This window comes from Mycetomoellerius zeteki, unplaced genomic scaffold (assembly GCF_001594055.1).
Source record: "Mycetomoellerius zeteki isolate Tzet28-1 unplaced genomic scaffold, Tzet1.0 scaffold407, whole genome shotgun sequence".
Taxonomy (NCBI): Eukaryota; Metazoa; Arthropoda; class Insecta; order Hymenoptera; family Formicidae; genus Mycetomoellerius; species Mycetomoellerius zeteki.
The window spans coordinates 418,881-490,969 of NW_017257400.1; the positions used below are offsets into that span (position 1 = coordinate 418,881).

The 72,089-nt window shown below is 31.5% G+C and overlaps 5 protein-coding genes across 8 annotated transcripts in view; 3 read left to right on the forward strand and 2 right to left on the reverse strand.

Annotated features, from left to right (window-relative positions):
- The first annotated feature begins 28,998 nt into the window (after positions 1-28,998).
- Positions 28,999-36,882, forward strand: GC (gamma-glutamyl carboxylase). The gene is made up of 11 exons (XM_018453713.1): positions 28,999-29,124; positions 30,306-30,565; positions 32,086-32,407; positions 32,834-33,016; positions 33,720-33,883; positions 34,034-34,264; positions 34,330-34,592; positions 34,909-35,109; positions 35,227-35,462; positions 36,089-36,400; positions 36,666-36,882. The coding sequence occupies exons 2-11, from the start codon at positions 30,322-30,324 to the stop codon at positions 36,823-36,825; spliced, it is 2,316 nt and encodes a 771-aa protein (XP_018309215.1). The 5' UTR covers positions 28,999-29,124; positions 30,306-30,321; the 3' UTR covers positions 36,826-36,882.
- A 1,316-nt stretch (positions 36,883-38,198) lies between these two features.
- On the reverse strand, positions 38,199-46,693 carry LOC108726242 (nardilysin-like). Its single transcript, XM_018453693.1, is given in 16 exon segments — positions 38,199-38,285; positions 38,287-38,318; positions 38,515-39,010; positions 39,186-39,564; positions 39,731-39,870; positions 40,705-40,855; positions 41,591-42,106; positions 42,266-42,621; positions 42,715-42,906; positions 42,997-43,187; positions 43,252-43,444; positions 43,891-44,001; positions 44,352-44,451; positions 44,651-44,738; positions 46,275-46,412; positions 46,549-46,693. Coding segments are annotated over 16 exon segments (3,315 nt in total).
- A 5,092-nt stretch (positions 46,694-51,785) lies between these two features.
- Positions 51,786-57,247, forward strand: LOC108726246 (optineurin). Of its 3 annotated transcripts, none has more exons than XM_018453700.1 (7): positions 51,786-51,858; positions 53,083-53,406; positions 53,487-53,777; positions 54,332-54,709; positions 54,791-55,573; positions 55,732-55,923; positions 57,149-57,247. In XM_018453700.1, the coding sequence occupies exons 2-7, from the start codon at positions 53,176-53,178 to the stop codon at positions 57,245-57,247; spliced, it is 1,974 nt and encodes a 657-aa protein (XP_018309202.1). In that variant the 5' UTR covers positions 51,786-51,858; positions 53,083-53,175. The 3 variants fall into 3 exon arrangements, with proteins under 3 accessions (XP_018309202.1, XP_018309199.1, XP_018309200.1); XM_018453697.1 differs by lacking the exon at positions 57,149-57,247 and adding an exon at positions 56,007-56,306; XM_018453698.1 differs by lacking the exons at positions 51,786-51,858; positions 57,149-57,247 and adding exons at positions 52,495-52,691; positions 56,007-56,306.
- Positions 57,248-62,957: 5,710 nt separating this feature from the next.
- On the forward strand, positions 62,958-66,536 carry LOC108726256 (glycine-rich cell wall structural protein-like). Of its 2 annotated transcripts, XM_018453716.1 has the most exons (4): positions 62,958-63,032; positions 63,976-64,109; positions 66,200-66,258; positions 66,289-66,536. In XM_018453716.1, the coding sequence occupies exons 1-4, from the start codon at positions 62,994-62,996 to the stop codon at positions 66,366-66,368; spliced, it is 312 nt and encodes a 103-aa protein (XP_018309218.1). In that variant the 5' UTR covers positions 62,958-62,993; the 3' UTR covers positions 66,369-66,536. The 2 variants fall into 2 exon arrangements, with proteins under 2 accessions (XP_018309218.1, XP_018309217.1); XM_018453715.1 differs by having other exon boundaries at positions 66,200-66,536.
- Positions 66,537-70,856: 4,320 nt separating this feature from the next.
- rno (rhinoceros) overlaps positions 70,857-72,089 on the reverse strand; it is a 14,683-nt gene continuing 13,450 nt past the window's right edge. The window contains 1 exon segment of the mRNA XM_018453734.1: positions 70,857-72,089. This exon segment is cut by the window's right edge and continues 2,822 nt beyond it. The gene's annotated coding sequence lies outside the window, so the exon portion shown is untranslated.

Below are 72,089 nucleotides of genomic sequence, written 5' to 3' on the forward strand. Positions count from 1 at the left end.
AATTAACGAATAATGGATTTCTTACATTTTAAATACTATACTATCTGCGTTCCTTTTGTTCTAGTCAGCAATATTTTTAGTTGATCTCGAACGCTCGATCTCATTTTTGTTCAGCATATCTTAAGGTATATTTATATATGAGCTTTTAAGTTAAAAAAAAATATATATATATATGAAATGCCAACCAGTGCTCTTATTTTAATACGCAACTGCTGATTCAGGGAATATATTGTATATAATTTATATCTGATCAATAAAAACATATTTTATCTAAACTTCGTGTCGAGCCACTTTTTCTATCTATATATACGTATTAATTACATCTAAACATTTACATCTTATTAATAATTATAATATATTTATGTATAAATTTTAAAGTAAAATATAAAAAGTTATAATTTTAGTTTCATGAATATAATTTGATCTATAGAAAAATGTGTAACGCTGTTTATATATTGTTTTCATATTTTACTATTTATGTTATTATTTTTTATTATTTTATAAAAGATTGAAATTAGGATACTTATAGAAGTCGCAATTTATAAGCCCTATTCTCCCAACGAAATGCTCTGATCCACTTTATAGGAATGGAATAATGGCTTGAAAATGGCACGTGCCAAGACACGCGTCCTGCACTGAAACCACTGCAGAGCAGATGTATCACAGATCGTGTCTGAAGTTAAATCCACCCATGTAATCCGTGAGATTACATATAAAACATGACAATGATTCGACGAATCAATGTGAGTATTGAATAACCAATTTTCACAATTAGCTTGGTAATCTTCAAATAAGTTCTCTCATTATTCTTGTGCAATTTCATAGCTTCAATTACTTTATTACATGTTCTCGTTATTTATGTTATAATATTTAGAATAAATAACGAGCGATGCATTATAAGCATAAATGAGGTGTAAAATTTATTTTAAATTATGTATATTAACAGTTTTTTTATTTTAAGAACGAAATAAAAATGCTCTATAAGTATACCGATTAAAATAAAGACATAATTAATACAATAATATACAATAGTTAATAAAGCAACATTTTTATAATAACTATATAGTTTATAATAACTATAGTATTTGTAAGCATTACAAGGTTATATATTTAATATTTCAGAATCAATGATTCAAAATTAAAGTCACAGTATCACGAACTTTTTATAAACATTTACAATAGGCAAAATATGCATACTTATAATGAACTATACTTATAATAAAATATGTTTTTGCAATAATTTTCCATGGTCGTAAGTAAATTTTATCACATTTGAATAGCATTCACTCGTTATTATGCAAAAGCATCTTGATAAAAAAAGCAATTTGCATAACGAGAGCAAGTAGGCATCCCCTTATAGCGTGACGGCCAAGTGTTAGCAAAATAAATAAGTAAAATCGATCGTTCGATCAAACAGAGTATGGGCGACGGAAGATCTGTCAAAACAGCTCTTCGGAGCGTTCAGAATGGAAGGATAATATTTTCCTGTCTAGTCCTTGAGAAAATTTCACTTCACTTGCGAGATCTATCCGTTCGTTGTAATAATATTGATTTATGATTAACTATTGCGATAGATTTTTCAATTAAAAATTACATCACGTATTTATTACTCGTTGTTATTATATCTCATTTTTATTGATTATATATTTAATCTTTTATAATTATATATTTGTTTTATTAAATTATCTTATTAAATTTTTTTAAATTATTTTAAAATAAACGAAAAAATAATGTTTTCTTCATTGATTTGAATTTTAAAAATTAAGGTCGTTAATTATTGTTTACTATTATTTTGATTATTTTTTAATTAGACAGATATTAAAGTTTAACACTTATTCAAATAAAGTTCAAAGAGCTTCCCGTATTGCTAATGCAGACGCACTGATTCATCAAAATTACTGCTGTGTGAACAATAATTTCCTATACAAGATCTATTTGCAAACAGCGTGCAAGCTGCGACGAATCCGTTAGCACGCTTGAACGTTTCCCCAAATCTCGCCAATAATAGTAATGCCTCAATGGCGCCATTATGCGGACGATATATCAATGTGTGCATAGCACATGACAGACGGCCAGCATCCATAAAGGTGTTGGATTTTGGGGGGTTCAATCAGTTTTTGCCGAGAGCTTACATCCCATTCACATACCTAGTAACTTAAAAAAAAAAAGATAATAATGTATAAACAGGCGCGACAAACAGTTCCACCACTTACTTAGTTATCTTTGTTGCAGAATGCTTTTCGAAAAATATATTGGAACTTCATCTATAAATTCTTGTTGATCGACCTGGAAATAAATTATAATTCGAAATCAGATCGGTGAGAATAAGTCAATGAAGAGAAATCCTATTTTCAGGCAAAGCAAATCTTAAATATTTTGATGTGAATTTATAACATATCTAAAAAATGAATATTTTCTTGGAAAAGAATTGGATGCACCTTTTTTTAATACTTTCTTTTGCAATACTGAATATCAAATATAAATAATAAAATTTTTTCATACCTCAGAATATTAAATTATTATATCATTAGAAGTAATCGCATTATTTTCATGTATCAATTACTTTTTCACCAAACAAATCTTTTGTCATTAATTATTTATATACGGAAAGAACAGTTTTGTTGAAATATTTAAAAATTTAGCTAGATATAGATCTGAAAATAACTTGGACCACCAAAATAATTATATATGACGCTCAAGATGGTTGCTAAAATATTAAAATTTTTTGCAACATTGCTCATCATACTTAAGCGTCCTATATAATTATTTTGATAGTCTAACAATTATTTTCAGATTTGTATCTAGCTAAATCTAAATACTCCAGCAAAACCATATTTTGGTGTAGGAATATAATTTTGATCGTTTACTCCACATTTCGCAAAAGCGAGACATTTTTCTTCCAAAATATATATCAACTTGTGAGTGCAATGACTTACGTTATTGTCCGAATATTCAAAATTTTTTGTTCTTTTTTTTTCGCGCGTCGTGAAGTCGCGGACATAGTAATTTCATTTCGATCGACCTTCCGTTGAGTCGTTTCCGTCGAGTGCACATATCGATCGTCAGAGTTGGCCCTCATTGTACTGGCGCGCTGGTCTGTACGGTGACATACTGGTGGCTGACAGAGAGACGGTGATTCCCCTCATGGAAAGAAAGAAAGCGGCACGGTAACGAAGGGAACGAAGCATGGATACCGGACCACGGTCATCAGGAGGGTGAGACGGTCTTTCCTAATTCAGGAAAACTCGTGAAATTACCTTGACCGATCGTTGAGCACTTAATCGAAGATTAATGGCCGTAGCCTTTGAAGATCGAAGCTCTATGAGCGCGATTCGTCCCCGCGTTGGAGATTTAATTCGCTTCACGAGCTGATAGACGTGTCATTCTCGACCGAAACTGCACGGATTTCAACAAATTCTGCATTGTCCAAATGATCATATTATTATAGATGTGTGATTATTAAGCGAAAAAACATATTCCAAGGAACTTATAATTGAATGAACTAAATTGTTAAAATACTAAAAACTATATTTATATAGTTTATCCTTCAATGCCACACCTAGTGGCATAAAATACTATGACTATGTTATTTCTGTCAAAGTTTGTGTTATTATAATTTATTAGTTCTTGTACTCCATTCAGATTGATTTGTCAATAACTATAAAATAGTTTATTTAACTATATATAATTTTGCATAAAACTTGTATAATTACTCTCTAAACTTTTAGAGTGAATCTCTGAAGATTAAAATCTCACACTCTTAAAAATTGATTGAAAATTGAACCACTCTTTTTCAAGACTGACTCAATTTTCATTCTTTCAAGTGAGATTTCAATTCAAAGAATTTATAGAGTATAATCTAGTATGTCTATATCATGGTGGTCTATACATAATAGCCACTATATGTCTTTTTCTTTAAATGCAGAGAGACGATTTTAATCTTTAAAAAAGAAAAATGAACGACAGGAAATCGGTTCCATAATAAATCTTAAATCATTAATGTAATGGAATCAATTTTGGATACTGCATTCATATTTTTTTTATAAAACAATCTCTTAAAAACAAGGATTTATTTTTATTGCAATGTTTTATCTCGGAATATTTGAGGCTTTGATGTACTTATTTGCAGGCGTGCAAACACTCATACGGAGGAAAATTCAGTAAGCATCATATTTCCGCATCTGTTTAGACGCGTCGTGTGCAGGGTAGCCGGTTTTCCATTGCAAGTCGGCATTTGCAGGCCTTTGTGGTAAACCACGAACAATACCAGTTACGCTACCGCGTTGTGCGATCGGCTCTGACACACTACGCTTTCTCTATTCGCGGTGATTCGCTCGTGTTAAAATATGGAAAGCCTTATTTGACCTGCCGCTGATCGACCGCTGTCTCTTATCCCCGAGATTTACGAAATTAATTAGAATGGACCACGGATTAATGTGCGCACCCTCATCTCGCATGATGCGTTGTCGAATAAATCGGAAACGCCGCGGAATGAAGCATGTATGCATTGCCGTACGTTTATGCATTAGCGTTGCTAAGATTAACGAGTCGAGATAACTAGAAAAATTAATTGCTATTTATTTTTTCTGCGGTTGAAACATTTATAGATTATTTATTAATTATGTGAATTTGGAACAGCACTTGTTATGATTCCAAAATAAAAATTTTGTTCGATATATCATGTATATTAATATCCCCTACAGCACAAAAGTTGCAGCAACAATGCTGCAATATTGCAGCATTGTTATTGCAGCGATATTGCTGCAAATTCTGTGCTGTATGGGATATTTTATATTATTATATTTGTGTGTACATATTTTATATAGTCAATTATTTTCAGAAAACAATTTCAGAAACATTAGCCGTTATTCAGAGTCATTCTATAATTATCGGTGTCGCGAAAATTGACGGTTTCGCAAAACGTCAAATCGATGACAGGGATTTGTGATGAGAAAGAGAGAAGGAAAAAAGAGGGGGAGGGCATTGCCACGCCGCATACATACGAATAAACATATTCACGTATGTGCGGGCATACGTACCCCATAGTTTGACTCCAGCGCTAGACGCACAGGGGGACAGATGTCTACGGGGGGCAGGTGTACCCCAGTGGTGCGCGTGCCAACCAACCCCCTGCCGCGCCACCCATTCAAGACTATAATTTACTTGAAGAATGCCCAACCCAGCCAGGCATTCATCCCGGAGTGACGTGGGTCGCTGCTTTAGGTTTAACAGTGAGGCTGTCGGTCGCGAGAAGCCGATCGCAGATCAGTACGATTGCCACCCGTGAATCTCGACGTCGAACATCGGCGAGACGTATCGCGTCTGTCAATAATAACGATGACATCGATGGATGCTCAACAAATTAGCGTGAATAATAAATGTCGAGGATTTAGGAAATAGATGCTGTAGGATAAAAATATAACTCAATTTGTTTAAATTTCGAGAGAACGATTTTATTAAAATATTTAAAAATTTAGACATAAATTTAAAAATAATTTTGTTAGACCATCAAAATAATTATATAGTACAAGTTGGTTGCTGGAACGCTAAAACTTTTTGCATCGTTCATTACATTATGCTTCAACGTCCTACATAATTTTGATAATTTAACAAAATTATTTTCTAGTTACATTTTTTAATACTTTAGCAAAATTGTTCTTTTTCGTATTTATATTAATATGTATTTGGCTGTTTATAGTATTGCTCAAATTTAGATAATAAATAGTACATTTTTGTAATGGCCGTTTTGGTACACTTTCTCACCCCGCTCTTTAATCACATGTAAAACCGGGATTAAGTCCGCGCCAAAGCCTCGTCGGACAAATCATTGATTTAGCATCATTGTGAAGCAAGTTCGAAGCACCATGCGTGCGTTTTATTGGGCTGGTAGGATCAAGATTATACAGGATTACACACGCGCTGAAAGTATGTTTGATCTCTCGTCTCCTATCTGCGTGAGTTTTATTCGAATCGGAGGGGCTCATAGAAAAAGACAGTCTATTTAAACTCTGCTAAAATAGGGCTTAGTAGACTCATTCAAAGAAGCAAACGTATATTTGTTTTACTTGCGCTTGACTTGACATTATGCTATCATCAATTTGAAATATCAACATTAATTAAATTGAAAGTTAATTAATGCGTATATGATGTTTATATTGTCGTGCTAATTAAAACCTTAAAATATTAAATACTTGATGGATATAAACATACAAAAAATTATATAAATTTAATTAATATCGGCATAATTAAAATTTTTAGCATTACTTATAAATAATAATAAACAAAAATCGACCAAGGAATATTCAACACAAATAAACGAAGGCTATATTTTAGTTGATTATTTATCGATCTTAAAAAATAGTTCTAAGCTGAAGCTAACAATAAGTACAATATCACAAATTAAATTGACAAACAATTTAATGATGCTGATGCTAGTTAGCATCATTAAAATTATTACATTAATTATTATCAAATATACTCTAATGGGAATATTTAATATAACTTATCTGTTCCCATAGCGGCTATTTACAGTTACACGACGAATTCTATTTGATCTGGAATTGGTCTTTAAAAGATTTATCTGTACAGATGATGGATAGAATTTCCTTTTCATGGATAATTATTGAACCGCTGAGCGGTTTTCCCTAACTGTTCAAATCATCCGCAAATAGTAACTTAATATACTAACCAAGCGCAGCCCTTCGTTTTGAAATCGCTAACTACTGCTAGCAAATTAGTAATATATCATATATCGGCTCTTTCAAAGAGGAGATTCAATAGGAAGAAGCTACTAGTTTTATTTCACGGGAATGTTGTTTTGTTGAATAGCGAAGCAACAGCTAGAAATCAACGGTCAGTTGAGCATAAAATCTGGTCGACACGTAAGTAAAATAGCATGAAGATGTTACTAAAGAAAAGAAATGTTTTAAATGCATTAATCGCAAGTTGTTTGCGTCAAGGAATTCCGGATAAAAGAAATTCGTCTAACACGCACTTATATTCAATTTTATTAAATCAAACGTTAATGTTGTTCCATATTTATTTAAGAATTCAGAATTAATTCTTAATTCAGAGTTATTCTTCTGATTCAGATGACACGTGACGTGTCATTGTCAATCTTATCAGACGGTGAAAATTAAAAATGGCGAAAGTCATTTGGTGTTGCGCGTGGAGATCTTTTTAAATATATTCAATGTTATTCCTACACTTTACACGGGTGCTGGTCCTATAAGCAGTCAAGTGGTAGTCGTAGCTCGTGCCCCACGAGAAACCCCCATCCTCGTCGCACTCGCCGCGCCGGGTACCACGAAATCCCGAATTCAGGGACTCCCTCTGCGGGGCCCCTCTCGTCATCCCCCTTCAGTCACTAGCTGGCAGCTCATTAAACACCCACAGCGCCCTTGGTCGCCCCTCGTCCTGATTTAACTATTGTTTAGCGCTCATGTGTATGTGTGTGTGTACATATATATGTGTGCATCGTAGCCACACGAAGCGAGTTCGGTGTAGACTCTTCGCAACATATATAGGGTGCTCGAGAAATTAACGTCATGAGAAGAAGAAGCTTATTGGCAGAAAGAGCTCCATGCAGCACGCATCCCTCGAATTATGCGATGGAAGAAGCGAAGAGATTTACGTATGCGAGAAAATATGAAATAAAAACATTGTAAATAAAAATTTTATTTTAAAAACGCGAATTCAAGACCTAATAAAAATAAAAATATATATCTTTTGTAGAACAATACACTCAGGGAAATGCAATCTATGGATCTGAAGCTATATAGAGTCAAGAATTTGAAAATGTATAAGAATTTAATCGCTATATTAAACGAAATTTCTCAGAATTATCCATCAAAACGTTAATTACTTCCGGATTGGACAATTCTTGAGCACCCTGTATGCGACAATGCTGATGTATGCGCGATCAGCAACATCGTCACAACCACTATGCATTCACCATCACTAGCAAAGGGATCGAACGAGCCATCTGTCCGTATTTTGGTGTCGTACATACGAATGGCAGTGGTTCTTATTTTGATGCACTTCGCGCAGTTCATGCAATAAGTTATGCGGGCGGGGTGAGAAGGCGAAATTTCGCGCCAGTCTTTCGTGTGGGTCATCCTCCAAGTCTCGAGGGAACTTCTAACGAGGTCGACAGCGATCAGTTAAATTTTGTTGGTTCAATTGCCTTTCGATTTAATTGCGACATTGTCACGCAGCCATTATTTGAATTACGAAGCGGATCCAGTGGAGACTCGAATTACGAGAGTAAAAAGATAATTAAAAAAGAGAGAGAGAGAGAGAGAGAGAGAACAGGGGACTGTAGTAAACGTAAGTTTATTCATAAGTCTGGAAATATTATATATATATTTTGGATCATATGTTTTAAATTTACATTAATATATACAACTTTTTATTCTCCATTTTTAAAATAATTTTAGTAATTAGTATACAAATAAGTAACATACCATGTTAAAATTTGCTATTTAGCTTTAAAAATGATTTTATTCCTAATGTTGTAGTGCAAAATTTTTTTCGCATTGTTGTATTATTTTTTATATTTTTAGATTATTTTTAATTTTATTTTTAATTCATTCATTTAAAGTTTATTCCTAAATTTCGTTTTAAAGCCGCGTGATGCGATAAATATTATATATATGCTCGAAATTTCTAATGCCAGGCTTTTAATCATCGTTCATTATCTACCTAAATCCTGTCATATTGAGCACCGCCGGAAATACAGAAGTGACGTGTCCCTCTCCCGGTATACACCGGCTCGAGCTTTGATTGCGATCGTTCAACCCCAGCAACGTATCTCACCCCTTTGCGCCTTTCTCGCTTCCGCCAACGCCACCCTGCACATTATTATTTCATAACAATCACACCGTGCGTGGAACAATAACTGTCTGTTATAAGCAAGCGACGCACGACGAGTTAAAAATGATCATAATTGATAACGAAAATCTAGTTGTATGTTATATGCTATCAATTTTTGCGTGATGACAGATCATCATTTGACATTAGTATTTTGTGTCGTTCATTCTTCTCACATATAATCATTATATTTTTTTATACATAACTCTTACCAAAATTTAATATTAAAACGTACACTGAAAAAAAGATTGACTACTGCAGCAAATTAAATGGTAAAATATGGTGTAGCATTTTTAATTGTCTGCAGCAGCCAATTTTTGGTTGCGTTAGCCCATCCGCAATGTCAGTATAGGATTTCGATAGGCTAACACAACCAAAAATTGATTGATACAACCAATTAAAAATGCTATGCCATATTTTACCATCTAATTTACTGCAGCGGTCAATCTTTTTTTCAATGTAGTGATTAATTACTTATTTTGAGTATTAAATTATCCAATATTAAATTGGATTTTTATAAAGAATTCTCTGGCAGTTTCAAATAATTTTAATGATAATGAAATTTGAGATGATATGAATATAAAGAAAGAAGAAAGAAAGAAAAAATAGTTATTAATTTCTTCATTCTATTATTTGTTACTAATACAGCTTCAATTTTTTATAAAGAATACAATCCATTTCAAAGTTGAACACTTCAGCACGTTTTAACTTTCTAATTACTTTCACTAAAGTAATAAGAGAAGATGGACAATTGTCCGTTGGTTTGTCCGCGCGGTTGTCCATCCGTTTATTGAATCATCTGCTAACGAGTTTAAATTTCATCCACGTCCGTCCAACGACGGTAAGCAAGAAGTTAATTAAATCGTCCGTTATCCATCTTGACTAAAGGATCGACAAAAAAGCTTTTACTCGCTTGGATGACTCTGTCCACTCTCATCACTCCTATCTGCAAGGATAAAAGATACTAATAAATCCTTTATTTTTACATACTCGTATAATTATATACGCATTTAGATATAATTATATTAAACAAAACAATTAAACAATTTTTAAATTAAAAATGGCTATAACAACGTTTCAGTTATAAATATTATATATTTATAAGTCTTTTTAAAATATGTTATTTATAAATATGATTATTGAAATCTATTTTTTTAGACACATTTTATATTTTTTAGACACATATGATAAAAGATATTTAAATTCTTCATAAATAAAAAAGCTAAATTCCATTTGGTACGAAAACTTCTTGGAATAAAGCAAGCAGATTTCAAGATTATACTTTTCAATCTCTTTTTTAACACAACTCTGCTTGAAGACTCTTATATGGATTTTATAAATCTCTCCTTTTTCACGCGAATCCGGGCTTTCTCACGCGTTTCGACGGCCGTTTAGTGCGTCCTCGAGAAGCGAGCGCTTCTGACCACTGCTTCGTGGGCCACCCCGAAATCCTGGTGAAGCGTGCGCTCCATTTCACGGTTGTTTCGTAAGAAGCAGGCCGGGCCGCGGTCCTTTGAAACCCACCACTTCGCGGCGAAGATCTGAGGCAAGCTGCCGAGAAAGGATTTTCGCGCTCTTGAGCCCTCAATTCCTCCCCTTTTCGACGGGATCCTTCGATGGGCGCGATATTCTCTCTCGATTTACCCAACTTTCGGAAATATCGATCCGGCCGGGTCCTTTTGATCTTTAGAACGTAGCCGATGCGCCACATCGAGCATGAGAAGAAGAGAGTTATGCGAGGGTGGATTTCCTTATTTTTCTGTCCGACAGTATACCTGTCGTAAGAGCTTATTAAATACCGATATCACATCCGGGTAACGGGTGAATCATCAAATGGAGATATGAAGGAAGTAGGAAACATTGTATATGTATATAGGTAGTAGATACGGAAAGTCGCCGTTATGTCCTCGAAGAATTTAAAAGGATTGAAAGAAGAGAGGTTGGACCGCTTGGATACCTGCCACTTTGCTTAACAGATGAGTTTATTTAGGACGATTTAAGGGTTCAAGAAGAACCTCTGGCATTTATTATGAAGCATTAACGTTATTCATCACTAAACTTTGTTAAATTATGCAAAGAAGTTATCTTATTGCAAGATTATTTACGAGACAGAAATATTTACATGTTTAAATTACAAAGAAACTCATACAAAGAAACTCATCTTATTTGTTAAATTGAAATCAAACGTAATGTTTCAAGATAAAAAAAAATGCTTTTATCTGTCATGATAATCTATTAAAATAATCCATTATGAATAATTTCAACAGAAATTTATATTAGGAAGAAAAAAATATCCTTCCCTTGAGCCATAATCTTTCGACATATGTCTTTATTCCGGAAACGATTGACAAGAAACGAATCGGTATCACGCTCGACATTTCAATTTTTTTATCGTATGCCGCTTCCGGAAGGTGGAAAAAAGCTTCCGTGGGACCACTTGCAGTCGGCAGACGGTTTTAACACGTTAAGGACCAAGTTACGCATTTTTCACGGTGGTACGAAGCGAGGGGGAAGCGCAGCGCCCAGGAAAATTGAAGTCACGACGACCATGTCGAATCGATTAGAATGCGGTGTACGGGGGTGCTCGTCCACCTTTGTGAACCACCGAACATGTAATTTCAAGGTACTTAAGCTGCTTAACGAGATTTTTATCCCATTTACCCATTCCTAAAAAAATAAGATCATATTAAATATTAAATGTTTTTACGTGACTTTGAAATTATTTTTAAAAAACGTGAAGATTTTTTAATTCCAATGGAGAAGTAATATAAAAGATATATTTTCAAATTAAAATTGTTTTTATAATTTAGCAAATTGTTTCTTACATTAAATTTTTAGCTTTTTTATTTTTATTTTAAAATATCTTTCTTAAAAAAAGAAGTATAATCGTATTTTTATATTCTTATTTTTAATAGAAAAATGCAACAATAATAAATGCTATATTTAAAAATGGACTTAATACTATGATATTAAAAATAGTCTAAAACTCGTATTTTTTTAATGCTTATTTATACACTTTTATATTATTCAAAATGTTCCCTTATGACAAAGATGAGATAATTTGAGTATGCACGTTATCATACGATAATCCTTTTCAGCCAATTGCCTGGAATCATGTCACACTTTACCTTCATCCTACAAACTATCGCACGCGACACGTGTCGGTCACGTGGCGGAACCAGAACTGTAATAGTGCATCTCTATACGTATATTTGCCCACAAAGTGCGTATCAATTTGATCAAGAATTACCCACAGATAATGGGTGGCTTGATAAAAAAAGACCAGACAGTGATAAAATAATAATCCGCTCATCTGCAGCTTCAAAGTGTCACGTGGCGATATGAGTGGCTTAAAAAAATGATCAAAAAAGAGAAGAATAGCATTTAAATAGAATACCGTATAGAGATGAATAGGTTATTTCGGCACTTGGAATTTCGAACAATTTGATCCATATGTCAATGGAAAGCAAATGTCATTTGGACGAAGCGCCGTTCATTTACAAAATATATTACGTATAAAATATTTTTTTATTATAAAAAATGTTATAATAATTTTAAGCTAATAGACAAGAAGTATGCTTATTAAATATGTAAACCATTATGATAAATTTCTGTATATCCTCGATTAATAAAGGAATAAATAAATGAATCATCATTCTTAAAAAATATTATTTTATTAATAATGATGCTTTCATTTTGCATTATTTATATTCTATGTATAACTTATCATACATCAGTTTTTGAAAAAACGCAAATAAAATATCTAAATTAACCCCAGAATATATACATATAAGCTCTCAGACCCAATCGAAATTTTATTTACCTACTCTGTACACAAATAAAAGAAAAAAGAGTTTTATTTTATAATTTAACAATACAAAATTTTTGGCATTACAACTAATGCAGATATATTTTTGAATCTCAGAATCTTATTTAAAATAAGAAAAAGAGAGAGTCCAAAAATATTAATCTGAACCAAAGTTATAACCTGTCAAAGTTATAGTCATAGCTGAGCATGTATTTGAAATACTTTCATTTGAAAAACAGTATTTGTAAGACAATTGTTATTTTGTATTTTGTATTCCCTAATAGCACACCGGGATACACCCTGGGGATGTTCTTAGGATGTTCAAAAGACAGACGTCTTTTGGACGTCTAAAGGACCTTCCCTGGAGGTCTGTTGTTAGCGTTTCAGCAGAGCATATGAAAATATTTTATATTTTATATTTATGGAAGCATATAAAAGTATTTTGTATTTTGTATTTCAATATTAATAATGATAGATTGAAAATATTTTGTATTTTGTATTTCAAATACTAAGATTGACAATCAATCGTATGATTTGATCACAAAGAACTTTCAATCTTCCGATTTTTAATACAAAATACGTAATATTTTCACGTGTTCCGCTGAAATAAAAAATACAAAATACAATTGTATTGCAAATACTATTTTAAATAAAAGTATTTCTAATATATGCCCAGCCCTGGTTACAGTGGATCTTTTCACACATTCATATGTGTTTTCAGAAGAACTTTTCAGAAGGTATATGTCCTAGGCTTAAACTAAACCAATTATATTGTATAAATCCTATGTAACTACATCAACTTATACAAAATACATGAAGCCTTAACTCTTTATAATTTTATCATATTATGTTTTACAATTAGCATTCTATTCTTAAAATAACAGCTTGAAATAATAAATTTCCAAACTTGTACTTATAATATTAATATTCAAATTATCTAATCAATATTATAACCTGGTATTTAATCAATTAGATACCTGGATTTAAATATTATAATATAATATAATATATATAAATTAATTATTTCAAATAATTTAAATATTATATTACTTGAATATTTATAGTATTTACAGCTGTACATACTACTAGTAAAAAACCATTTTACACCTGTGCTAGAAATGGTCCATTCAAGCCCTTATTGAAGTTTGTACTGAATTTTTAACATATTTGAGTGTTAATTTAACGCATTAAATTGATGTTCAAGATTAGTGTCAAAGTGACATAATTTATAAGTGAACAAATATTTAAATATAATGTGTTTTAAAACATAAATTCTAAGACGAATGAATAAAATACATGTTAATTTAACATATTAATTTTACTGAAAGAATATCCACAGTTTACTTACAAATTGTGTCAGTGTTACGTTTTATGTATTAATTTTTTTTACGTAATATCTTTGTGTTACTTTGTAACATATTCATCTTATCTTAAAATTAACATAAAAATTTGAGTGGACTATTTGAAACACGTAAAATGTTAAATTTAACACAAGTTTTCCGATTGTGTAATGCAAATATTGCAAAACATTATAAAATATATAAAATGATGGTTATAAGATTATTAAAAAATCCACTATTTGCGATATTAGTTAAAGCAAAATAATTAATTAAACTAAAAATTATTTGTTTCTTATAGAAAAGATGATATTTTCTTCGTCAAAAATGCTTATATGCTCGTCCAGCAATTCTAACTCATTTAAGACATCAAGACTGTTGATGTATTGTTTTCAGAAATTATTGAATTCCAGAACTCAACTGTATTCATATCTGCTGGACTTGAATCCGAATATCCATACAAATAATTAATTAAAAAGCTGAAATATAAACTTGACTAATCAATACAACACAGTCAAAATTCAAGTTACATTGCAGTAACGTATTTATAACTACATTATATAATCATGATTGCTCCTAAGAACATTGGTACAACCTTTAAATATTCAAGGTGTGTTTAGAAGTTTAAAAACATAAACATTATCACGAGAAATGGACGAAAAAACCTCACTGTACCCTATGTTCGTTATATATACGCATATTTGAGCGATTTGATAACAGATAAGAATTAATATTCATAAATTTACCATTGTCATAAATTTTTCATTGTCATCTTTTGATTCCCTTCAGGTTACAAATGTGTATCAGTCTAATAAAATGATATATTCGGATTATGGCAGATCTTGCATTTCAACTTATAATTTGCCTAATAAGTATATCACGATAATGACGTACATTGTTTTCGTATTTTTTCTTTACGAGTATATTAAGTTTTAATTCCATCTTATAATCTATGTTCGTTGTATCTAGAAAGAAAAATAATTTACAAATCTGACTATTAAGTGTTTGTGTTGTTTGAAATTTCCACAAAATTCTGTACTTAAAACGAGATATGTATATATATATTCAGACGAGAGAGAGAGAGAGAGAGAGAGAAAGAGAAAGTGAAGATTCTAAATGCAAGAAGTGCAAGAAACGCAAACAGACCTAATGAAACGTATCTTCTTCTTATTTGTCTGAAATATCAATATACCTGCAGCTGTTTCAACTACTTACAATTAGATATGATGTACTATTCCATGAAGATGATTTAAATGCATCCTATTATTATGTAATACTTTAGTACAATACTGCAATATTCAATTTTCTTGCGTATTCCTGTGCTCTGCCATAATGTCCGTACAGTATCTCAGAGTTTGAAGATCACTAAATACGACATAATGTATGCTATGTATTATATAAAAATTCTCAGAAAAGGTCGAAGTAACGTGGACTCTGTTTGAATATAAACATTAACGGTGAACCCAGCAAGAAGTGATAGGTCGATCGATATTGAATCAACATCGATTCGACGTTAAATCAGTATCGATTTAATATTTGTCGACTAATCATTTCTGGCTAGAAAATAATATTATTTCACTTGTAATTATTCAATCATCGTTGTAAAGAGTTTAGTTTATTCATCTAAAAATAAAAATTTTTCCCTCTTATATGTAACATTTGCATCGCCACAATATTAATTTATTTTAATTAAATTTATCAATTTGTGAAAAGTACACGTAAATAATATATCGCTAATTTAGAAAATGCAATGTTTGATTACAAGCAAACATTTTTTTAAATAATACTTTATTGACTATATAAGGTAGTGAGAGTATCTTGAAGATGATCCAGAGCAATTAATCATCGCTTCTTCACGCCTTCGTTGTATTTCCCACCGTTATCAACCGCGTGTCAATTGATCGCATTCACCATCGATCTTCTTTAAACGGATATCTCGAGTTAACGCGATGAACGGCCGGCGATCACGTGCGGCTTGCTGTGCATGTGAACGAAACAAGGAGGAGTGAGCGCGAACGAATGCCTTCGCCACGTGTTGGTATCACCTCACCAACCCTGAATACGGTGACACGTGTCAAACGAGCAACGTGTAAAAGTGAGCGTAATTGAGATATCATAGTCGAATGAGAGAGATTCTCGGCTAATCTCGGCGGTTTCACACCACGGCCGCGTGCACGTGCGGCCGCCACGTGTCGTCTGTTCGTCTGGCAAATTTGTTATTTGTGACACTTGGCGCGTCGATTAGAGTAATTAGCATCACTGCGACTAGAAAGCGTAACTAATATTTGAGTGAATATTCTTTAATTCTGAATTATTTATGTTTGTGTTTAACTGCATTATTATTAATTATTGCATAAGAGAATACCTTTGTTTGGAAGGACTTAATGAATTTAAAATAATAAAATAAAAAAGAACGTTAGTTAAGTATTATAGAATGATATACTTTTTTTATTCTTTATGTTATATTATGATATATAGTTTACTCAAAATAGTTTCTTCAAGATAATGATTTCATCTCTTCTTTCTACAAAAGACTATAATAATTAAAAGACTTTTATTTCTGCTTTCAATTGTGTAGAATACACAAGAACATAAATATTTTTTAGGAGTATATATATGTTCAAAATAAATCTTTTTTTAACTGAGATATTCTTGTTTTAAAATTGTGAACAGAAATGATCCGATCGATGATTCAACAATATTGTGTGATCAGATGAAACAAAATAATACGACCATGGATTGAGTGCAATTGAATGGGATCGCCAGAGGATATTGGAGCAGTCTGTCATGTTGTAAATATTTGCAGCACGTGATACGCCCGTAGCGGTTTGCAAAAGAGTTTAATTAAAACGCTCAATCTATTGAATAGTTTGTTACAACTATTTAGGCGCGTATAGATAAATAGAGATAGAGATAAAATAAAATTTGAACAATTAATCCTTTGTTCTCCATTATAAATTAAACGTTTTACTGTGTTAGTTCCAAGTGAAAATTGAAGGATTATACAATAAAAATATACTTTTTTTATTAAAAAATAAAGAATATATTGAACGTTTTATAATTATTAATATATTAATAATTTTATTGTTATTAATATTAACATATTAATTAATATGTTTTAAAAATAATTTATTACATATTTTGTTTTAAAGTTGAATTTTTTATGTACGATATCACTTGAAATTTATCCGGATAAAAAAAAATATAAATTCTTTTTTATAGAAAAGAAACAGTTTCCTTTTATATAAAATTTAGATAAAAAAATTTATATTTGTTAAATATTTAACAGAGCTTAATAACGAGATTACACAAATCAAAATGTTGATATAAAACAAATACTGAATTATATAATAAATATAAGAAATTTTAAATCTCAACTTGTTCTTTTTCTTGCTCTCTCTCTCACACACACACACACACACACACACACACACACACACACACACTTTTTTCCATTAAATAAATTATCACACAATTCATTCAAAGGTGAAACAACTGACTTTTAATTTACAAATAATTAAATACAAAAAAAGGATCATACAGTTTTATGCCGAGTCTATTACTCGATATTGAAGCTATTGAAATGAAAAATTATATCGAGTGCAGTTTGATGTTGAAATCTTAAGCGTTAAATGCCGTCTAGGAAAGCAAAGAGAAATTAATTAAAAATTATTTTTTAGATTATTTTAATAATTATCTTTCGAACCGATTTACATAGATCTCATCAATGACGTCACGTAAAAAGATTAAATGAGAAAAAAACAGAAAACACTGCAACATATGAAGGATACATAAAAAACAATTTTAAACAATCGCAGACGTAACGTCATTGTCGTAACGCTTTATATGTACGGCTTCAATCGTTTCGTGCTCAGGCTATTCACAAAAGCACCCCTGGCTCCCATGCGGATGATCATAGGCGCCCGCACTTAAATCTCATTCAGATAACGGCTCTCCTCCGCGCAAGTACAAACGAGCTCGACGATGAAATTCATGCGATTACTTTTCAAAGAGATAATCTGATCGATCGAGATTACAATAAAATATACAAACTAAGAACAGAAATTACCTCAAGATGAAAAGGCCTTATAATTGCGACAAATCACACCCTATCAATGTCGAACTAATGTTAGTATACTAATCTTCATTACAAATTAAACGTTTTACTGTGTTAGTTCCAAGTGAAAATTGAAGGAACAAAAATTTTATATATCTTTTTTATTAAAAAATACAGAATATATAACTAAATAATCTATATGTTAAAATAGTGAAAGATGAATCCAATAGCTTCCTGTTTATCCGCAAAAAAATAAAAATAGTCGAAAAAATATTTATAAATCAAAGTAAGGACCAGATATAATATATACGGTCGAATCTAGATTTTGATAACTAATGATACTTATACGAAAATTTTTTTAAATATATCCTTTATACTGTAAAAAAAATTACATGTAAAATTACAACATATATTTACGTATTGATTCACCAATAAATTATGTACAATTTTTCTTAAGATATATCATTAATATGTTGATACAAACATAAAAATACAACATATGTAATATAATATGTATATTATGCTACACAATATTGCAAAAAATTGTACATCTATATAGAAATTGTAATATATGCTATTGTTATTGTAATTTTTCGTTTAATATAAAAATATATGTATTTATAATTAGAGGTAGAAAAATTAATTTTTGCAATGTAAAGACGTTCAATTTTTATTTCCACTACAAATTGTGTAATTTTTATACATGTTATTTATGCAATTTTGTACACTCTTTTTATATAATGTAATTATATAAATTGCACACCAAATACTGTCGGACTTCAAATGCAATCATAAACTGAAGCTTAATGATGCTAGTAATAACCGTCTTAAAACTCTGTAAAGAAAAAATACAGGTTAAGAGTTAGGTCGGTAAATTCGATTTTCGTTAACGGATGAAAGAAGACCACCGGCGGTTGCATGGTCCGGAGGGAGTGAAACAAAGCGGTCACATTAAAATCTACTATGAATCTCATCGAGGTCGAGATACCTTCCGATCAGATACCTTCCGCGGCTGCCAGGTGAGCCAATTCGAGCGAGTAACGCCTTTTGACGTTAACGCCAGCCATCTCTTGTGTGCCCCGTGCACCGTAAACGTACGTCGATGCACAATGGCCAGCAGATCGTAATCTTCCGCCTCGGTCCCCAGTTACCAGCGACCATTACCATTATGTTTGTACTCGTGTACTATCACCTCGTTGTCTCATTTATCCGTCGGAGTGTCGCGTCAATGAGAAGAGGACCAGTCTTTCACATTAACAGATTCATAACTTCGATTTTTTTATCGATAATGCGACAACAAATGCAATCGATAATGAGACAATAAATAAGGAAAAAATAATATTTTTATGTTTTACTAATAATATCGTTGCGTACATAATTGGTCTAATTTTATTTATTTTTATTAAATACATCTCAATTTTTCATGTGTAAATGAAAGAAGTTCTTCCTTGGTAAACATTTCTTTTTAAATTCTTCATATAATTTTTCAGAATTTTTCAAAATTTCTATATAATCTTATATCTATTTAGAAAAAATTTCTTAAATATTTTAATAAGAAATAGAAGTGCTGAGACAATCTACGTTCTACATCTTTTTAAAGAATTCTTCATGTGAATTCTGAAAATTCTAAAATTTCTCATTCTATAATTTCTAAAGAAAATCTGAAAAAGTTTAAGATACTTTTCATAAATTTAAAAACATGACAAATTCTTAATAATAATATGAGATAATATGAGAAATTTTGTTCACCAAGTTCACATTGCAATTCACTGTTGTACAATGTAAAATAATTTGTCCGCTGTAATTTTCTCTGATGATGAGTTACGAGAAAACTACTTACGCCGAATTCCCAACGCGTGAATCATTGATTACGATAAAAATGGGATTTACCGACTCATCGCATCGCAAAATCCGAGACGGTCGGACCGATTCGGGAAGCAGGAGCTCGTTTCTGGGGAATACTCGACGAGGGAGAGGAGCCTTTTGTCCGCGTAGTTCGCGAGGATCCATCCTCTCCACATCCCGAGGGATACTTCGTGTATTATATTACCGGTCGGCCTCCTAGGAGCGATCATTATCTCTTTAGGAACTCGGGACCAGGAATATGGGCCAAATAACGTAAGAATTATCCTTTATATTAATAATGGCTATAGTATCACTACGCAAAAAATATATATTTCCAAGTAATTTATTAAACATATATCTATTATTAACACTCTGATTGTCAAACTGATTTTAGCATTTAATTTGATAAATCTAATAAATTATCTTAATACTTACTGATTTTTAAATATCTGAATATAATTTATATTTTCAATATCTTAATTACTTACAATTATTAGTAAAATTATTCTTAATTGAGTCAATAAAATCATACAGACTGATATTCATATTCTTTTCTTATTTCAAGATCATTTTAAGAAATATTTTAAAATGCAAATACGATTCTGTGATTGATTCATGACAACGTGATCTTGAATATAAGAATCGACTATAAGCTATACCGACCAAAGTGATATTAACAGTGAGACTTCCAAACTTTGCATTATCAGAAATAAGGAGTATTCCTTATATTCTGTATCTCTTAAAAATAATTATTTTACTTTCTATTGTTAATCTATTGGTAAAAAAAGATTACCATTATTTAAATCGGCCTTTTTCACGAGTCTTTTATAAAAAAAGAAACGAACATGAGTGTTGCACGTACAGTAATCATCGCAGATGCTGCCGGCCACTTGAGAACGAAGTGGTCCGGGCAGCGAGCAAGTAAAACAGTTGCCGTTGGTCGAGAAATAATATCGACGAGAAAAAAGGCCGCACGCGCCGTTGCTCTTCTATTGCGATGCTAGATAAATTACTGCGGCATAAATAGGTGCTTAAGTGCCTTGAAAAAAATTCAATCGATGAATAAATTATGTGATAATTTTTTATTATAAATAATTTTAACTTTTCTGTTATCATACTGAATTGTTTATCGATGAAAACAAATCTATTCTTTCTCACGACAATATATTTAATTATAATTCCAATAAATAATTACCTTTGATATAATATATATTTTTATTTAATATTTTATATACATATATTTATTCTTAAAATCACTATATATATAATTAATTGAAACAAAGTTCATAGCACTAAGAAATAAGAACTTCAAAATTCAAATAGCTGTAACTTCGTTAAAAATGAACGAAATTTAAATTAAAAATAAGAGTTTTTTAAAGCTTAAAATCTCTGCTTCCAAAAAGTCCCTATGTCTTTTGAGTTTCTGTAAGTTTAGTAAGTTCTCGGGTAAGTTTTACATGTAGAAAACTACGAGCTAGATAAAATGAAAAATTTTCTTATCATTTTATGAGCCTATCACTTACCTAAAAAAAATTTTCAATGTAAAAGTTTAGAATTTTCTCTGCAAAATCGTTTTTTTAAAATATTTCTAAGATTTTTTTATTACTGACAAGTTAAAAGCTCAAACTTTACTCTATCGAATAATATATAATTGTCAATTATTTTTTTATAACATATATGATACAAATGAACGCTACCACCTATTGTTCCAACTCAATATTTCACACATACGAGAAATATACTTACAATTAGTTTTAATAGAAATCCATTTACCGCGAAGATCTCAGGGATGATATTCTTTGTATCTCCCTTTTATGTCCCTTTCGTCGTAAGTCGAGGTCAAAGGAAAACACATATTCCCAAAGGATCCGATCCCCGCAGAGAAATATACCGATAAAAATCGCTACATTTTTCCTAAAAACAAGGTCCGGTGAGGCGGGACGGATCCTTTCGGTATCAATCCCCTATGTGACAATCGTCCGCGCTCCATCGAGCAAGCGGTGTCTCCTAACTGGGGGTAACCCCCGCAGTTTCGGCGGTCTAAAAACGTCCTTCCGCACGAACGCGCGCGCAGAATAGAAATCCCTCGTACGCGATAATGCGAGCATGTCAAGCTCTCCCGCTCCGACGATTATGAACTTCGTCGTTCGAAGACAAATGCTAATCAGATTCTAATCCGTTCGCCCACGTTATTTGCGAATTAATGTGCGCGCGTAAACAACGTGTGCGTCATTCGATTTGCGTCAAATCAAAATTTCAACCTTTTGATACACAAGGCTTCTCATTTTCTAATCTAAGACACTTACTTATTAATTAGAATTATAATAGAATTATATAAATACATTAAGACAAAGAACGCCCCTTGCACTAATTATATGCAAAATTATGCCTCGGTGAAATGAGTTAGTTTTCACATATAATGTAGCTTATAATGTATGTAGCGAACGAAAGATGTATAATAAACACAAGACTCAATAATGAATAATTTTTGAGTTATAATATATCAAAGATATAATACTTGTTTTTTCACTGAGCATCTTTGATACATTGGATACATTCAGTACTACGACCGCTCACTGAGCGCTCAATGAGCTCTTGTATCTGTTTGATCTATATTTTCAGTTCTAACGGAATATGCCAATAAGATGCAAGCGCTCACGGAGCGCTCAGTGAGCGGTTGTAGTACTGAATGCACCCATTATAGCTAAAAAATTATATTTTGTTGAGCCTTCATCTAATCTTATATCTTTTGTTATCACATTATATGCTACGTTATATGTGAAAACTAACTCATTTCATCAGGACTCGATTTTCCATGTAATTAGTGCGGGGTACTTTATCATGTTTCAACTGCATAATAAATGCAACTTGCATTTTTTTATTATAATTTTACACGGAATACAAATTATGACAACGAATATCGTCGATGGATTACGAAAGCGTGACAGATGACACGCTATATTTTGAAAAAGAGCGAAAACTCGGATACGAAGATCACCCTTCAGGCGATAGAAAAACTTTACTGTTGCGATTTTCAGCAGAAAAAAAATTAACGAGTTCTGTGCAAAGCTGCAGTTACGCAGCAGCTGCGACGAGCGAAGCGTGATCGAGATCACACTTCTGGAAGACTGCCCTAAGTCATGATAATCGAACAGAATATTGATCAGGTGTTTATCTGCCTACGTCTAAATCGCGTTTAGACGTAATTACAATGATGTATTCAAGGCAAAATATCAAAATAGTTTTTAACAACTAAAATTAATTGATGGAAAATTGTGCACAAAATAGTGCTATATTGCATTTTATCATCTGATTTAGCTGGTTTTTTGAAACTTTTTTACACTCATATATAAAGATTATATTAAAAAAATTTTTAATATTTCTTAAAATATTTTATTAAATGTCATTGCGCTTAAAAGCGTTTATAATCAATTTCTACGAGAAATGTTAAGATTTTCATTTATAGCATTTTATACTGCCCACTACGATTTTCCATGACAACGGAAGGGTTAACTGATTAAATCGCCGCCATTCAACGCCATCCATTATCTACCAGAGAAAACAAACTGGTCATCTCTCGTTGCTCGCATTATGTCCGGGCTGTCACGGTTGTAGAGGATTACACGTCGATTACGAGGCGTAATTTTAAACCCTCTCTCGCAGTCTGCACTCTCGCTCTCTCTCTCTCTCTCTCTGTCGTGTGCTACGCGTCGCAACCCTTTGTGGGTTACTCTATGGTTTTACAATCAGTCACCCGTGCTGTGACACGACCGATGGGTCGTCGTCTACGAAGGGGTTGCCTCGTTTCGGAAAGCGGATTACGCTCGTTTCTCTCGCGTTCCTCTTTTTAGTTTTCACTTCACGCCGAGTCGACTCTCGATACCGGCGAACTAGACGGCTGCCATTTCTCTCGTGATTGATGGGTCTTGAGTCAAACCGATCGCGTATCTTCCTTCAACAATCGAAGATTCTCTTTTCTCTCCGAACATGGTTTTGCACGTTTTTCGGCACATCGCATCGTAGTAATTTTTACTTGTCATTGTTTACGGCACAATTCACCCTTCTCCAGAAGGCGTGTCTGTCCAAAGGGTGAAGTTTGGCTTCCGAAAAACGCAATAGCAAAAAAAATGACACGCTGCGATTTTTACGAGAGACGGTGTGTCTTATTTGCGGATTTTGCATGGTTTGTAGTACAGCATTTAATTTATTCTATGATCTTAATATAAAAAAGTAATGACAAAGTCAGACACTTAGACTTATTTTCACAATATATGGTTGCCTAAAGATTAAAGGTTACCAACAGATTCATTAATGAAATTCATTCATGAATTTCTTGGTTATCTTTAATCTTTAAGTAATCATATATTATGAAATCGGGCCTTAGATATATTTGTTAAATGTGATTAATTTAAAACAATTTACATAAAAATTTAATATAATTTATCTATGTCAACATATAGTAATTTAAATTTTAATATAAATTATTAAAAAATTTAATTTTAATAAATAAATTTTATAATAATATAAAAGTTTTAATTTTAATATTTAATGATACATTTTTTATGTCAAGTTAAAATAGTTAAAAATTTAGATTTAATCAAATGTATGTGAAAAATAACATCGCAATTATTTTCGTGTCGCGATATAGAGAACGATCATATAATTTACGGATAGTTCCTAGATGAAGTTTAAGTAAATCGCTGAAAAGTTTACTTTTGGACAAGACGTAATCTCTCGATATGTTCGAGAAATACTTGATGCGGAATACTCGGGGTGGTGCTTCGAAACTTCCGTCGTCCCCCAACCTTTGCGCTCTGCAAAGGTGCCCCCGGCCTTTTTTCCAGTATGAATGATGATGTATGGATGCTGGCTCTGGGCACCGGGGGCACGGTAAAGGGTTCCATTGTTACGTCCTCCCCTGGAGAACGCGAACCCACTCTGCCCCGCAGGGGAGACCTTCGTGAAATATTACTGCCGAGCAACAAACTGCATTCTGCAGGCTGTATACTGTTAATTTTATGCCCGATTTTTTGCCCACTCCATCTAACTTCACCCCAACCCCCCCCATTACCTCGCAGCCCTCGCTTTCTTGACAGCCATCCCTCGATGTTGTTACACAAGAGTCTGTAATCCAAAGTGCCAATGATAATAAATATTCATTGAATTATTCTCAGAAACAACGTTGAAAGAAGCGTGCAAAATAATTGATCCTTATATCATTTATAGTTTCTACGAATACTGTGTGAATTGTAAAGAAATTCGATTTTGCGATGAAAAATTTCATAAAAATTCTTTTTTGTATTTACTAATAATCTAGCAATCTACTTTTAACTTTACAAATACATTAATTTATGAAAACTTTAAATACAATTATAAAAATTTAATAAAACAATTAAGAATCCAAGAACATCAAATGTAATAGAACAAAATAAAAAAGGTAAATACGAGATGCAACAAGCAGTGCAGTAAATAATTAAACCAACGATATTAAAATAAAGTTAATATATTAAAAATATTACACACATATTGTTATACAAAAATTTATGTGAGATACAATATGTGAGAAATTGCAAATTTAGAAAAAAAAAATTACAAATGCAAGAGATAAAGTTACGCTACGTATGCCCATGTTTATTATATGGCAAGTATTTTTCGATAGGCGATATCTCGGGATTCGATCGAACCCTTTGCTTGGAAGAGTTAGTAATCCGAGAAACGGGCAAATCGGGCCCCGCAATTTCGCGAGAACAATGCGAGACCGCAATTAATAGAGTCTGTAATCGGATGCACCCTGCGCTCTCTATGCAAATTCGATCGGACACGGTTTTAGAAATTCGCCTTGGCCCTTCTCGTGCGTCAACAATGCGCCGACTTCGCCGACAATGGGAAATAATAAACCGTGATAAATAGCTGAGCAAATACACGTCTGCGATTGCGATGTTCTCCGCCTCGGTTTCTCTCTTTCTCCTCGTCTGTTCTCAATTCCAGGTGCAGCCGCTCGAATTCCAAAATAAATATGCTTGACAAATACCCGGGGTGGCCCGTGCCGGAATAAATGAATACTGGTATTAATTTCTCCGTTTATGCCGAACTCAATTTGTCACCCGATGCAAGAAAACGTGAAACATTTAAGCGCGTAAGAACTCATTCTTCTTTTGCGAATCAAGAACGATATTTATGATTTGATTTGTCGTCTTTGAACGACTCAAAGTTAACAAAACAAGCGTCACAAAATTGATTAAAGTTGATAAGCGCTATTTAGATATGTATTGCACATGCCAGCTTCAAATGACCACTATAATTGATTTTTATAACGTCATAATTCTATTATTTATTATAATGCGGAATAATTATCATATAATAAATTATAATGTAATTATAGCAATTCTCTCTAAATTCTTTTATTTACAATAATAAGATTGAAAGACCGCTAATGTTAAACATAATAATTTTAAATTAAGAAGCGCCATAACGGTCAGAACGTTAAGATGTTGAACTATTGTAAATTCATTTAAATGAATTAATTTCAGAAATGATAATTGCGTGCCGATATGGTTGTCGGACTTTCAACGCAATCAAATCTGAAAATATTAATAAAATTTTTCTTTCTTTTATTTACTTTTACAATAATCAGTTCTACTTTATTACTAGTAACATTTTTTGCCTTGTTACTAATAACATTTATCTACAATAACTTTACATATTAAAAAATTAATTTACTGTATTAATCCTTTTGTTTATAAAAATACAATAGTAAAATCTTTGATATATTAGTAACATTATGATTAATGTATCTATGACCAGATTTTGGTGCCAGATTCAAGTCGGACCAGGTGACCGCGTCGGGGTAAAATCCGTCACGACACGGTGACGATTTTGGAGGACCGAAACTTGAAGAGGCAGCACTAATCAAAAGTGGTCCACGGAGACAGATTGAGGGGCGTGCTGAAATAAATCAGTCTTTTGTTTTACAGCCCTAAAACGGCCGTTGGGGATGTATATGCAGCGCGCGAAATGACATCCATTCATTAAAACGCCCCAGCTGCGAGATCGAAAAGACTCCTGGTGCCAATTCAGCAACTCCTGATAGCGCGATTAAATAATCTCGACCATTGTGACAAAGTCATTATTTATTACGTACACTTATTTATTGCTAACGTACATGCAAATTTTATTGCAGCACACTGCGCTTAATACATCAGGGCTTTAGCAATTTAAGAAGGGGCGCAATGTTGTGAAACGAAAAATAATTAATAATACTAAATAGTCGCATTTACAATAAACACACTTAAAATTTTTTCTAGGAAAAAGAATTCGAAATTTGTCGAATAAACTGTTCTTAAAACTAAAATCGAGTCATGCAAAGTTTTTTTTAATTATTTATATTGTGTGTGACTGACGGTTTAACTTTAACGTATGACTACTACAATTTTTATTCTCAACTCATTAGTTACCTTCTAACAATAAGATTCTAAAATAATATTTTTGGAATTCATAGAGAATGAGGTTCACTCGTTTTATAGTATTTTTATTAACATTTTGAATTTTTTATATATGAGAATCTAACCTTTAAATATTTATCTTTCTTCTAAAAAAACTTTTATATCTTAATTATTCAAAATAGATATTTTCTTTTCTCTACATTGTGTGTTTTTCCTTTTACATTCCACAGACAAAAAGCATAAAATAAAACCTTACAATCAACTCGTATGCCTCATTTGTTGTCTCGTTAAATATCCAGGTTCCGTTATATTATGGAACAAAATTAACGAGCAGAGAGATAACTCGAGTTGTATCTGAAGGCGCTCGGCGGGGCGAATGAGCAAACAGATTCTTAGTAAAGAAGACAGTCTGTGCACTGTGACACAGCAGCCCGTAAATACAGTACTGGCAAGATCTATCTTCGCCGCCTTTCGCCAAAATTGCCGAAATTGTTATCGCAAATTCGCGAGTGTCACGAACATTCCAATTTGAATTGTTATCGCAATCGTGCGTGCGTCGATCTTCTCGTTCGATACACATACACAAAGAGCAACTTGATTGCGATATAACAGTGGGTATAATTGTGTTACTATACGAAGAAACCTCGCATGAAAATCTGCACGATAAGACTCTGGCTAATTATCTCAGGCAGTTAACCCTGCTCCGAATATTTCTCTCGAGAAGGAAAAAAACGTCTTTATTTATTCGCTCGTTATCTCAAATTTATATAAAATATTTTAATTTTCCCCTGAGCCTCCCAGGAACATCTATCTTGAAGCTACTTGTTCAATAATTGTTCTAATGGCGAATTGTTTTTTTTTTTATCTTAATTAGAAACTATGATTAAAATGTGCCATTTAATTTAGCGAAACGATAGTTACTTAAGCGACGACTGTTGAGTGAATAATATACAAAGTAGTATAGCTACGTATAGTTCATGAGCGTAATCTACATATTGCTAATGAGATATTATGAATCATATATTCTATATATAGAAGAAACATCAACTTATATGCCACAATGCATTTAAATTAAACAAGCCACATTGAATTCAAAATTAAAATTAAAGGACATTTGGAAATAATATTTTTAAATGCGACAACAATTTTTTATTTATAGGATAAATATTTTATTCTTATTATCTCTCTTCTTCTCCTATTTAATTTTATCTATTACTAATAAAATAATAAAATAATAAAAATAATTAAAAATGATGATAAAAATTTATAATAATGTAAAATAATTAAATTAAATATTAATTTTTACGTCATTGCACTTTAAGAAAGTAGCATTTATTATAAGTTCGGAGATAATATTTAGAAATGTTGTTTGACGACTATTCTCCTGATTTTAATATAGTGCAACTATTTGACAGCTGTTATTTTCCGATTGTAGACTTCTCTTTCGATAAGATATCGATGATGTCTATCGGCGAAATCCTAGTGCATGCAGGATGAAGAAATGCCATGAAGTATAATAATTATTGCGCGGGCGCGGGTCAATAATTCGTGCCACGTTGCTTGGCGACGGTATTCCTACTCTAAGCCTCCGGAACAATCGGCGCGAAGTGCTCCTCTATTCCTTCTCCAACTGTTCAGACTCCAGGCAGAAGCCGACCAACCTACAATACGGTGCTTCCAAGACCGAAGACGAAGATCTTGTCTTCCAATTGCGGCGGCTGACCCCTTATAGTGTCATCTCTGTTCGTGAAGAGAGCGAGTTAGGTATTAGTATGATTTACATCTTTCTTCTCTCTCGTCTTTTAAAAATCTGTGCATTTGAAACCAAGTTGATTTTCTGAAGGGGACACGTGACGAGTGTTCCGAGCGAAACGTGTTCTGCATGCGCGAGAATGATTTCGATAATAGTCGCACGTGAAGTTTTCCAGAATCATGACTGCATTGTGGTTTACGAAATGAAAGTGCCAATGTAGTACATTAAATTTCTGTGATATTAATTAATTTATTAATTTAACGATGATAAAACTTTCACGTCAATTAAAGTAGCACGAAAATAAATTGAATGTTATTTAATATTATAAAATATTTAATATCATATATAATCGCTTCGACGAAAGTGTAATTTGCTCGTCGGCAGCAGCTACAATTCATTCAATCACCATACATTACAACTAGTTTCCTGTTACAAATTAACAGAAATAAGTACCTGGAAAAGTTTATTACTCTTGATATATTTCGCTCTTTAAAGAATCATTACATATCGTACACGCAATTCTTCTGTCTTCTAAATTGTCTTCTAAATTAAAGAACTTCAGCTCTTCGCAACTTATTAAATAAAATAATAATGAAATAATAACGATTAATAACAAAAATAATAACGCTATTCTTCTGTCTTCTAAATTGTCTTCTAAATTAAAGAACTTCAGCTCTCCGCAACTTATTAAATAAAATAACAATGAAATAATAACGATTAATAATGATTAATAACAAAAATAATAACAATGAAGTAATTTATACGTACATTTTTTATTTATTATTGTAATTTTATCTTCTATTTTATAAATAGTATAAAACTCAAATTATATAAAAACAATAAAGAATTCTTAATTTTCAAAAACAATAAAACGATAGAACAGGATAAATAAGAGTCGATTTTAACAAATACTAAGTATGAAGAATTATTAATATATCATTAAATTTTGTATAAATACATACATTAAAAACGCTAAAATATTAAGTATATAACTCAAAAATTAATATAAAAATTACATTAAAGAGAGAATAAAATTGAAATTTACTATTATATTTGTGAATTCGATCGTATACTTTATATTTTTTATTACAATTTTTAGCGTGCTTCTTCAGTTTTGTTAACTTCAGATAAGATTAAAAAAGCAAGATAACTTAAAATTAAAATTAATTGGAAATCTGTTACTTGCTTGCAGAACTGGAAACGGTGGTATGTGGAAGAAAAAAGATGAACCAGAAAAAAATGCATCTACATCGCCAAATGATAGGTCACATATAGAAGATTACGTGACATTCGTGTCTGAATGCTGGTCATCATTGAAATCGTGGTTTAATAACAATTTCGAAAGACTGTTTAGTTTTAAAATAAGCGATGTGTCTAGTTTTGAAAAATTCGTTCAGTTTCTATATCGCCCGACGGATCCAGCCAGTCTAGGAGTGGCCAGAGCTCTATTTGGTGAGCCAATATGATAATTATACTCTCTAAATTTGTATCAACGGATAGTCACTGATTACGCAGTGACATATTTGGCACTGGATAATCAGTAAAGTTCAATTAAAAAAGAAAGAATGTTTGAGCATTATATAATTAAAATATTGATACTTGCACGTTAATTTCAATCTTCCAATATCATATTCATTGAATTTATGCTATAAAACAAGATTAGTTAAATCACATAATAAAGATTAGCTAAGTTAGGGATTTCACTTTCATTCATTGATTACCAGTGGTATACTTAGCACTGATATCAGTGATTATTCACTGATTCAGATTTAGAGAGTACTTTTACATAATTTTTCTAATTACAAACTAAGCTTTACAAATTAATCTAACCCAGTAAACATCAACTAAAAGTAACATAACATTAATGTTATGATTTTATACTGAACAATATAAATGTAATATAATACATGTGTTATATAACAGTTACATTATTGAGTTTGAAATTATAAAAGTAATCTTAAGTTACTTTTAGCTGGTGTTTACTAGAAAGTAGCTTGAAGTCATAAACAGAAATATTTATTATATATTTACCGAAGAACTCGCAATTAAAATAATTAGATAAAATAATTATAAAAGAACAATTAATAAATTATTCAACTTTAATTAAAAAATTAAATTATATCGTAATATATTATTGACATTAAGATAGAAAGAGCATTTCACAAATCAGCACACTAGCTCATCGCTGTTATCATACAGTTTAATCCTCCTCACCGCAACATTAATAAACGGAGCGAAGAATTTGAATTGTAAGAACTAGACACGATTTAAGACCTATTAAAGCGGTCATGAGAATTAATGGCTTGAGCCAATAAAAGCACGACCGTGATTCTATATCGCCGGTAGAAAAAGTGCATTACTTATACGAGCATCTTTTTCTTAACAACGTTTGTGCAGTGCACAATCAAGCTTGATTAAATATAAAAGAGAATAAATCTAAAGGTTTAAAAGATTTTGCTATGCTAAAGTACACAAGTCTTTCTATATAATTTATAAAACTATTTAAACTACAGATGTAATTCAAATATCTTTTTTTATCTACCTGTAGGATTTCAGTAATACATCCCGAAAATTCAATGACGAGCTGCGTGATAATTATATATTTTTACATAATTTCTCCAATTATTATAATTAAGTTATTGTAGGATAAGATATACAATTTCGAACATGATACAATTGTGAACAAAATAAAATTTAAATCTAATTTTTGAGGTTCAGATTAAAGAGTACTGAAGAGTACCAAACAAGAAAAAAATCAAGCTTGAACTTCGAAAATTGGATTTAAATCTTATTTCGATCAAAATTGTACAATGTTCAAAATTGTACCACCTTATCTTAAATAGTTTAAAGTCACAAATCAAAATATTTATTATATATTTATTAAAGAATCTGCAATTAAAATAATTAAATAAAGTAATGATAAAGGAATGATTAATAAATTATTCAATTCTAATCCATTATCTTTTAATCAGGCCTGTGCATGGTGATAGACGTTGTCGAAGAGAGAGGATTCGCAGATATCGACATAAAATGGGGAGATCCATGGGACTGTCATTTCCCGTTGATCCACGGGATGAAGCCACCATCGTTGCCGTGGATGATAATGATATACACGGTGATGTGGATGGGTGCCTTCGGAATCGCGCTTGGTCTGCGCTTCAGGATCGCGTGTGCCTGCTTCGTGTTGCCTTATTGGTATATCTTTCTGTTGGAAAAGACCTACTGGAACAATCATACCTATCTCTATGGCGTCGTGGCTACTTTGTTCTGGGGAACGGAAGCGAACAAATATTTGTAAGTCAAATATCTATATAGTAAAAAAATATTTTCTAGATGTGTTAAAACCGGTTCTTGTTAAAATCTTTTTAAGTTTTTAACATACTCAAATGTAAGTGATTTAACATAATCATTATGTCATTACGTTCATCTGTTATGTTTGTGTTATTTTAACATTAGGAAATGTTAAATTAATTTTTAAAATAACACAATTTAAAAGTGAATAATTTAAAGAAAATAAATAACAAAAATAATGTATTTTTAAAACGTAAATTCTGAGATAAAAGGATATAACGTATTATTCTCTCTCTCTCTCTCTCTCTCTCTCTCTCTCTCTGTCTCTCTTTAACATATTATATAAATGTTAATTTTCCAACTGTATATATTCTCATATAATTCTGCTAATATGCATTAATCGAGATTTAATGTGTTGTAATTTTTTAGCGCGTTAGATGCAAGCAATGCAGAACGGAACGGAAAATCCGTACCATATTGGAATTACTTCATTCTGAAATTTCAATTCTTTGCGCTTTATTTCTTGGCCGGCTTAAAGAAGTCCAGCAGAGAATGGCTCGAAGGCTACTCTATGATAAATCTGTCAAGACATTGGGTGTTCCATCCATTTAAGTAAGTAGAATTCATGTTATTTGAAAAAGAACAAAGAGACAACAATTGTACAAATCGTACATTTTAGCAAACGAAAATTGCACTATTATAAAGTAAGAACAGAATTGACGATCAATTTAATTTACAATTAAAGATGAATTTGATTTGAGTTATTATTACATATTTCAGTTTTAGTTCATGGTTGCGTTTCAAATCCGATAGTAATCGGCGCTTAATTTATTTAACTGAAAGATATATGTATAGTTTATAAAATAAATTATGTTATTTACATTAGGATCTCTAATCTAATTTCATTTATTAAAAACATTGGCGGGTGCAGAAATTTGTCAAAGAGAGAGCCCTTGGCGCAAAATTTTTTTTAATATCAAATATAAAAAAATAGAATATTATAAATTATTATTTAAATTATTACATTAAAAAATATTACTTAAATGTGTAATTCATAAAACGTTTTATTTAAAATTATATTAACATAAAAAATAATATAATAGAATTTATGTTTTTTATATCTAAGAACTTTTTAAATTAAAAAAATATTTTTGAAATATCAAAATTGTGATTAAGCATTTTAAAAATATATAACACTTTGCTATAAATATTTAAAAAAAAAGAAGATTGACTTCCCCCTTCCCGTGGATCGAATGTCAAGAACAAAATTATTTCTCTTTATTAATTAACAAGTAAAGAAAACGCTTTCTTTCAGAATATTTCTGTCCACTGAGCAGATTGACTTTCTAATCGTCCATTGGTTTGGCTTTATCTTCGATCTGTCCGTTGGATTTTGGATGTTGCTTGAGAAAACACGTATACCGTCCATGGTCTTCTGCACAATTTTTCATTTAATGAACTCAAGACTATTTAATATAGGTAATTATTATTTAAAACAAATAGTAATTATTATTTAAAATAAATAAATTTAAAGAAAGAAAAAGAAGTTTTGAACAAGAATTGATAAGAATATTCAAAGATTTTCTTTGTACTATTATTTATATGAGATTTAAGAAAAGATCTTTTCAGGAATGTTTCCGTATGTGTGCCTGGCAACGATGCCACTCTTTTGCTGTGTAGATTGGCCACGTAAATTAGGACTATACTTTAGACTGAAACAAAAGATTTTATCGATTAATGCAAATTCAATCGACGCAAATGGCGTAAAAGAGACTGATAGTCAAGCAGAAGAATCCATGAAGCCCAACTACTTAAAATTGTCTTCAAATGAAATTTTTTGTAATGAAACAATGCATGAAGGTAAATAATCTTTTTTTCACAATAATAATTCCTTACGAGCTTAAAATATTTACAACTATTTTCAGAAAAAGCAATGAACAAGGAAAAAAACGAAAAATATTTTGTTAAACCAAAATCTGAAAAGGAAACTGATGAAAAAGATAACGATACGCAATCGTCTAAGGATTCAATTAAACTTAATAAAAAAGGAGCGACCAATGTTTGTAAAAGAATTTGGATAGCTCAGAAATCGCCGAAAAATACGAGAAAACAAAAGTTTGTAGCATCGCTGTTGCTGTGTCATATTCTACTGCAGTTTTTTCTGCCGTACTCACATTTTATATCAAAGGTACCACCTATTAATATTAGCATGTTACCCTTATAGAAAATTTAGTGATTAATTACTTATTAAGCACTGAATAACAGTACTTTCAATGCTCAAAAGTAATTAATTACTTTTGAGCATAAGTAATTAATTACTATCTTTTAATATTAAATTACTTACACAAAAAGTAATTCTAAAATCTGCTAACATGTTTACTTTTGCAATTAAATTAATTCTGCAAAAATATTTGCAATAGATAAAATGTCTTTAATTACAAGATTTTCTAAATTTATATGAATTGTCGTATGATTATATTTTTATTACAAAAATGTAACTTCAGGGCTATAACAATTGGGTACCTGGTCTATATGGTTATTCCTGGGACATGATGGTTCATAGCTGGGACACTATACACGTAGTAATTAAAGTGCACGATAATGCGAACGATGAAATACGGTATTTAGATCCTGTCGCTTGGGTGCAAAACGATCGATGGATGAAGCACGGGGACATGACGATACAATATTCGCAATGCTTAAAGGTTTTAAAGTGCCATAAATAAATATCTACCTTAAAGTTCTCAATAATATTTCTGCCAATAATCATTTTTATGCCATTATATTTATTAAATATTGAATTTATTTATGTATAAATTCAGAATAATCTGATGCGTCGAAAAGAAGAATTGAGGTCCAATCATTATTCGGAAGATATGGAAAAATGGATGAAATTGTCTACGAATTTAAGCGTTTACATAGACGTGTGGTGTTCGCTAAACGGCAGATTTCAACAGAGAATATTTAATCCAAACATCGATATGTTGACAGTTGATTGGCATCCATTTAAGCCAGTTTCATTTCTAATGCCGTTACTCACGCAATATAGTTCATATCGGTATGTCTATTTCAGTCGCTGAATCAATTTATTATATAATGTAGTAGTATCGATATTCGCTAAAAAAATATGTCATCAAAAATATTATAAATTAATTACATTATGAAAAATAATTAGTAAAAATTATTAATTATTAATTATTAATTTTTACTATATAATTATTAATTATCACTAATTGGTAACTGTCTTAGTCAGCCAAGAGAGCTTAAGAAAAATTATTTAAAATTTATGGTTAACCCTCCAGTATTCGAGCGAGTATTGCAAAATTTGCAACGTTCACTTTAAAATTAACTTTGGGATAAATTCAGTGTAAATTCAGAATCTATACAAATTAATTATATTTAAAAATTAAAGATGGAAATATATATGTAGCTTTGAACATTGAAATATAGTACTTCTACCCGCCAGAAAGACCGTACACCACTAATGTAAATATCGATAGACTCTTCATTTACAAATAATTATTTAGTAAGCAAAAGCAATTTTTTAATTGCTTTTGATTACTAAAAAAATAAATATTTTTATGGCAAGTATCGTCCCTATAAATATTAAAGTTCAATTTAAAAACACACTTAGCCGCGTATTTATTTTTTTATTCTAAATATTCTGTTTTTCGTGATTTTCAGATATAAAATGGATGAAATTCAACAGCATGTATATACTTGGTCAAATTATACGGATGTATTGTTCGTGGCCGACTTTCCAGGGATGTATTTGGAAAACTACATATCCACCGATTTCACGAATGTTTCTTTGACGGTGCTAGAAGGCGAGGTAACTTACGGCGAAGAAGAATCGATGGATGTGATCACTGTGTCGAAGAAGAAATCGATCTCTGTTGGAACAGGGAAGTTTCATCGAATAAAAACTACGAGTTCTTATCCAGCATGTTATATGTATACTTATACCAATCAGACGAAGCAATTAGATAGCGAAAAGTAAGTATTATATAAATATGTCATAATAAGATATTGCTACATGAAAACGTATAAGTTTCTACTAAAATTTCGTGATTAGTTTTATAATATATATTGCGATAAGTTTTTGAACAGTATTTATAACGTATGGCTTATATTTTATAATAAAGGAAAATTAATTACTGAAATAAATAAAATTAATAAAACTTCTGTATACATATTAAGAAATAAGATTTTAAAATCAAATTAATACGTTTTGAAAATTTACACTTAATATATTTTTTAGAAGGAAGCCTCCTCCAGTAATAGAAAACATGCCACAACTGTTAAAAGAAATTAATTATAAAATCATTGCATGGATAAAAACATTCGTCCATATAATAAATGCCTTCTTAAACCTGATATATGATGTTCCTATAGTACGACGAGTACGTGTTAGCAAGTAACAAACCTTAATAATGATTGAAAAAAGATTAAAATTATCCCTTACACCTTGTCTTAATGCGCGCATCTCTTATTCCTATTTATAATTTTTCCAGAAAAATTTCTTTACCTTTTAAACGTAAATTAACTTATATTAACTAAATTTAACGAAAGTTTAAAAATTAGGAATTTAACAAATTCTTAATAAAAAATTTACAAATTATGTTTCTTTTAGTTTATAAGTATTATAAATATTTTTGAAAGTATTAGAACGTACCATAAAATATGATTTTAAACTGGTTGATATAAATTACTAATTTTCAATAATAAAAAAATTATTTATATAAGAATATACACAACTTTTTAAAATATAAATTATAACTCACAATATACGTACATTGTTATAATATAGGGAAATGTGAATATAGCAAAGATGTTATTTTTATTATTTTTATATATTATACAGAGGCCATGTGATAAAATATACGTATGCAGGATGTAACAGAGAGACCATATTAGGCTTATAAAAATTATATTTAAAAATTTTTTAATAGAAATCCCTATTTTTTAATTTCGAAGTGATTTTTACATAATTTCAACAACGCTCTCCAAAGTCAAACTAATATTCCTATCTAATGCGTCACTTAAAACGCTACAATTTTTATCTGGAACATTTTTCAAGAAAAAAGAGCCTGATACAGTTACTCTGTTACAATATCCTGTATATATTGTTACAAATTAATGTGATAATCTATTGTAATTTAAAATAGAATTGTTAGACTAATATTTTTTACCAATTTCAGTATCTGACTCAGCAACTTATAAATTCGTATACCTATTTTGTAATTGTGCTAAGTATGAAATGTACTAAATATGAATATTTTTAATAAATTATTCAAATTCTCTCATCTATTAATGTGTTCATAAAATTGTTTAAACCTTTAATGATCAAAATATATTTCAATAAATAATAGCGATTTGACAATTCTAATTAATAATATTTTAAATGTAATAAATAGAATTCGTTTTTAGCTAATTTTACATAGAAACAAGTTACAAATGTATACATTATGGATTTTCATTCTCTACTTATCTAAATACATCATGCTTTTATCATCAGTATTAATAAAATACAATGTCTTATTTTTAGTTTCCTAAAAATAAGATAGTGTTTCCTTAGGATACTTCAATATCGGCGACATTCCCCAATTGTTATTATTATGCAAGGATTAATACTAAATTTTAATATCAATAAATAAAACAGATCTATTTTCATAAGATAATACAAATTATTATTTTATTTTCAACACGCTATTCTTCCACAACACAATTTCCGAGGGATGTTTTGGAGACGTCCTCTGGAGAACTGTGCTGTGTGTTAATCAGTTACTATTAATCAGTTATTCTTTGCTCTGAGAGGATAGACACAAAGATATTTCTTGTAGTCTTCTACGTCAACAATGTGATGATCTTCAATTTCCTGCTACGTCGCTTATATATTCCAAAGTAAAGTGCTCTGTCTTGGGATTCTCAACTATAACAATTAACATTTTTAATTGTAATTGTCTCAGCAACTTTGACCAATTTGAACATAATTCAATAACAAAAAGTGGAAAGCAAAAAATGATGTTACAGAATCAGAAAAATAATGTTACAGAATCAAAAATAGACATCAACCAAAAAAAATTCAATTTAAAAAATTATATACTCACAATTTTCTTTTTCGACTGCAATTTTTTCCGGATCATTTCCTATTACATGTATGCTTAATTTTCTAAAATTATTTCCGTTTTTTATGTGTTTTGCAAAACATCTTTTCAGATCGTCGATCTTTATGTTTTGTATTGCAAGTACTTCCCTCTCGTATCTGTCAAAAACGTATTCCCCTTGTATTATCTCACTCCAGTTTCTATCAACTTCTTCTTTAAGAACGTTATCAGTATATTGATATAGCTTTTTTTCAATTATTAGCCTCTCTTTTAATTGATCCAAATCCATTTCCAGGAAATCATTCAAAATCCCATTAAACAATTGCAAAAATACCTCGATCTGCTCATCCATATGCTCGGTCGTGCATTTATTTGCCTTAGTATTAACGGTAATGGAATATCCTAAAACTCCGTTAATGTAGTCAGAGTCGCACGAGACAACTTTAAACTGCATTGTTTCATTTGATACCCAATTGTGTAATAATATTTCAATCATTTCCTGAAAAGAGGATGAATACGATATGCGGATAAAATCAGTAGCAATAATCGAATATATTATACATATTTTATTAACTTGTACATAGAAATAAATATACATAAAATATACAAATACATATAAACTGAGAATTGCAATAACTCAAAAAATATATAAAACGATGTTATTTAATATTTACCATCATCAGATCGAGTAATACCGATAATTCAACTGACATGACATCAAACTGATAATAATTTGTTACTACGGAAGTCGCATTCATTTTGTCTATATTTTTTAATTTGCAATAGCTTATGCCCAAAGGTATTTGAACGACTCTCATCTGCTGTACTGTATTACTAAGCAATGGACCACAATTAATTATTTTGAGACAATGCTGTATAGTCTCAATTGCATCGTCCTGCGTTATGTTACCTTGTACAAGACACTGGACGTACAGATGATCGGTAAAGGATTTCACAAAGCGTCGAAATTCTTTAAAATTCACGTTAGACAGAACAGTATGCTTTTCGACGTCTGTATAATGAATAAGCTTCAATATCGATAATTTCACATCACTGAAAGAAAGAAGAAAGGAAGTTATTGATCAGCAGAAATATAATCTGATATGTTTCATTTTAGACTAACAATTGTTACAATTAATATGTATCATTAATTGTTTCTATAAATTACGTAAAAATTTTATAATTATTGTAATTATGCTTAATAATAAATAACCAGTACTCGATAAGATGATATGGATCCATAAATGCTTTGCTATAATATCCCTCATTTAATAGTTGCACTTTGCATGATTCAAATAAAGACTTCGTAACAAGTGCTGGATAATTAGTCATGTAATTTGCAATAGTTATCAACAAGCGCTGCAATAAGTAAAATAATGTATCTCGAAAATATATTTATAAGAAAAAATAATAAAAGAATAAGAACTCTTGATATAAAAAACATAAATAACATACACACAATAAAAAAGGCTAGTAAGATTAACGACGAAGAAATTTCAGAGTATTTTATATATATCTATATATGTATTTCATATTCCATTAACAATATCAAAAGTTTTGGCTACATTTCGAGCCATTCTTAGCAAACAATTTTTCTCTCATATTAATCTCATTCTCATTCCTGAATCTAGGGAGAATCGCAGCTCTAATGCGATAATTAATTCTATACAATGATTTTAACATTTAAATAAATACTAAATTAAAAAAAATAAATAGAGAGCTCTCAAAACCAGAAACACTTATCTTTCTTTAATAATATAAAATTCCGCAATCATGTTGGAGAATTAAACAAGATAAAATTTCATACTAGTTTTATTATTTAAATTAAAAGTTAGAAATAAAATTCATTTATCATTTATTATTAACAAAAAATACTTTTACGGTTTTAGTTTTGGGTTTTCCATTGCCTTTTTTAATTTTGTCCTCACTTGAATCTACCAAATACCGTGAAAAATTAATTATGGCATTACAGCTACGACACTTTCTGGATTCACAAATAAAATTTAATATAAAATCAAAAACTTGAGACTGAAGAAGACTTAGAATGTGACCGGAAAGTATGAAATTGTCAATGAAATATAAAATATATTTGAAATTTGAGCTTAAATTACCACATCGTTATTCTCATTAATTTTTATCACTAATTATATTTTTATGTTTATAACTCCAACGCACGCTTGATTTCATACTTACGGGCAATTTTTCGATAAACCCGTTCATTTTGATTATAATACCTTTATCACTAGTACTGATATGATATTCAAATCCAGCTACCACAGCTGGATATAATTCTTCAAACAAAAGCAATTTTAATGCACGACAGTATATTTCCATAAAAATTACACTGAAATGTCATAAACGTGAATGTTCTTTTCATTAAGGTACAAATACAAATGCAAAATTATATAAAAATCATAGATTGGCAATTACATCATGGTGAAAATTTTTTCTTATATTTTTTTATACAATTTTTTAGAATTTTTATAGAAATTTCAGAATCACTTAGAATTTTTGATTAATTTATTTTAAAAAATTTCTCAGTTTCTATATACAGATTGAAATGCTTTTCGGAAATGTCGAGAAAGTCTATCTACACACACACGCCCGGGAGTAAAATTTTTTTATATATATATGAATTCTGAAATGTTTTAAGATTTCTAAGATTTCTTATTCCATATAATTTCTGATGAAATTTTATGAAATCTGAAAAGATTTATAGTTTTCTTCAGAAATTATAAAATTAGAAATTTTAGAATATTCCGATACAACACAGAATTTGCAGCAATATCGTTGCAAAATCTCTGCAATATTACTGTAACATGCAATGTTGCAGCAGTGTTACTGCAACTTTTGTGCAACTTTGTACTGTAGAAGTTTTGTAATTCATACTTATGAAAAATTTAAAGGAAAGGTGTGCTTTCTCAATATTTAAAGAAATGTCTTAATTTGTTCCAATGTGTCCCAAAAAAATCTGATAAATTTTCACTAAGGTAGTTAGAAATTAGAATAGGGTCAGTAATACAATAGTAGCACTATTATGAAGTAGTTATACTATTACACTTTCCATGCTATTACTTACTTCTTCGGCGACTGAATTCCTAAAGAAGAAACAAATTGTAAATTCATACAACATTTCGGCAAACGAAACTTGGGATCCGGACGATACCAAATTTCCGATACATGATCATTGTATATTTTTACAGGATATTTCGGAACTTTCACTGGTATCGATATTAAAGAGAAGTCGCTGGCAATGAATTCATTCTTTAATGGTAAATGAAAATCTGGCAACGGCTTAATGGATTTCCAATGTTCGATACATTCCTTTGGTACTTCAATATATATATGTTTCTTTTTGTTTTTTACACAGGACTGAACTTCATTATAATCGAAAGTCAAAGGACGAGGGTTTTTTTGCAAAATCGTGATACTCGCGGTCTCTGGCTTCAAATAGTTCAAATACTTTTGTATAGCTTCTAGATTGTACTCAATATAAATAAGCTTATTTGCAGTTATATAATCACGTGGCGGATAGAAATGCATACCCTTACACAAACTTACTATATAATCCATAGAATCTGTTTCATTAATAAATCTAAAAAGACCTCAAATTAATTGTTTCATATACGTAAATTTTGACAGACATTTCTTTTTCAATTACGTATATCTCTCTTTATATATATATGTGCGTGCGTGCGTGCGTGCGTGCGTGCGTGTGTGTGTGTTTCTTTATTCATTTCTAAAATAAATTTACCTAAAATTATATTCCATTATCTTATAGTAGTCATAGTAAATAGTCCTTTTATGTGGATCTTCTTTTTTTAATAAATTAATAAAGGAAAATATCGCATCTAGAACTTCCTTCAAATGTTCTTGTTTTTCACAGAAGAGCACTACAGTAAGCTTCAACACAGTATATATACAATTATATCTTAAGAACGTTTTACTGTTACATTGAACATTATCACAACCTATACAACATGGCATTTTTGTGCGTAGATAACTTGTTAAAGAACCTTTTCCTCTATACCCAATAATCCATGCGATATATTCATGAGGTTTATTTTTATAAAAATCAAGCGGTAAAGGCATTGTCCATGTTACTTCCAGCTGCAAAAGACAGTTTTTAATTTATAATTATATACATACATTTATTATAAATATAACTTCTTTTGGATCTATGTTGAAATTTTAATCACGTACTTTATCATCTTGCTTAAACATAATATGTGATATATGAGACCTTGTTCCGGTTAATATTCTTTCGATGTCGGAAGTATTAAAAGGAACACAAGGAACATTGTCTTCATAGTCATCGGTAGATAACTTGTTACTTGGTACATCAACAAAGCATTTCGTAACGAATTTTTCCAATGTGCCCAATGATAATCTAGCCTATCATGTAGCCAAAACATGTGTCATGTTATATGAAAAATATATTTAATATGTAGTCAATGATTTACAATGCAATTTATACTGAGTTACCTGTATAGCTATTGTCATTCTGTGAGCACCGTAATGGCGATTTCTGAATTTGTGCAATTCTTCACACAATTTATCATCATCCTTATTACTGCTAAAGGTCATAAAACTGTCCTGAATATACTTGTTGACTGGATCGGTTTGCGCACAGAATAACAGTTCCTCATTCTCATCATAAGATACCGGTTTATACTCTATATATGAATATAACATATAAAGACTGAAAGTTACATTGATATGATATTATAATTTATATACCACTTATGTTCTCTCGCTCCCGTATAATGACATCCTTCTTCATCAAAGGATTAATGAAACCTTGAGCAAAACGATCAAGAACAGATAATAAGTGTTTTTCTTGGACATCAAAGTAAAATGTTGTTTGCTCGCTATCTGTTAAGACATCAACAAATCCGCTACGTTCTTTGATGAATGCTTTAAAATCGATTTCCTACATATAGATGATACTTTTATACATTTACTCTCTTCTTTTAAGTAAAATTCTTTTAAGTAAAATCTGACTAGAGAGTGAAAATTGAACCAATCTCGAAATAGTGACTCATTTTCAATGTTTAAGGTCCGATTGCACCAACGTTAAATTAAATTTTTAGAGTGAGTCTCTCTCCAAAGAGAAATCTTGCTTTGGGCCCGGTTGCACCAACGCAACGTTACTTTGACTTTAAGCGAGACTTAAAACTCTCATTTTCTCTCTTTAAAGCCGAGAGAGTAGGAGAGATAGAGAGAGTTTTAAGTTCCGCTTAAAATCAAAGTAACGTTGGTACAACCGGGCCCAAGAGCAAGATTTTACTCTTTGGAGTGAGATTCACTCTAAAAATTTAGAGAATAATACAAATAAATGAAATTTTATACTAAAAATTGTGCATCATATTTTAGTACTTCTGAGTATTTTTCGGATTCCATGAAAACCATATGCCTGAATAAATTTGCTATGCCTTGATTTTCTGGATCGCTGAAACATCCTACTCCCACACATAAGCCACATGCTGCCTATTTAAAAAAATATACGCATATATACACACATCACGCATTACACACAATACACAATGTGTAAATTAAATTAAATGGAGAAATGAACACAATCAATAAAATAACCCATACATAATTCAAATTAAATCACATATTTCGAAATGAATCCTATATGACAACTTTTCTGCAAATAGTGAAGAACACCATTTTTTAAATGGAAACTTTTGATAAAACTGATAATATATTCTTATATTAGTTCTTGTAAAGACAGATTCCATTCATGATTTTATTATCTATCTTCAATATTATAATGTCAATAAAATTTAGTACAAGTTATATCCTAAAATGCAACTAAATTGTCTTGTTTATACCTTCTTTTCACTCTTATCGTCTTGATGTCGAGAATCATCTGTTTTTGAATATATATCTGATATAAGCAAAGCTGTTAAACCATTTACTAATCTGATGACTCTAAATTTAAAAGACAAAACAAACAACAATGAAATATAAAGTCAGTGAAAATGTTGATCATATAAAAAATCTAATCTTCCCTTGTACAAGATGGATTAACTAATTGTAACGTTTGTCTCAAAAGATTAACATCAAAATATTTTTCAAACCTATTTAGATCAAAATTATTCTTTTTACTAAGCATATGCCTTTGTGTTACCTATAATCCTTCTTGTCGTTTTCTGATTTGACGGGCGTCTCCAGATATTCAACTCGATACCGATCATCGTCTTCATTACGCTCCATCTCTGCAGGCAATATATGACGAGCAGAAAATCGAAATGAAAAGATCTAATCTGAGAATTCGTAATAAAACTTTGAAGATTAAGAGTTTTTAATTTTTTAATAGATTTGGAGCAATTTTAACTTTATCCGACACTCGTTTTTCCTTCGTGGCACTTGCTCTTCAACAAAGATCAAACGACAAATGTGTATATTGTAACCGTCTACGTAGAAATAATAAGCAGAGTCATAGATACATGCTTACTTATTATTTACATAGCTGTTTAGGGCAGGTATTCATAATCGGTTCTTATATTTAAAACTGTTTTATTAAGTAGCCTTAAGATATCAGTAAACCAATCACAGAGCCTTCATATTAGCATTTTAAGCTACTTTCCAAAACATCTTCCTAAGAAAAATTTTACTCGAGATATGTGGTACATCGAACGTATATTATAAAATTATATTGAATAAAATTTTCTTCGGAGAAGACATTTTAGAATGTTGCCTTAAGATATTATAAGATGTATCGATATAAGAATTGATTTATGAATACCCAATTTAACTTATAACTATTTATTTATTATTAAGCTACGCAGGAAAGGGATTGTACATGTGGTCGCAAACTAATTTAAATGTTTGATAAGTTAAACAAATTGTAAGAAAAAAAGATTTTACTTTATTATTGTTAAATATTATAGCTTAACACATAAAATAAATAGTATAGAGTACAATTGTGCAATAAATAGACGACCTGTGTGAGTCATGGAAAATTCTTTCAGCTTTAAAAAAATATTTTGAAAAATTAAAATTAGAATATCTGTTTTTATTAAAGCTATAATTACTTTCATGATTCACACAGATAGTCCGATTGTTTGTTGCGCAATCAATTTATTTTGTAACGTATTAAATTATAATACCTCTCTCTAACATTAATAAAGCAAAATTTTTTGTTTCTTACACTTTGTTTAACTTATAAAAATATATTTAAATCAGTTCATTAACCGTGGGCATTTTAATGTTATTTACTTTCGTTCTTTTCTCAAATGTTTCAATTTTCACGTACTTTTCATCATTTTTTTCAATTTAACTTAAAAAACTGGACATGATGGAGCAAAACAATTTACAAATTCGGATTCAGCTACCTTAAATCTATAAAAACCCCTACTCTGGTTTGTGTTTCTCTAAAATTTTTTTGTGGTGTTGAGGTAATTGGAACCGAATTCTACTAATCTACATACCAAAATGGAAAATCTTGCACTATAGTTTATTACTAATATACGATACATATCTACACTCGCTTCCTACAATTGTAATCAGTCTTTGGTTGAAAGAAATAGAGAGTACAATATTTAAAAACTTCCGCACAATTTCTTTTTTTTTTAGAACTTCTAATAAATAAAACAGTATTTTATATTACTATACGACAGTTTATTATGTCCTTTCCATTACACATCAAGTTTTTCAAAAGACGTCCACAGAACGTAGAACGTTCTTTAAATGTTCTTCCACAGGTAGTCACAGCAGAACTTTGTTGTCTGGATTACTAAAGTATCACTTACTAAATGCTCTGACAGGATAAGTATAGAGACCTTCCTTGTAATTTTCTACGTTAGTAATATAATGAACTTTAGTTTTTTCCTGATCGTCGCTTATATATTCCAAAACAAAGTGCTTTTCCTCGTATATATAATTTTCAGCTACAATAATTAATATTTTTTATTTTATTTATCTCAGCAACGTTGAGCATAATTCGACAACAAAAAGTGAAAGGCAAAAAATATTACAAAATCAGAAATCATCGACCAAAATTCAACCAAAAAGTTATTTACTCACTATTACCATTCTTGACTTCAATTTCCTCCGGATCATTTCCCACCACATGTATGCTTAATTTTCTAAAATTACTTTCATTTTCCAAAGTGTGCTTTGCAAAAAATTCTCTCAGATCATTGATCTTTATATCCTTCAATGTAAGCATTTTCCTCTCGAATCTATCAAAAACGTATTCCCCCTTCGTTATCTCACTCCAGTTTGTATAAACTTTATTTTTAAGATCGTTATCAGCAATATAATTATATTTTTTTACTAATTCCTTCTTAACATATAATCCAATTTCTTTTCTGAAATCTTTTCCAAAATCTGATTAAACGATTTCAAAAATGCTTCGATCTGTTGATCCATGTCGGTGTTATGTGTATAAAATCAATTGCAATAATCGAACATGTCTCATTCATATTTTTCCCGCTTTTTATGAAAAAAAAAAAATATGGATTAAATATGAATAAAATCAAGAATTGCATTGCATTAAAAAAATATACAAGACAATGTTTAATACATATCGGTCTCATCATATCGATTAATACTGATAATTTAATCGACGTGATACCGACTTGATAATAATTTGTCACTACAGAAGTTTGATTAATTTTGTTAATACTTTTCAATTTGCAACAGCTTATGCCCAAGGGTATTTGAACGACTCTCATCTGCTGTACTGTATTACTAAGCAATGGACCACAATTAATTATTTTGAGACAATGCTGTATAGTCTCAATCGTCCTGCGTTATGTTACCTTGTACGAGGCACTTGACGTACAGATGATCGGTAAAGAATTTCACAAAGCGTCGGAATTCTTTAAAATTCACATTAAACAGAGCAGTATGCCTGTCGACGCTTGTATAATGAACAAGCTTCAATATCGATAATTTCACGTCACTATAAGAAAGAAGAAAGGAAGTTATTGATCAGCGGAAATACAACTTGATATATTTCATTTTAGAATATTAATTGTTATAATTAATATGTATCATTAATAGTTCCTATCAGTTACGTAAAAATTGTATAATTGTTGCAATTATACAATTGCTTAATAATAAATAATCAGTACTCGGCAAGTTCATCTGGATTCGCAAATGTATTCGTAAGATATTCCATATTTAATAATGATATGGCGACTCGCCACCAGAGAGGTCTAGCGAGGACTCGCGCGGATTCTCGTGAGCGCCACAGCCACATGAATTCTCTGTAAGTAGGATCTCGATATAAAATTCTCCCGGGCGTCTAAGGCAGGTCCCACTACATCGCCTTGACTGATGAGTCCAGTAATGGGACCAGGACGAAATCCCGCGGTTGATCATAGTTCGAATCGATCATAATCACTTTTCATTTTTTCGGCTACACCAACAAACATATCGCCAAAATGATAGATTTGTAGTCCTTCAAACTGCGCGCCGAATTGGTTTTCCGGACTTATAAATGCAATTAAACTACTGGAATAATATCACGAACTGAACTAAATTGACAAGCAATTCTTAAATAATTTTGATGCACAATCAGGCATCATATTAGCAAGATGTTACTGTGCTGAAAAACTGTAAATAAATTTATTGCGAAAAATATTATCTCGGGCGAGAGTATATATATATATATGTATGGTATATACATATATATATATATATATATATATTCGTAAGATATTCCATATTTAATAATGATAATCTGCAGGTTTCGAATAAAACATTCGTAACAAGTGCCGGGTAATCTAGAATATATAGAGCTGCAGTTCTTGTTGATAATTATTGCAAAATACATTCTAGATTACCCGGCACTTGTTACGAATGTTTTATTTGAAACCTGCATATTATCATTATTAAATATGGAATATCTTACGAATATATATATATGTATATACATATATATATATATATATATATATACTACCGGCCGAGGTATAATATTTTTCGCAATAAATTTATTTACAGTTTTTCAGCACAGTAACATCTTGCTAATATGATGCCTGATTGTGCATCAAAATTATTTAAGAATTGCTTGTCAATTTAGTTCAGTTCGTGATATTATTCCAGTAGTTTAATTGCATTTATAAGTCCGGAAAACCAATTCGGCGCGCAGTTTGAAGGACTACAAATATGATATATATGCAAGTACATATATGGTATATATATAATTCACATTGAATTATTGAAAAAGCATTATAGATCTAGCTTCGACTGTTATAGGCATTTTAATTTCTATTATTAATTGTGTTTCTTACATATGTATATATATTTGTATACATTTTTTAATTCTTTTGGAGTTCATTTCGAACGGATTACTCTTATTCATAAGGAATTTAAGACAATAGAATAGATAATACAAATTCTTCATCTATATAATTGACGGACGTAGCACAGATACCACAGGGTTTGTTCGCGTCGTATGTTCCAGCATGTTCCAATATGCTTCTACCATAGCTCACTTGATAGAGTGAGTAGGAGCTATGGTAGGAGAATGTTGGATTATGTTGGAGCTTGCGACGCGAACAAATCTACAGACTCGTTAGACTCGTGCATCACATCCATTTGATTCATATTCGACGTTCCCTCTGCTGTGACTTTATCGACAGTGTCAGACGATGGATGTGGCTACGTAGTACCCAATTCGAGAATAGATGTAATGGCGGTAGTGTACGGTGAATTTTAAAGTCACTAAATTTAAAGTACCGCAAACTCGTCGCTATCTTGGCTGCGTTCGAAAACATCACCCGTGCCCCCGTGTATTATCTTATCCTCATTTAACATTGAGTAAATAATAAGGATAAAAAGATACACGGAGGCACTCGGACACAATGGCTGCGTTCAGCAGACTCAACAGTTTTGCAACCGTTTTATGATTGTCTGCTGAGATAGGACCATTCTTCTAGATCTAAAAGTATGATCCAATTAGCGCGAAGGAAACTTCCAACAGTTGCAAAACAAACGTTCTGCTGAACGCAGCCATTATAAGTAAGAACAATAGTTTCACTCAATCAAAAACGGTGGCCACCGTTCTGCACAATTAACAACATAGCGCACCAATCAGTTTCTCTATTCCCTAAGATTCTTCGCTCTTATAGGTGCTCATGCACAATTTTCATCATGGCGATCGTTGTGTCAGATCAAAGGTGCCGACACAAAGTACGGAATCCATAGGCGTTGCTCAAGACTCGAGATGGTCTTAAACTAGTGCTTGAATCAATCAGAGAGCCGTATTAGCATCTTAAGACATTGCTTGAGATTAAGACCGGACTATGGATTCCGGCCAGAGTGAAACTACTGTTCTTACCTATATTGTGACTCGGGCTGCGGTTCACTTGACGCTACAAACGCCTCGAAGCATTCTTTGATTAGTCAATTTGTAAAACTCTTTGTTCTGATTGGTCGCTTCGAAGCGTTTGTAGCATCAAGTGAACCGCAGCCTTGGGTGATGTTTCCGAACGTAGAGACACTGGCTACGTTTACACCGTGCACTTAGGCCGCGGCCTATACAATAGATGTTCTTGTTTATCCTGTATATTAAACAAAGACACCTATTGTATAGGTCGCGGACTAAGCGCACAGTGTAAACGTAGCCACTATAATAAGAGACTGGCATAAGACCGGAATCAAACTACGCATTGAAGATTGAGGTTGAAGATTGAAGATTGAAATTTGACCAATGAGGACAAAGAAATTTTAGCTCCTTTCGTTTCGATTGGTCAAATTTGAATTTTTCAATCTCAATCTTCAATCTCAATCTTCAATGCGTAGTCTGATTCCGGCCTAAGTTCTAGTTGGATAGAAAAAGGCATTTACAGGATAGATAAATCATAGGACGCGTTCGCATCTAGGACGGAAAAGCAGAAAAAGTAGGAAAGCAGAAGCCAATCAGAATTCGGACTGTACTATCATCTATTACCAGCACGTCTTTTGATTGGCTTTTGCTATTCCATATCCAGCCAATAAAAAATTAGCCTATCTATGCCAGTCTCTTATTATGGCTACGGTCCGTTTGACGCTACAAACGCTTCGAAGCGTTTGAGCGACCAATCAGAAGGAAGAATTTTACGAATTGACTAATCAAAGAATGCTTCGAAGCGTTTGTAGCGTCAAGTGGACCGCAGCCCATAGTGTCTCTATTCGAACGCAGCCCTAGATGCAAAACGCGACTATTTCAAATTTATGCATTTGTATAAACGTACTTTATTTGGGAAAATGAAGTCGTCAAGTACGTAAATAAATATTTTTTAATTATAATTAGTTTATTTATGTGCAAAAAATATGTACATAATGCTTAATTTATGTATTATTTAATTTAATACGGGTTTATTTGTTGTAGAAATTTAATGCATGAAAGTGCACGAAGAGTACATGTAAGTACAGTTTAAAAGATGAACCACCATGCTTGAAATCGTGTACTATGCATTTCCACCATATTGACGCAACATTTCAAAAATCAATTGAGGTACTTTATAAATCTAATGATTTTAGTGAATTTCAGCGTGGATCTCAACATGGATCTCAACGTGGATTTCAACGTAAATTTCAACGTGGATTTCAACAACGTGGATTTCAATGTAGATTTCAATGTGGATTTCAACATGGATTTCAACCTGAATTTCAATGCGGATTCAATCTGTGTGGTTCCACATACTCTCAAAAAAAGCTCTTAGGTTTTTCTCTGATACATGTTATCTGCATTTTATGTACTTTCGATGTTTAAATATGAATTAAGTAGTAATTTAGTTATAAAATGGAGTAGATCCGAAGACAGAAAACGATACGTGTGTGACAAATCGAAAATACAAATATCAAAGTTGCCACAGAAAATAAATTTTAAAATTCCCTGACTTTTCCAGGTTTTCCGGATGCATAAAAATGGAAAATTTTCCATAAAATAGGTAAATTTTTACATTTAGAAGCAAAAACTTTAGGAAATCTAGCCTATATTAAAAACAACATAAAAGGAGCTCAGTAAAATAGACATAATAAAATTTTTAGTGCAAATTCAACTAAAATGTAAAGTCAACTAAAAATAAATTTATATTGGGAAAAAGAATGCAATTATGACAAGAAAAGGCGATTAAATATTTAACTATAAACGTCAGAGAATAACACTTAAAAAATTATAACAATTATTCTGAATAGGAACAGTTTAAGGGAATTGTGAGCAAAGTTCAAAATTCTAGTCTCTTACATTTCCCCTGACTTCCTAGTTTTTCCGATTTTCCCAGGTCTGCGGCAACCCTGATATGTTATCTTTCTCTTCGGGAAATTCCAAAACAAATGAACATGCAGCTGCAAATAAGCCTGAAATAATCCAAATGCTTCGGTTATAACGTTATAACGGTGAGTCTAAATTTAACTTCTCGTCGTTAAAACCCTTCCTATTCGCTCGTAATAAAAGTAATAAGTTCGAGTTAATTAGTACTTATATGTATTACATCGATAAAACGTAAGCAAAACTAACTACGTAGCATTGCTGATTTTTTCCTCTTTTATTTTAATTTTTGAAATCGACTTTTCGGTTAGCCGGGGTTGAGACCTTAATAAGGATTCTCGAAAAATGTTACATATACTAGAGAAATATATATGTACGTAACGTATGCTCTAGATAATACTTTTTGTACGTCATGCATTGTCATATGCGATATTTTTCGAGAATTTTCGGACAGTTGGCCCCTGTTTCACGCGGTGTCGAGATATTTCACGATTTTCATGCGTCTGACATCGTTTAAATCTCTATAAATAAATGAATTCATTTGGATTGTTTACAACAATCTAAAAATACATTTCTGACATAACAAGGGCAAATGTAATCTAGTTGGGACGTCAAGAATTGACCGTGCGTTTGATGCGCATTTGTTGATTACTCCGTACTCCACTCAAGCTTTTGTTGCCTAACCTCAATACTGTACTACATACTGGTGCTTCAGATAAAATTATCTGACGCAATCTGACTTTGATAAGTATGGGTTTATTCATATATAATTGTTGTAAGCGTAATTTCAGTATTTCACGATTGCTAAAATCAGTGGCTTATCAGTGGCAGTTTATACTGTGATTTTAGTCAGCGACTTATTTTACATTTGACTGATTTGACTTAAATACGAAAATCGCGACGATGCAGTTTATTTATCGTGTTCTAGGTCACAAGTCGCAGACTAAACGGTGTCAACTAGGTCAGTAGTATAAATTCAAGCAACAGGATTATGTATTATGGAATTATTCAAAATGGACTTTGATTGGAATTATTCCGTTTTCTGTAGAATACAACACAAATTTAGGGAGTAATTGAATAATTTTAATCGGAATCCATTTAGAATAATTCCATAATATGTACCCAGATATCAAAGTATTTGGAATCATTGATAGAAACGTACAAATTTATCTTATGCCTGTTTTTTTTTTTCAGCTGAATTTTTGCATAATTCATCTTTCCTCTTTTTCTCTCTACATTGGAGAAAAAAAAAGAAAAACGATGCAAGAAATTCAGCTAAAAGGAATAGCCTCTTACAATATTAATTGCTTCATTCATTTTTTGTTATTAATAATGTATTACTGATATTACAGGAAAGTAATTAATTTCTGCAGTCTAGACGTTTTCTTGCTGATATATAATTGTTGTGCAAAGTTGACCAGCAATTTTAATCGGGTGATCAAAATATGGCTCATCCAATTTTGCCTAATGATCCTAAAGCAGAAGAAATCACTGAGGGAAAGAATGAACCTACATTTAAGTTGGACGAACCTGTTACTACGGTTCTAAATGTAAATCCACTGACTAACGATGAGGAAGACAGCCTTTCTTTTGTAGTGCTTGGTCGAGATTCAGTAGAGGCTCAAGCTTCCTTATTAGCTTCGTATACCGATCTTCAACAGAAGAGCATGTCAATTGTATATGCATCTCAATTTTACTTTATCTCACGATTGACCATTTACTTTAAGATAGAAAATAAATGTCTTTTTCTATACAGGATTATAAGTCAATGGTGTCATCAATGACCGTAACTGCAATGCAACACAGATTAGCAGAAGTGTTGCAAGAAAATGTGAAATTGAAGGAAACTTTAAGACAGAACAATGAATCCATGAAACAACAGTTTAATACTCTGGCAATGTGGCAGGAGGAAGTGACAGAAGTTCATCTGAGTCACAAGCAAAAATTTGCAGAAACTAAAGAACTTATCAATCATCTGAAAAAGGAAAATGCAGAGCTAAAATATAAATTCTTGCGCTTACAATATTTTGAAGATGTGGACTGTAAGGTATATATACACAGAAAAATACTATACATAAGTAATAATTATATTTTTCAAGTATTTCAAAGGTTCATATATCCGCAAATCTATCATAAGTTTAATTAAAAATTATTCAAAATTATTCAAATCAGTCAAATTATTCAAAATATTTTCTGAATTCTAGTAAGTTTAATACTTTAATCAAGATTATTTAATTAAAACAAATTCGATTTGCTTGTTTTTATCGATTATACAATGTCGCTATTTCAATCAATTTTAATATTTTTCAAAAGAAAATTAATTCTTATTTTAAGTACAATACTAATGAGTGTAAAATTAATTTGTATTTAATTAGTCAAAATAGTAAAATAGCGCTTCAAGATTCGTGACAAGTATATTTTGAGATTAACAAGAAAATATATTCTTTATCAAGAATAACTGTTATTTAAAAGGAACAAAATAAATTGAGTAATTATTTTTCTTAGCAATAGAATAATATTTTTATATGTGTAGAGATGTAATATATGATATATATATATATGTATCCTACATAATTCTATCCTTCATTTAATTTTTTTCAGATTATTAGTTCTGTTTCTGAGACTTGTGTCAATATTCTTTCTAGCAAGCAAAAAGAATCCTTTTTCTTATCACCCAAGGATATACTCGAAATTGTATCTGTAATGTCAAAATTAACAATTGAAGGTTGTAAAAAATGTATAACATCTATAATATCAGAGAAATTTGATGATAAAGAGAAATTACAACAAAAATTGCAGCAATTAGAAACGGAAAAAGAATTAGAATCGGCAATGATAGAGAACAAAATAAATTACAAACTTTACAGTGATGTAGAGACCACAGAAAGTTCGAAATGTTCGAAGGCATACTCTGAAAAGGATCAGGAAATTGCTTGCTTAAAAGAATCTAATGCTCTACTTGAACAGAAGTTGCAATGTGTACGTTTCTTTAAAAAGTTTGCTAAATATCTTAACAATTAAATTCAGAGATAAAATCGAATTATCTTTTAAATTTTGCAGATTCTTACTCCTGTTAAACAAGATTCATTGGAAACGTCCAGTTTAAGTCATCAAAAATTCGTACAAAATGTAAAGCAGTATAATGATATGCTACAAGAATTAACTAAATGTTTTGTAGAACAAGTAGGACGTTTTGCTGCCTTAGAAAAAAATTTAAAGAAAATTACGGATATACTTAGACTTGACGACAATAAAATGCAGTGTGAAGAGGAATTATACCAGTATTACAAAGAATTAACTGATGAGCAAATAAAAATTATTACTGATAAGCAGACGCTAATAAAATCACAAAACCAATTCCAAATGATATTCTCTGATTACAACTCTGTTCTATATGAATTGCAAGTAATGCTCGATGAAAACGCGAAATTAAACATTTTAAAGGATAATAGTGCTCGCGAAAATTTAGAAACATCAGAGCAACTGGAACGTGACAAGCAATCATTGGAACAGGAAAAGAAAATTTTCGATCAAGAAAAGGACAATCTAAAAAATGAAAAAGAATCCTTCGAAAGCCAGAAAAAGAGCTTGGACATGGAACGTGTATTATTACAAGACGAGAAAAAACTTTTAGAGCAGGAAAAAATCAGTTTAAATGAAGAAAAAATGTCACTTGATCATCAGAGTCAGTTATATGAAGACTGCGAAAGAGATCTACACAATGAAAAAAAAATATTGCAAGCTCATAATGAACAATTGCTGAGTGAAACATGTAGCTTGCGACAACAAATTGACGAGAAAGATGCGCAATTTAAAAAGTTAATAGAACAGTTTGCGCAAAGCGTGAGTGAAATTTTTCTTAATATAAACTAACATGGCTTATATAATTTAATTTAAAATATTTGTGTAAATTCTATATCAATTTTATATCATATCTTAAATTTGATTATTTTTATTAACATTACTATTTTTATAATTATTTTATTACTGTTTTTTTGTAGACGGAAGAGATACATTTATTAAGATCACAATTATCACTTTACGAAGAAGACTTTCAACAAGAGAAAAAACTGAAAGAAGCATTGTTGGAAGAAAAGAGTAAATTGGACACGGAATTGCTGAAGCAAATAGAGTTTAACAAACAGTTACAAGAATCTAACAGTGTTAAGTTAGGACACACATTTGAAGATCGAGTAAGTAATTCTTTAAATTCATTATACCGTGACGTTTTATCTAAAAATAAAAATGACTGTTTCCTGCTTTTTATTACCATTAGAGCAGTGACAAATACAATAGGCATGCAAGAGGCGGCAACGCCACTGTACGAGATAAGCGGACGAATAATCGAAATTATTTTCGCTTATTTTCAATGAAATAGTGAATAATACATATTCATTCAAATATTCAAATTCCTTTCGGAATTGGTATACATGCAGACATAAATAAGTTTTATTTCTATCGTACTGTAGTTTCTTCTCTGTAGTTCTGTAGTTGTATGCAACGCTTTCGGTGTATCGTATAGTTGGCATTGCTAAGTTGGTTGTTTTAATCCTGGATTATTCTCTTTCGTTTACTTCTCATTCTCTCTGTCCTTTCAAGGATACAAATGCGCTTTTTACTGGGTTATTGTAAGCTACATGTACTTACAATATTGCTGAAAGTAATTAGTATACTGTTATATCTATGTTTTAGTAGATATAACAAATTTTAAAATCTTTATAAATTTTTTCTCAAAGTTTGCTTATAATTATAATATAATTTTAATGTTGATTCTTCTTTCTTTAATGTTAAATCTATTCATATAAATGTAGTATTTTAATTTTTTTAATTAGAATATATTTTACATAATTGTTTATAAATGTTCCTTGATTATTCTGAGGAATGTGGTTATTATTATACTGTACTATAAACAGACATTGATAATAATCCAGGATTCAAGTTCAGTACTTTTTTCAAATGGCATTTTGCATTGATATTGGATAATGGTAAATTGCAGAATGTAAAGAAATTAATTATTGCATATATAATATGCATTTTAATATAATGGTGAGAACAAGAATTTTAATACGTGACTCCTATTTTTATTTTCTCATTATATCAGCGTTATTCAATTGTTGTTTAATTGTATACGATTATTTTATTTTATTGCTTATAAGATACACGAAATGGCATACATTGGATACGCGAACAGAATCTACAGAAACTGCTCGACATTTGTCACAGCCCTATACACTTTTTTGCTCTTATTTAAATGATCGATTCAATGTGCTTCTTAATGTGCGATGTGATATCGCACAATAAAATACTGAACATAACATTATATGTTATAAGTTTATTTTTAATCAAAGTAACTGAATACATTATACTGAAAACAATTGTGTTACAAATCTAAACTAATATATATCAACTTGATTGCAGAGCTTGATACATAGACAATGTCCAAAATGCTTTATGATATGTCGAAATTCGTCAGATGTGTTAAAGCATATTAGCACATGCGAATATTCTTTAACTTAATAGAACATAAATTCATAAAAAATCATGTAAGTAAGTATGTACATTCTCATAAAAAAAGAGTAACTTCATATTATTCATGTACTGATATGTGGTACCTCTTATATTGTAATATTCCTATAATTTCTCTTAATATAAGAATAATTTTACGTAGTGAACGGCTTCTAAAATGCAAGAAATATATAATATTTAATACTTAATACTTAACTTTATGTGTATACTTATATACTAATTATAATGATGTTAAAAACGCGTTTTAAATCTAGTTTTAATAAGACTGAATAACACATAATACATATAAAAATTTTATTTTTTTAAATATTCATTTGTAATTAGGGTTAATATAGGAATATAATTCGAAAATGTATTGAGATATTTTTCGATGTTTCTCGTTCGACATCAGTTATCTCTATTTTAATATTTGATGTACTTTGGAAGTGCCAAAGAAAAGTTTTTTTAAACAAAATACTATTACAACGACACGTGTAATTAAAATCTAAATTTTACTCCGGAATATTAATTTTACATTATCTTTGTACATCGCACACGCACCTGTACGCAACTGTTAGCTACCTCATGTAATAGTACTGTGAGTAAGCAATAAATAGTTTTGAAGAAAACGTGCTCTTAATGAAAATGAAACTATTCTTTCAAAGCACCTATAACATATCTGCGCATAACTATGTTAAATGTAGCTAATGATGGGTATATGTACACCAAGCACGTTTCGCTCGAATACATCTATACTGGATCTACTACAAATACATTTAAGAGAAAATATCCTCGTCCCTAGTTCTTATTTATTTCCACTGCCTCCGGAACGCGTTCACATGCGATAACAAAGACGAGGCTGGGTGATGCGACTTGGACCATGGTCACTGTAGCTCCGCTCCAAGTCCCTCGTAGCGAAGAGGGAGGGGCAGAAGAAAAAGAGGTGATGCCTGACCTTGGCTGGAGGAGCCGCGGTCAACGATTCTTTCCCGCGTGCCGGTCGGAGAAGACGCATGTCTTTTTGCGCTATACGATCATCGCATGCACTCGCCATCCCTCCACCTTTTCACAAATCGGTCGGGACCGATCGCGGAGGGACACATCACGACGACGACAGCGGCGGCAGTTGCGACGACGAGTCTGCTCAAGGCAGGCCGGTCGCACGTCCTTACCAATTTTTTACAACCGACGAGCGCACATCCGTTTAATGCACTCGTGGGGATACCCCGTCGAGTTCGTGATCCTCGTAAGTGGACAGAATGCGATCGAGTACTTCCCCGGATACTTCCAGCTGGTAGTCATGGGTGGAGTGACTGCATAAAAATAAATGAATTCGAAAGAGAAAAACTAGTTAAAATGAACTAGTATGATTTTTGTACAATTAAAAAAGTTTCGAGAAATATCGCTTATTTGCTACAATTTAAAAATTATTTTTAAATGCAAAAAAGAGTAAAGAAAAAAAAAGAACATATTTTTATTTCTCTGTAATCAGTTATTACACAAATTACGTTTTAAAATTAATATTGCAAGATTTTAATTATTTAAAATATTTAAACTTATTTTCTCTAAAAACTGTTTTTTTTTTACTATTTTTACTTTGTTTTTTTGTACTATTGTTATGACAAATGAGCGATATGAACTTAGGATCTTTATAAATTCGTTAATTAAGCTTTATATTGAAACTGGATGTTTCTTGCAAAATATATATAACAAAAATTCAAACTGTTTATGTTTTATTTTCAAAGCTTTAATAATTCAATTTTATTTCCAAATTTCTGCTAATTTATTTTATGAAGTTTCGAAAAATATGGAGATTGTTGTAGAAAAAAAATGTGCAGTTATGAATCGGATGCTAATTGCAGAGACAAATGATCAGTACGAGAAATCACCACTTAATGGATGACTGATGGGTTAATAAGTAGACGATCAGCGGTGCACTCCTGTCTCTTAGGATACCTTCTAATTTACATTCCCTCGGTGATGGAAAAGAGCAGCACGCGTTCATTAATTAAAGTGACGAGCGGAAATGCGGGCGACGGCAGCATCTTTTAATGGCGCAGCATCCAGGGAATCAATAATATCTCCCGTAGTTGCAAGATATGCATAGAAATTTTTCCTTATAAGACCGGTTGATCAAGATTCAATTAAGTCTCCCCACTCGAATTGATCTTATTAGCATACGAGGAAAAAAATATAAAGTATTGATATGGATTTTTTTAATCATAGAATTTTCTTAAAAGTTCTAAAGCTCTTTGATGTGTGACACAGAGTAGAAAGCTTCTAGTATCTTTACAGATTTTCTTTGACAGAGTGCGTTTCAATTCTGCTATTGAGATAATGGATGTTTTTTTTTTTTAGCAAGAGACAAATGACACAATGTAACAGTGAAGTATTTAATTTTCATTTAACATTAGCAAACAACAAGGATGTAATAATTCAATTTGTTACACTGTGTTATCTGTGTCTTACTGGAAAGCACCTAATTAGACAAGTATATTTGATCCAACACAAATAATTTTTACACCAATCACAGAAGAGAGAAGAGAGATATTTCAAATTTGAAATATATATCTATTTGAAATATCTCTCCTTCTCTCCCTTTTGTGATTGGTGTAAAAATTATTTGTGTTGGAGCAAATATACTTTCTGTTAATACAAGAATTATGAAAAACACTTGATAAATCTGTTGTATTTTTTAACTTATCTGTTATATGCTTACATCTAAATATATGAATATTTAATGCGCGAATAGTTTGTTTAATCTGCCATCACGATGCCTTAATTGTTTTCAAGTGCAAAGTATACAGTAAGATAATTTAAAAAATCGTACGACACGAGAACGTCAAATTAAAATGTTCTTGAAATGTTTGCCGTTCACATTACGTATAATTCTCTTTATGCAACATGTGTAAGAATTTCTGTTCGGTTACATGAGTAATTCTACATCCTTTTTACCAATTCCGCATACTTTTAAAACGTGACTGTGTTAAATCTGCGATGGTTCAATCTACCGACTGAATTTTCAGTTTAAAGTACCGGTTATGATAAAAATGTAAATGTAACAAACACATTTACAGCTTTGTAAGAAAAAAGTGCATAATATTAACGTCATAGCAATGCCGTTACCTATTTATATTACGATCGATGTTTCATAGATCCTTTTTTAAAAGATATAGAAAAACATCAGGACTGGCAGAAGTCCGACCTTCATTTAAATAAAGCGTAAAAGTGTCGCGCAACTTCTAGGTCAGGAGCATTATCAAATTAACACTATTATGCCGAAAATGATCTTGAAACTTAAGTTTCAGCACATATTTAAAATACGAAGTATTATCCTCAATTTGTTACATTAATTCCAATATCAATTTGTATAATATATTGTGTAACATTTGTTAATATATTGTAAATATTTTCTCAATATTAATGTAAAAACGTTTTAATTGCTAATGTTAAAAAAAAAATTGTAAAAACGTTTCAATAATTAGATCGTATGTTATATTTAATAATAAATGATTATTATTAAACATATATATATATATAGATGTAGTATCAATTAAGGTGTGTCAGATGTGTTTAACGTTGCTGAATGATAATGACGATGATTAATCACGCTACTCAATGACTCAGCGTTTTTAATTTAAATCACGATCTGCCATTTTTTTCACTCCCCAAGCATTTTTTGCATATAAGAATGTTGCATTCCAAGAATTATGATCTTGAGATCATTCGTCGTTATCATCCCTCTAACGTAAATGACTCTCCGAAAAGACCTGACAAAATGCAGTTGTAGTTCTGTATCCAAAGCGCGCCTTCCCAGAATCTCCTCTCTTATATGAAGCGATACCGAGAAGTATTATTAGATATAATTAGACGCGTACTAATTAAATTATGTGTGTAAATATGCCTCGTTTTTCTCGCGTAAACTTGATACGAATGATTAATTATTTCCTTGTGCGAATGATGTGTAATCGCCCTATCGAAAGCCGCGGTAAAATATCTTAAGTAATTACGTGTCGCGCTATTTAAATGTATGCATTCTCGCTTGTTTTTTGTAAGAAATTGAAAGAAATGGAACGTTTAATAAACAAACTCGAAACAGCGTAGCTCTTTTACGTCAAAACGCATTCAATATTCACTTTTGATGCCAATGAAAAAAAATTAAATATTGAATGTATTAATTCGGAACGTATTGCAAAAAATGTCAGCTATTTTAACGCCAGCCGTGCATCTCAATGTTGAAGATATATTCTTCATTTAATCTCTAAACAAATCTTTTATTCCCAGGAAACACCAATTAACAATAACATCAATGTAAATATAATATAATATAATAATATATTGTGTACAATTACATTTGATTACATTATTGAGTCTAAATCTATAACGTGATGTTACTGTTATAGTTGATATTTACTGGGATTTTCATTCATCTTTTATGCTAAGAAGTTAGTCAGAATTTTATTAGGGATGTTTTGGCTGTACAATATTTTAGCTAAAAGTATCAGCTAAAAAGTCAATATCAACTAATATAAGTTAACAAATGCCATAAATACGCTTTGAAATCAACTGTAAGAAAGCAAAATAAATAATTTTGTTTATAATGATTTTATACAGAGGAATGATCATGTTTTGTTGCAGTTTTCGGTAAATAATTTTAATTGATATAATTTAATTAATATAATAATTATTAATATAACATAATTAATTAATATAATCATTTTAATTAATATAATTATCAATATTTTTAATTGTTTTTATGAAATTATGATGCATCGTTCTTCTTCTTGTCAATTTCCACCGAAAGAGGACGCAACGGCTGAACTTATTCGATGTCGATAAATTCTTAAGTAAAACGCATTATAGAAATTAAATAAAATATTATATACGTTAAATAAAACATTACGTGCATGTCTTGCTATATCCTACATATCGCATGAATGCAAGGTACATCACTTCGTAGATCGATTTCCACTTACTTCTCTTGTAAGCTTAATTCAAAATCATAATTTGAAGGTCTCATTATATTCTTATACATTATTCAAACATGAGAACTACTTTTTGTTTAGATATATACTTAGAATCATTTATATATCATTTGAAAAAAATAACCTTTGTGATAATAATAATAATAATAGAGGAAGCAATTTAAAACTTTTTAATTTTTTATATAGGTTTGTAATTTCCCCACAGCTATTTGCATTTTTTTCTTTTATTCTGGAGAAGGATTCTTTTTTTACATTCTGTATAAGAAAAACGAAAAAAAAAATAGAAAATGCGCGTTTCGCCGGGTATTACAGACGATGCCAGCATTCCCTTAAAGAACTTTTCAATATTTCAATACTTCGCGTCAGGGAAAAATGAAGACATTATAAGATCACGAAGAGACAAGTTGATTCGAGGAGAATATCTGCGAAAATTATCGGCTCGATGAAATCACGAGATCGGATTTTACGAGGATCACGTCCTCGGCGCCTCCGCGGTACAGCGCGCATCGCGGAATCTCAGGATCCCACGAAAACACTTGGCATTGACATTCCCATTTGCGGCTCTTTGTGCCGCAACTGGTACACTCCCCGTTCCGAGAGCACGGCATCGTGTTATCTTCCTCACTCGTTCATTCGCTCTCTCGCACGTGTGAAACCGCAGGTAGCCGACAACAAGCGTGCGAATACCTGTGCACGTGTTGGTGCGTGCGTACCCCTGCGTCAGGAAAATGCGCCAGGTTGGTCCCGCGTATATAAGGCCTGCTACACTCGAAATGGAATCAGTCTCCGATATGTTGCGTCCATTGCATTTCGTAAGTGGTCCGCATGACTCCCTTGCATCTTCGACGTCGATCCTATTGTCTCAAAGACACCTCCTCCTTTGTTCTCTCGGTTTTTTTTCGCTTCCGCGTCGCGTGTGTATACGTTCCTTCTCGACGGCACGAAGCGTCAATCACGAGCACGATTAACTCTGATTAATTAAATTAGCGTAATTCGCGTCCCCAAGATCGATCACACATCGCTCGAAGTGAACTATCTTCGAGCAGTCAGGATTATAAATACACGGAATGAACGATTTTACTGAAGAATCTAAAAATTTAGCTAGACGTAGAAAATAGACTGAAAACAATTTTATTGGACAAAATAATTACGAAGGAAACTCAAGTATGAGCAATGCTACGAAAAGTTTTGACATTCTATAACAATTAATCAACTTGAGCATCCTATATAATTATTTTGAAAATCCAGCAAAATTATTTTTTAATCTGTATCTAGCTAAATTTTTAGCTTTAAAGATCGAATATAAAGAAAAAGCTTCATTTTATGTTATTCTTTCCTTACATTTGCTTATGTTCCAATCTTTATTTTCACCAGGAAAACTTTATAAGTTAGCGAACAGAAAATTTAAGTCATCAAAATATCAGTGAATTTTATTGTACTAGAAATCTTACGATATTAGAAATTTTTTTCAAAAAAAGATGTAAGTAAAATTTATTCAAACATACAATATGGATCACAGTTATTATGAATCGTATCCAACGAAGAGAGAAAGAAACGACCAATAAGTCTCCACACACAATCGATCGAAGATTTTCTAAAATTTTTCAAGTGCATTCCTAAGATAAATCGCGAAATATTGCATAAAATAGTGCTTCCCGGCGAGTTTCCTACGATGTAGTACCCCCCACATATCATTATCGCGCGAATCGCAAATCAGGGGAAGATGATAAAGGAATTGCACCGTATTGATTCTAGGTGTTCCTCTTCGCGGCGTTTGCCGTCCTCACGTTTGCCGCCGCTGCGGAAAACGAAGCTCCGGTAAATGTACAGAGTGAAGTCGAACCACAACCGGATGCGAACGATTTAGAAGCGGACGCTACGTACTGGGGGTGAGTTACGATCATTAATTTCTATCCCATTTATCTCGATCCAGAGGAAAGTCCATGAATCTAAAATCATGGAATCACAAAATACATCTGAGTGTAACTACACAGAAAGAACGATTTTGCTGAATCAAAAATTAGATACAGATCTGAAAATAATTTTCTTGAATTATTAAAGTAATTATATAGAACGCTCAAACTGATTAATCTCAAAATTTTTTATAGCATTACTCATTATATTTGTGCGTCTAAAGCCCAGTTCCACAACTCACGGTTAACTCTTAACCAATGTTCAACTCATTTCTCATCTCTTTCCAATTCTAGGATTGAAAAGAGACGAGGAATGAGTTGAACCTCGGTTAAGAGTTAACCGTGAGTTGTGGAACTGGGCCTTAATGACTCAAAATTATTTTCAGCGAAATCGTTCTTTCGGTATTCGTATTTCTCAATTGTACCCCGCCGTTCGTTACAATAATAGCCGAAAACTTACACATCATTCACGCAAAATCGATAGTTTTAGATTCGCGTGATGAGTATCTTAAAATTATCAGGCGAGATTAAAGTGTATGATAAAGACGGTAAACGTGTGGGTTAAAGATAAGTTGAAATTCGCGTAATAAAAATCTTTCGATGCGACCTCAGGACTTACCTAATATCTTCATTATTTAGAGTTGGGACGCGTCGTCGGAATCAATTGTAACGACAAACATCGAACAGCAATCACGTATCCCATCGTAATCGGGGCTTACTCAATCGCGATTATACACTTCACGCATGTACTTTGTATGCGCCTTACTCGCTTACGGTCGCTTACGATTCATTCGTAAAGATGACAGTCGTATAAACAAGAGACATGTGGAAAAAATATTACACTTTTGTGGTGCAGTATTTCTTCATTTACATTCGCAACCGCATCCCGCCATTCCTGCCCTGCCTCTCCCAGCTATGCATTAATCACATTGAATCACATGCTGCATGTCCCTCATAATCCCGCATTCATACTCTAACTAGTCGCGTGCATAAATGACGCATTTCGATGCGCAATTAACACTAAAATGAACTGTGATGATCAATTTGCAATAATTTAACATGCCATTTGTATCTCGTTCATTTCTTGGAGGTACGACGTCTCGAAATGTCAAAACTTACACGGAGAAAAAAAATTATTCATTTCACTAAATTAATTTAGTCCATCTTTATTTCTTTCAATGAAGAATGTATGTATTTGAATCAAACATTATATTTGACTTTAACTAAATTAATTTAGTTAAATGAACAATTTTTTTCTCAGTACACCGTCACAGAAAAATTTGGTATAATAACTTCTCTAAAATATTGTAATATTGCAATATAATATTGCATACCAAAATAGATAAAACTTATTGAGATAATGAAAAGTCTAATTTTTACGGAATGATTTTTAATTCATGTAACATAAATAATTAATAATTCTTAAGTAACGTAAATATGTAATTTTTAAGTAACTATCGAAACACTGAAAATTCTTGCTAATGCGGAAAAATCTTTAACTTTACATGCAGTGTGCTTCGATTTCAATTTATTTGCATTTGTAAAATCTTCAATGTTCCTCTTCACGTTTCCAGTACTTTGAATAATAATTTAATGACAAAGGCAGAAGTAGAATGCAGAATGACATAGAGAATGACGTTCGTGGTTCTAGTTTGCAAAAGTTGTGTGCATACAAATCACAATTATAATTTACTATTAATCGTATCAATGAGCAGTACAATATAATATCTTTCATATATTTAACCTTTATATATATTCTTTCACTCATAAACCGTAAATTTAATGCTTCAGTTGGCGAACGAAAGATATATCTTAAAATAGAATATCAATTTGTTTCTTCTGAAGTTGACTGCGAATAGAATCAATGAATTTCTTTTCAGTATTAAATCCCGATATTCGGTATCAAACCTTCGTCAAAAAAATCGTCGTTAATTAAAAATAGATCTTATTATTAATTCAAGTCGACTATTATTAAAAAATTACACATTGTTAGTTTGCATTAGATAAGAAAATTCTTCAACGTTCAAGTTGCTCATTTTAATCAAATAATTTATAAATAATTTCAGATACGGACGACCATACAGATATGGTGGCTGGGGATATGGCAGAGGTTGGGGGGGTTGGGGAGGATATGGAGGATGGGGCGGCTGGAGAGGAGGATACGGAGGATGGGGCGGCCGAGGATGGGGTGGACGAGGATATGGTGGTTGGGGTGGCTGGGGATACTGGGGTTGACGTGAGCCTCACATTCCATCCGCGTGATACTTAATCGCTATCAACAAAGCCTTTGGCTCTATGAATTTTTTCTAATCTTAAGATACGCGAAGCTCTTGAACAGCTTTATTAACTATGTAAGTTTTTATTGAAATCTCCATTGTACAAGAATAAAGATATGTGAAAAAAGAACGAGAAGAATGCTTTGTTTCTTGCCGTTATCGATCATGTTCCCACATCAAGAATTGTTTCAAGAGATTGATGTCAATGTACTGTAATGTTCGCCATGATTTTATAATACATTGTGAAGATTAAATTACATAATCACAAAAACTAAAATTTCTTTCTAGAAAAAACTTACAGATGAACGTAGCGTATTTTTACATAAAAGTCAATGATCAGGTGTAATAGAGAATTAAATGCTCTTTATAAAAATTTGAGAACTTCTATTTCAAGAAATGATATTAATACATAATATACATCATAATTTTACATTGCAAAGATTAAACTACACAATCGTAAATTGAAAATTAAAAAGAATTGTTAAATGAACATAGTATATTTTACATAAAAGTCGATTATCAGACATAAAAGAAAATTAAATACTCTTAAAAAATTTAAAATTATTATTGTTTAAAAATTTAAAAAAGGACTTTTGAATTTAACGTATATAATAAAGATAGGATTAATTCGTGGATAAAAATAACATTGGGGGTGTAGGTTGAATAAGGAAACGCAGGATGTAAAAAACTGTAATTATTATTAATCGTAATAATATGATTATTGACAATGACGCGACTATGTGCACATTAAAACACCTTATCTGTATCTTACAAGATCAGCTTTCTTACACTATATACAATAACTAAATATCATATTACTTTATATTATATAATAAAATTTTCTATTTATATTTTTGTATATATATATATATATGTTCATATTTATATATATATATATTTATATATATATATACCCGCGTATTTATATATATATAATATTAAATTAATCGTTATTTATTATTAGAGTAATTGTTATTTCAATATATATATATGCATGTAAGAAACGATTAAAAATTAACCAAATATTTATTCTTTATAATTCTGTACAATATAGGCTCTTAAAACTCTGCTTATCACTGAAAAAATGTACAATGCGATATATACGGTATGAAGGTATGTCTGGAAAAATCCTCTCGTTCGCGAAACGTTTAAACCGATACGGTGCGCGTGTCGGCTCGTTGATCGATAATTCGTTCGCGGTCGATCGATGATCGTGCGCGACACGCGCCGGAGGAACCGCAGAGAAGGATTCGTTTTCGCGATCGATGAGAATTTCAGGGCGGCGGCGAGCGCGCAAAGGTCGCCGACGCGCTAAACAATACTTCATTTCATTTGATTTTTTTTGCGCTGTATAACAAGAAAATAAAGAGTTATGACAATAAAGAATTGGGACGAAACGGTATCGCCAAACTCACTCATTCTTTCTCTCTCTCTCTCTCTCTCTCTCTCTCTCTCTCTCTCTCTCTCTCTCTCTCACGCACGCACGCACACACTCTCTCTCTTTCTCTCTCTCTCTCTCTCTCTCACTCACTCACTCACTCATTCATTCCACACATACACACACACTCGCTCACACACTCACTCACTCACTCACTCTTACATGTATGCAACTTACTCACCCTCATTCATTTTCTCTGTCTTTCACTCTTTTACCTTTTTCATGGGCTCGCAAGATCGCGACAAAAAACTATTTTACCCTTTTAGCTCAATGCAAGTCACGTAAGTTATACAATGTACATGGAAGATACGTCCGATTACAAGAATGGTTTATTTCCCAATAAACATCAACTCAAAAGTAACATAACATCAATATTATAATTTCTCACTCAACAATGTAACTGTTATATACATAATAATATACAACATGTGTTATATCATAATATTGAGTATAAAATTATATAACATTGATGTTATGTTACTTTTAACCAATGCTTACTGAATTGCCGGCTTCTTAAAATCGACTGATTTTCTTTTGATACATCCGCATAATCTTTACTCGAGTACACTCTAAAAATATGGACGTAGAGATTTAACATGGATGTTTTAAATATAATTCTCTCTTACCGTGTTGTGATATAAACACTATGATGTTGAGATATAACACCAAAATAATGTAGATTTAATGTGTTCTAAGCCACGCAATGTTAAATCAATATCTTTGATGTTAACGTCACATTTATATTTTTTAGAATGTGATGAAAAAGATTGAGAGAATTGCCGGCAGTCGAGATGAAAAGATCTGATAGATGTCGCGAAATAACTTTATTTTTTTATAAAGTGACTTTTCTGTTGTGCTTTTCTTTATTTTCATCTTCGGACAGCCTCCGAAAGTTCGTCGATCAATAAGCCGCGCTACAATGTTTTTCCTTTAAAAATAATTAACGATTCTTGTTGAAAGAGATATCAAAAGTCTTTTGGCGCGATCATGCATTTATCTTTTTTATCTTTTTTTGTTGCTTTTTTTTTTTAGTACGCTCGCATCCAAGAAAGAGAGCAAAACTAAGAACCATCTGGAAGATAAGATCCGTACGGTAACACAGCCGTTATATAAGCTTCATACCAATTACAGATTCCTGTGTCTTATCTGATATATGAGTATGTACAATTTCTTCTTATCCTGCGCGTCGCGTTACAATTGTGGAGTGAAAAGTCGAGTGGAGAATCGTTCTCGGAATGGAATAACATTGAACTCGCCTGGGAAATTTCATTATCCGCAGATATTCCCGTCCTGCTCTTACGCTGAATTTTTATCCAAATACATCTGCATCCTCCCTCATTTTTGTTCCATCTTTATCGAAACGTGAAAACATTTTTCTCGTTTATTTAAAAATTCGCTACCTACCGCGGGGCTTTCCCCACGATTTCTTTTTCACTCCACAATCGATAATGTGCGGTGTCTGGGACGAAGAATCTTCCTACGGACGTCGTAACAATTGCACGTTTAGCAAAGGATCAGCAATCGGTAAGATTTCCCATCGGCGTGCACGAATGGTGAAAATGTAAACAATCTCCGTTTCGCTTATTGCGCGTTCTACTAACATATCCCCGATTGCACGCAATCGACTCTTAGTCGCCGCTAATGTTCCTCGTCACGTCTCACACCCTAATTGCTTGTCATTCCAATTCCTTTCTTTGATATTCTTCACACCAGTAACTTGAGATACGATAACAAAAAGACACGAAAAATAAATAAATATAACAAAAAAATGGCTAAAAGAAATAATTTTGTTTTAGAGACACAGCATTTCTACGACGTCTTTTGCATATACACCCTTTTCATTAAAATGTAAGACTCGATATGTTACTACTCTTCAGATTTTACAGCCGAGTAAAAAATTATTTGAAAAAAAAGAAACGCGCATAAAAACGATGATTTTTCATACCTCAAACAATGTTTTGTATCCTTAAACATATTTTATAATCTATTGTTTAGACACATATTTGTAGTTTAACATAGTATTTTTTTTTTAGAATTAACAGAGTTATTCAGTGTTGCTGGTATTAAAATGCAGCGACAAGTAGAAAAAGGATTCACCACGGACAATCCTTGCAGGAATCTTCTTTCCCGAAGAGTGAAGATGATGGTGATGATGACGAGATGCGTCGCTCTTCGGTCTCGTACGAAACAAATCTAACGGAATATCTTCATCTTATGTATATCTCGTGATTCATCGAATCGTACGCACGTGACGCGTTTGTTCGGGAAAAAAAAACAATTTTTTCTCTCTTCACAATTCTTTTGCAATTCGGTCGTAATCCTTTCTCCTTCATTTTTAAATATCGGTACAAAACATGGCACGCCGCTTCATCAACCATGAGTATTTTATACGCATAACTCTTGTTATCTACGTGGCGAGATTAAGACGATATATTTCTTAATACAAAAGGAGAAGAAACATATAATAACAATAATAATAGTGTGTAGTATAGTAATTAGGATGATATTAAGAAAGAAAAGCACAGAGAGAGAGAGAGAGAGAGAGAGAGAGAGAGATATGGAAAAAGAAAGAGGAAGAGACAGTTGAAAAGAGAGAGAGAAAAAAAAGAGGAAGAGACAAATGTAAAAAGACAAAGACAGACGGAAAAAAGAGAGAAAAGAAAGGCAGAGAAAGAAAAAGATAGAGAAGAAGAGATAGATAGAAAAGAGAGAAAGAGAGAGATAAAAAAACGTCTAAAAACTGTTCTTAGGGAGTTTTCGAAAGAAAATACAGGTGAATAAATAGCGCCTTACATTGATCGTCATAAATAAATACACGCAGCAGGGCTACAACGTGAAAAGGGATAAAATAGATAATCGTGACGATTAATAATGACGCGTAGGATCTTATAAAAAAAAACTATGTAACAAATCGCGCGAGGCGCGTACGTAATATATATGTATATATATAATATATATTTAACGTGTAAAAAAATATAATAAAAAAATATCTTCAAATTTCGCGTCTAACTTCGCGATCTTGTATGTGCGGATTGCACAGCGTGAAGCGAAAACAAAATCACAGAAAGGAAGAAAAACAAAATATAGAAGAATAGGAGATTAGAGCAAAACGATACCATCATAGCATATTGCAGAGTTTAATTGTCAAACGCGAGAGAGGATGCATGCAAGTTCCAATTGTCAAATTGCGAAAGAATACGTCCTTTTTTTTTCCTCTGTTCCTCCTTTCCTTTTTAAGCACACGAACGGATATGCTTGTATGTTAAAAAAAAGAACGAAAAGATTTGTTCTGAAAATAAAAGAAAAAAGAATATCCCTTTTCTCATTTGATGCTTCACGTCCGGCTGGTACACGCTCTCTCCTCTTACCACATTAAAGTCGACATCGATCGTATATCGCTCGAAATATTGTATATAGTATTGTGGTTTATTAAAATTCGTTAATAACTAGCATTTAAAAACCACGACCTAAGTGGTGATTTGAGAAATATGCTTCTTGTACAAGGTAATTTTACGTCGCTGCCGCGGATACCCCATTAAGGTGTCGATCGTTGCGCACGAACATGAGCCTCGTTTCTCGTTAGGACATGGTGCGCTAATACAACGCACCGGTTTATGTCCTTCAAAAGTTCACACCTGATCATCATATTGCTTTGAGGTCACATCGACGAGCGTAAGAGAAATCTTTGAGCGTAGCACGTCGACAAACATTAAGATGGAATTCCGCCTGGAGTTGTTTCTACATAGACTGTTTCTACAGACTTAAGTAATAAATAGTTAGACATTAATTAGCTACACAGTGAATGGAAATGACAGGTTGTGGTTGATATACGGCAAGCGTACTCTTCGCAGGATCTCTTTACAAGAGACTCCGTAAATCTCTCTCTTTCTCTCTCTTTACAAGATATTTAGAAAAGAACTTGTGTGTGAACGTAAAAAAAAACGTAAAGAAAAATTGATCGATATACAACGGTCGTTATTATCGATAACGATCGTTATCATTGTACTTTGTTTAGATTGAGATTGTATTTTCCATTAAGAAACACAGATGACTCATGTCTAACTCTACGAATGTAGATTAACGTTAATCTTGATTTAACTTTTTATCATTTTCTAATTCCAAGAATTAAAAAAGGATAAAGAATAAGTTAAATCGAGATTAAAGTTAATCTGCATTGGGGTAGAAATGGACATCAGTAACACAGTGAATAGTTATATCATTGTTGTTCGTCAATATTAAACA

Excerpts from the sequence above, each read along its gene's own strand:
- GC (XM_018453713.1), top strand. The coding sequence starts at position 30,322 with ATGTGGAAGAAAAAAGATGAACCAGAAAAAAATGCATCTACATCGCCA. Across the intron at positions 32,408-32,833 it reads ACGGAAGCGAACAAATATTT|CGCGTTAGATGCAAGCAATG; the intron begins GTAAGTCAAATA and ends GTAATTTTTTAG. Across the intron at positions 34,265-34,329 it reads TAATGAAACAATGCATGAAG|AAAAAGCAATGAACAAGGAA; the intron begins GTAAATAATCTT and ends AACTATTTTCAG.
- LOC108726246 (XM_018453697.1), top strand. The coding sequence starts at position 53,176 with ATGGCTCATCCAATTTTGCCTAATGATCCTAAAGCAGAAGAAATCACT. Across the intron at positions 54,710-54,790 it reads TTGAACAGAAGTTGCAATGT|ATTCTTACTCCTGTTAAACA; the intron begins GTACGTTTCTTT and ends TAAATTTTGCAG. Across the intron at positions 55,574-55,731 it reads TAGAACAGTTTGCGCAAAGC|ACGGAAGAGATACATTTATT; the intron begins GTGAGTGAAATT and ends GTTTTTTTGTAG.
- LOC108726256 (XM_018453715.1), top strand. The coding sequence starts at position 62,994 with ATGGAATCAGTCTCCGATATGTTGCGTCCATTGCATTTC. Across the intron at positions 63,033-63,975 it reads TGTTGCGTCCATTGCATTTC|GTGTTCCTCTTCGCGGCGTT; the intron begins GTAAGTGGTCCG and ends TATTGATTCTAG. Across the intron at positions 64,110-66,199 it reads GCGGACGCTACGTACTGGGG|ATACGGACGACCATACAGAT; the intron begins GTGAGTTACGAT and ends AAATAATTTCAG.